This window comes from Equus quagga, chromosome 17, assembly GCF_021613505.1.
Source record: "Equus quagga isolate Etosha38 chromosome 17, UCLA_HA_Equagga_1.0, whole genome shotgun sequence".
Classification (NCBI taxonomy): domain Eukaryota; kingdom Metazoa; phylum Chordata; class Mammalia; order Perissodactyla; family Equidae; genus Equus; species Equus quagga.
The window spans coordinates 18131228-18203316 of NC_060283.1; the positions used below are offsets into that span (position 1 = coordinate 18131228).

Sequence of the window (72089 nt, forward strand, 5' to 3'; positions counted from 1 at the left end):
TTCTGTCCATGATTAATTACTCCTTTGTTGCCCAATGGTCTCCTTCCACCATTCTGTTATTAGCTAAGGTCCTTACATCCTGTGTTTCATACCACTGACCTCTTACTGTGTGTGATCTTTCTTCCAACCTCCATCCATAGACCAATTGCACAACTTAATCTCATATAATTTATCACACTTTGTTCCTATATAATAACTAATTCACACTTAATTTAGGAAAGGTTATTTATTTACTTCTTAAATAAATTTCCAATGTTTGCCAATTAGGTTTCAGACTATGTGTTGATAGAAGCTTAGTATATTTTCCCTCCGAAACAAAAATTAAAAGTGGGGGGTTAAGACAACCAAAATAATGTAAATCTTGTCTGACTTGCTAGAGATAAAGCAGCACATCTTTTATGCCCTTGTGTCCCCCATCATTTAGTGCAAATTGCATTGATTAAATTGTGCTGAGAGACAAATTAGAGTGTCCTCTCAAAGTGACATAGATAATGTAAATGATCATCAGATATAGATCAATTTGTTTCACACTCTGTGTTTTCTATGTGGAAGATATATTTGGGCAAATGGGGAACCTGTTAAGGCCCAGTGCAGGCTGCGTAGGCTGATAAATATTTCTTACTCTGGACAGCAGGGAATAGTAACAAAGTGGGGAAACGCTTATTTATTAATCATCTATCTATATGGATTCGATGCAGCAATTTACATCCATTCATTTATTTTATCTGAAGAGTCACCCTGTGAGGTAGGCATTAGTAATCTAACTTAGACATGAAAAAGCTAAGGTGAAAAGACATTTAGTGCAATATCCAAAATCCACAATCTGTGAGACACAGAGCCAGGATTGAAAACCAGGACAGCCCTGTTCTTCTTGCACCTCCTCCCATTGGCCCTTCACCATGATCCAGGTAGCATAACTTCTTATATGTACACAAAGTCCTTAGAGAAGGCAGGACCAGAGGTAGAGGGGCTACCTCTAAAATAGCTAACCTGCTATGTTGTGGTCCCATGGGACCAGACTACCAACTATCAAGGGAGAAAGAAAAAGGATGCTTAGTGGGGGTTAGGAAAATGGAACTGAAAATTCCTTCTCCCCTGGGCCCAGGTGTCCTGAGGATAAAGAAGAGAAATATAAAAGGGACATGTGATTTTCTTAGTTTCAGAGGGGAAAAACAAGTAGAGTAAAATGAGGTGACACGAGGGATGAAGTCCTCACAGACTAAAGAACAGGAAATATATCCTATTTAAAATAAGTGAGGATGCTTATTCCAGAGTCTAGTCTAGAGACTCTACAATTGGAAACAACTGCAATAAATATTAGAGCAGCACTGCAGTGATATATTCTGTATTTTGAAATGTATTTTACCCTAATTTAACAAATTGGGATACTTATCTTTAAGGAAAACTAAAAGAAAGAGGAATTCGATGTCTGCTGACTGCAGAGTAACTCTCTTATGACAGGAAGGGTGTAAATGGTTTCAATTTTCCTAAGTCTGTAACAGATGGCGTCTAAAGTCTGTTCCAACTGTGCCTGCAGCTTAACCTGGGTGAATTAGAGTGAGTCTCAAAGAAGAAGGCTTTATGTTTTTTTTCTTTTTTGCTGATTTTAGGCATCGGGACGGGAAATAGAAAGAGATCAAATAGAAGTCAAACAGTTAAGAAAGGTAAGAAAATCACATAAAGGTTTTTGCCCATGTAACTTACTGACCTGAAAAAATATTCAGAATCCTGTTTATTTCTCTAGTCACCCATAGACCCGAAGTTCCAAGAGAACTGAGGGGCTAAGAAATTATGTTAAATAAATGCTCTGCTCCTTTTTATTCTTACCAGACATGTAAATCATTAGGAGAAATGAGGGCAGCAATAAGTAAATATAATTTTAAGGTCTTTTTAAGCACCAGCAATTCTGAGGAAATCTCATTATTATTTTAACAAACTCTTAGAAATTAAAAATCCAGATCAAGAGTCTCTGAACTCTTCAGTGCAAAATCTCAGCAAGGGGAGGGCTATTTCTGCAGAGAAGCAGAAAAATATATTTGCCAAAGTAGAGGGTAGATGGAAGCACGCAGCTTACAGCACCAGATGTAAAACAAATGGTATTTTGCTAATAATGCAAATTAATGAATGTAAGCTCTAGGAAGGAAATTTTTAGTTGCTGTAATTATATTTTCTCTTTAGGAGATATATGGAGTTTTTAATGTAATTAAATGTATTCTAGTGCATTAACGAAGCTCGGAGAATTACAAGTTCAATTGTCCTCTGTATTAGTGCTCACATCTGTTATTGAGAAGGTCATTCCAAAGGACCTCAAGTGTTAAGAGAATAAGAGTTGCATTCCTTGAGTATAAATTAGACTTCATTAGACCAATTTTGTGATTCTGAGCAAGAGTTATAAACTTTTTGTACCTTTTATGTGCAAAAGAGGATTAAAACACTGGCTATTTCATAGAATTTAAATAAAATACTGTAGGAAAAATACTTAACACGGTGCTTATAGAGCATGGGAAATGTTCAACATATTTTAGTAGATTTTAGGACTTGCTATTTTTACTCATCATTACCTATCTTTGTGTGTCTAGTACAAACACAAAAATTGTCTTTGGCATTTAATTTTTTCACTATTTCTCCTAAAATAATACTCTCAGGGAAGCTTTTTGGTTGAAGATGAGAGAAAAAAATCTATTCCTTCTTTTTAATTCCTTCTTGAGATGCTGTTATTGGAATTCAAACAGCAAGATTATTCAAAGTAAGATGACTTAGGCTATATATCTGTCCAGTGAAATATGGAGAGAGGTGATGTAGTGTTCAGGAACAACAAATAATTTGGCATCAAGAGACCTATCTTCTAGCTCAGGATTCACTATCACTTAGCTGAAAAAGCCCTATACTTCACTGACCTCATGTACCAAATATGGTCTTATTAATACTTTTGGGATAATAATCTGCTTATATCCTTCACTGTTTTGTGTGGAGACTCAGATAAGATAATTGGTGCAATGACACCCATTTTTGAAAGCCTTGTAATACTGTACAGATATGGCAGGTTTTATTGTTGGTTGAGGTACTGAGCCCCTATTCCAATGGAAGAGCAGATCATGGATAGGCAATTCTGCATATGGCAGTGTCTGTGAGAATGGAACCAGTTCCTGCCCACTCTTCTCCCCAAATGCATTCAGTAGATCCATTATCTCCAATGTTAACACAGGTATTGGATTAATTTCAACCCATGTTTTAATTTTAGACAGTATCAAAGAAATTACTCTTGTGAGTGTTAGTGGATTTAACACTTTGTCTGAGCTATGATTTGACAGCTGGCCTAATACAGTCTTATCCATTGCTCAGTAATCTGAAGTCATGGAAGAGGGAGGGGATTAGAATGAAAGTGGAGAATTCCACTGGAGCTTATGTTTTTAATTAAGTTAATTAGATTAAGTTAATTAAAGTAAATAATTTAAATTTTATAGTCACTTAAATTTTCACTTGGAAGATCTAGGTTGGGCATCTAGTTTGAATTTTCTTTTTTTTGGTCCTGTATTTGCCTTCATTACAAGTTGCAAATGGTGAATGTTATTCCCACTTACATGACCTGGTGGTAAATTATTCCAGCAATTCAGTATGGTGACTGGAATATTCCATGTGGTCTTTCTGGTTCTGTTGTCATCCTGTGAATCTGAGTGTGAAGTAAGGATTTCCACTGCCGTGGATTGTTCTATTACTTTCATTTGTTTTTCTACTCATTCTTACAATCTGATTCTCTAAATATTGGAGGGAATTATTCAAAATTCTCAATATTTAACTGACATTTTTCTTTTCTATAGATACTAATACTTGGAAATTAGAACAAGGCTGGACCCATGCTAGCTGCATGGGACTATCCTCTGTTTTTTACCCTGGCCAGCAACTTTTAAAGTTCCCTTCTTCTCCAGGAAATTCAACTCTTTTATTCTTATTTGGTACTGTTGATTAATTTTACTAACTTTCAATATTTTTTATTCATTCCGTTAGTACTGTGTAGGAATAGTCAGTGGCCTGAATTCATTTCACCATCTTTCTCCAGAAATTGTGTCTAGAAGGTATGTTAATAAATCGATTACTTTATTTATCATAAATAAAGAAGAGAAAATATCAGAGGAATATGTTCTTGTAATTATTCAATAAATAGCTAATGCCAGGCTTGGTCTTTAGTTAATGGATATTAAGTTACTTGTTTCAAGATCATTAGTACATAGACAGCACATCTAGAATTCAGACACAGTCTTTTGATATGACAGCAAGTCCAATACACTTTTCACTATGTTTTTCACTTTGTGCTCTTCATAGAATTTGTATGTGTCTATGCCAGTAAAAAGATGTTTATAGCTCTGTCATGCATTCATATGACAAAATGTCATGTTCCATCTTCTCTCTTATTGTAGCTCAAATGATTGGATATATGAAAGAGGTCCAACACAGGAATCAAACAGAAGTGACAGAATTTATTCTCTTAGGACTCTCGGACAATTCTGACCTCCAAGTTGTCCTATTTGGATTGTTTCTGTTAATCTACATGGCCACACTGGTGGGTAATTTGGGGATGATTGTGTTAATTAAGATTGATCCCTGTCTCCACACTCCCATGTACTTGTTTCTCAGCAGCCTCTCCTTTGTTGATGCATCTTACTCTTCTTCTGTGACTCCCAAGATGCTGATGAACCTTGTGGCTGAGAATAAGGCCATTTCTTTTAATGGATGTGCTGCCCAGTTCTACTTCTTTGGCTCCTTCCTGGGGACTGAATGCTTCCTCTTGGCCATGATGGCATATGACCGCTATGCAGCCATTTGGAACCCTCTGCTATACCCTGTTCTCATGTCTGAGAGAATTTGCTTCTTGCTAATAGCTACCTCATTTCTAGCAGGCTTTGGAAATGCAGCTATACACACAGGAATGACTTTCAGATTATCATTTTGTGGCTCTAATAAGATCAATCATTTTTACTGTGACACCCCACCTCTGCTCAAACTCTCTTGCTCTGAGATCCACATCAATGGGCTCGTGATCATGGCTTTCTCCAGTTTTAATGTCATCAGCTGTGTTGTGATTGTCCTTATTTCCTATCTGTGTATCCTCATTGCCATCTTGAGGATGCCTTCATTGGAGAGCAGGCATAAAGTCTTCTCTACTTGTGCCTCCCACCTCATGGCTGTCACTATATTCTTTGGGACAATTCTCTTCATGTACTTGCGCCCTACATCTAGCTACTCAATGGAGCAGGACAAGGTTGTCTCTGTCTTTTACACAGTAGTAATCCCTATGCTAAATCCTCTCATCTACAGTTTGAAAAATAAGGATGTAAAATGGGCCCTAAAGAAGATCTTACAGAAACACATACTGTAAAAGCATGTTACAAATCATCCTGTTATGTAGAAGAAAATTTTTTTTCATATTAATTTTATTGTCTGATTGCTTAAGATTTTGTTCTGTGTTAAGGTAGATTGTTTAAAATGGGGTCTGCTTCTTAATCTCCTGATGTCTTAAATGCATATCCATGGGCCTTTATGATAAATCAACACTGTAGGGGAGGGTAGTGTCTGGTAAAGTATCAAAATACTTGAAATTGACTGATCTGGGTTTAAGTTCCAATTTCAGTATGTAGCTTTTCTTAATCTTAGTTGTATTATATATACATTGGTGTCTTTGATTTGGATCTGAGAAAACAGGCTCTGAGACTGATGCAGAGTTCTGATTTGGATGCAGGAAGTTTATTGGAGAGTGTTCCTGGGAACAATACCTATACGGGAGTTAGGGAAGCAGAATTGTGTAGAAAAAGTTGAATTGTGATGAAATTACAACACAATACTCAACCAATTCCCCATGGAGCTCTGAAGCTCAAGTGATCCTTCAGAGACATCGTAAACTGTTAAAAAAGAGCCATGTATTTGTACCTCCATAATTACCAGTTTGGGATATGGATCACTCATTGGGAAAGGGTGTAATTTTGGGCATGGCAATGTCTCTCAGCAGGAACATTCCAAGAGCAGAACTCAGCTGTGAAATGTCAGTTGCCAATTCACTTGGAAGTTGAGGAAATAAATACTTCAATCCTTTTAGGCAAATCTGAGTTGTGTACCACAGCATCCATTACAAATAATAGCACTATTTCACTCACATGGACATCAGGAGTACCAAATAAGATACAAGAAAGAGTCTTATCGGGCGGGCGTTATAATAATATGGACACAACAGCAATAGGTTACTGGCTTTTTGAATTAATAGGAATACTTTAAAGGTAGTACTCAATGTACCTTAGCTCTTTTATTTCCTTTTTTTTTTGTAAGGGAGAGATTAGCCGTGAGCTAACATCTGTTGCCAATCTTCCTCTTTTTTTTTCTCCCCAAAGCCCCAGAACATAGTGGTATAGCCTAGTTATAAGTCATTCTAGTTCTTCTATCTGGGATGCCACCACAGTCTGGCCTGATGAGCAATATGTAGGTCTGTACCCAGGATCTGAACTGGCAAATCCCAGGCCACTGAAGCAGAGCATGTGAACTTAAACACTTGGCCATGAGGCTGGCCCCTACTTTAACTTTTTAATCTCTACCTCTGTCAAAGTTTCACATAATTCCCAAAGAATATTTATCAAATTAAATTATCTGTTTATTGCTCATTGTAGTGGAGTAGTGGGATATCAATTTCGGAGCAATGGGGAAACAACCTTCTTTGATAAGATGGCATGTTGAAGGAAGCCTAAAGATTTGGAATCAGGTAAATGTTTGCTCCCTATTTCTTTCCCTTCCACCATTCACTGCAAACCATGAGAGAGAGCACCAGTGCCCTGCATGCTCCAAGTGAGAACTCCTCATCCCTGAGAAACTTGTTAGAGACCACAAAGGATGCGTCAACTCATCCTGTCCACGCTGAACATTCCTTTCATCTCCTTAAAACTTCCTCTTTCAACTGTTAACAAAGATTTCTCTCAAAGACATTCAAAACTGTATTATGACTGGCATCCTCCTTCATGTTTGCTTTCATTTTTACTTACCTACTACAATATCCATCCTTTAACTGTTTCTTGTTCACCCACCTAAGAAAAATGGAACTTTATCATTTTGCATCACCATTCTCATATCTATATTTAACTTATTGACCAAGTGAGATTCCATGATCCATCATACAATGACTCATTCTTAATCACTCTCAATTCTGTGGTTCTACTTGCTCTCCATTCTAATCATCTGATTAAATCTCAAGTTAGTTAAACTTAGTTGTTTCTTCTCTCTGTCCTCACTTAAGCTGGTTAGCGCAATTAGATAAAATCCCTCAGTACTTCACTCTGTTGCTGATCTTGTCTCATACTTCATCCTCCAAAATAAAAACAATTAGATAAGATCATCCTCATCTTACCACTCTAAATCTTTATATGTGTACTTTTTTTCCCACCTGTCATAATGGGTAATATATCCCTGCTTCTACCTAAGACCAGTTCTTTCACAGCTTTGGAGCTTTCCATGAACTTTACTTCAGAAATTATTTCTCTACTCTCACCAAGCATCAACTTCTCAAAGTCTATTGGAATATTCTCATGTTTATAAACATCATCTGGTATCACTCTTCTTAATAATTTCCTTGGCTGAAAGTCCCATGCAGTTACCAACTTATTTGTCTGCTCCTTTTACAATTGATCTTTTCAAAAGAAATACCTCTAGTCATTGTCTCTACTTCCTCATACCCCATAACATGTTCCAATTGTATTTTTTGTGAAGGAAACATGAGACCTTAACTCTATTTCATGCAAAGACTGCTCTTCTATCTTTCTTTTACTTGATGTCTCAGGAGGATTATCAAGGTTAACTCCTTCAGCTACCCAAAATATGTCGCTCTTTAGATTTCTATATCACCTCAATCTTCTCTTTTTGCTTCTACTTCTACTGCCATTTCTTCCCAGATAATTTTGATGGCTTTTTCTCATTCTCTTGCTGGTTTCCAAATCTCAGAGCCAAAGACTTAATTCTTTACATTGGTTCATTGGTACCTTTGTTCTCCACATTCACCCACTTCTTACATGACCTAAGAAGTCTTCAATGATTCCAAAATCCATATCTCCAGTCCTTCTCTCTCTCTTGAGTTGCAGATTGATATATTGAATTGAAAACCTCACATCTAGGGATTTTTGACATATAAAAGGATAAAGACATTAGCATTCCTTACTTAGTTTCCATACTCATACAGCTATAAAATAATTACAACTTTTGTACTCCTAGGTGGGTGTTTATCCTAGTATCATACCTGTATGTCATTGAGCTTAAAACATCCTTTTCCAGGGGCCAGCCAAGTGGCATAGTCATTAAGTTTGCACACTCCTTTTCAGCGTCCTGGAGTTTGTGGGTGTGGATCCCGGGCATGGACCTAGCACCATTCATCAAACCATACTGTGGTGGCATCCCACATACAAAACAGAGAAAGATTGGCACAGATGTTAACTCAGTTACAATCTTCTTCAAGAAAAAAGAGGAAGAATAGCAACAGATGTTAGCTCATGGCCAATCTTCCTCATAAAAATAATTATATATATATAAATATATAAATAAATAAAATAAATATATATAAATAAATAAAAATAATTATACATATATATATATATATCTCCTTTTCCATGTTAAGTTATAAAAGGTGTTTTCTGTCATACCTCCTTAGTTTGTGCTTGGAACAAGAAAACGGACACCCTTAATATCTGTATTTATTCATAATTCATTAAAAACTCTTCACTGATATACAAAACCTGCACATATTTAATATATATAATTTGATCAATTTGGGCATATGCATACTTCAATACAGCTGTTAAAAACACTATTAATAAAAAACTAGCAATGAAACATATACTGGAGATGTAGCAGGTTAGAAAACTGACAATGATCTCACGTAACTTATATTCAAGTGAGGAAGACATTATTGTTTATCCCAAATGTACATACGTGTATGCCTAGGGGTGTGTGTGTGTGTGTGTGTGTGTGTGCGTGTGTGTATTTGACATGGATATGAGTGAAGCTTTGAAGAAAAGTAAAGGAGGCAATAAAATAGGGAGTGATGACATCAGAGAAGAGCTCTCTGTGGAAATAAAATTTGAGCAAAGACAGAATAGGGATAATGTCATATGAATGTCTGTGGAAGAACATTCCAGTTATACTTACAGTACATACAAAATCCTTGAGGCAAGATTCTCCTTGGTTTGTTAAAGGAATAGTAAGGAGTCCGGTATTGTGGGCCAGAGTGAGCAAATGAAAGGAGGGAATAAAATAGATTCAGGGAGGTGTTTGTAAAAAGTGCCAGATCAAATAAGACTTGTAGTTCTTAAATAGGTCTTAGACTTCACTTTGTTATATTACTTTGTAAGAGCTGTTTCCCCCCACTCCAGACTGTAAGCTGCATGAAGGAATGGACAACATTGATTTTGTTGACTTCTCTACTAGTACCAAGGATACTGTCTGCTCCATAAAACAAATTCACTAAATATTTGTTGAATGAATTAACTAATGAATATTATGAGAGCTGAATATGAATAGGGATTATACTTTAAGTGGAATTCTGAAGTTTGGAGGCAGGATCTGAAGAGTCCTGCACCATTTAATTCAAGTTCATGCTCAATGGAGTCTGAGGATCTTGAAATATGTTTTGCACTTCTCTAAATCCCTAATTTACTCTCCAGCGTTTAAGTGGTTCACTGGAGAGAATGTAGTTCAATTATCAGCGTAAAATAAGTGCATGTTTTAATTCTGGATTAGCACATTTCAAGCTTTAGACTTTGTAGCATTTTGCAGAGACTAAATCACAAGAGAATGACAACCACTTTAAAAAGACTGACCTTCTGCCTTGGTTTCAGAAGCAACATTTTGTACTCTTTGTTGAATTAATTAACCATGTCTTACTTCTGTCATTGGTTATGCCACTTCTATTTTCATCAAGGTATACATTTAACATTGTAAGACAGAAAACATATATTTCTCCAAAAGTCAATAAATAAGATAAAACTAAACTAATAAACACCATCACTTCAGTGAATATTTCTTAAGGACAGAATGTAAGATGATTTAATTTATCTCAAAGTGTTCAGATATAGAAAGTTTCCAAGAGGACTCAAAAGTCATTTGAGTAATTAAGACTAAACATCTCAATTGGAATATGATTTAGTTTCAGTTTTGAAATAAAAGCAAAATTTACTTGCAATCTCCTATCTAAAGAGAGCTGCTGTCAACATTTTGGTGTATTTTTTTCCACTTGGTTTATCTTGCAAACTATCATTCCATCATATTGATGTATCCTACTATTTTTAAGATTGAGTCATATCTCTATGTACAATCTCTATGATAGTTCCTTTAAGATACATTTCTAGAAGTATAATTACTGAATTAACTGGTTTGAACATTTTTAAAGCTCCTGTTAAATTTCTATGGGTAAATTTTTCTCCACAAAATTTCTAACACTATACTTGTGACAAGAAATATTTGAGAATTATCATTTCACTGTACCATTATTAATATTAGAAAATATTATTTAAGTTTACTTAACTGAAATTTTTGAGAAAGTATTCTGGGTTTTTTTTAATGGAAACAGTTTTGAAATGTATATTTAACAAATAAAATACATCCGTTTGCTGGTTGGCTTTCGTGTTATTTTTGATGATTTCTCACATGAAGAATATTTGGAAAAACTTTATCAAGTTTTTGTTTTGTACCTTTTCTGAATTTTCAATTTAAATAAGAAAATATCTTTATGTTATTCATTTTTCATAATCATATTTTGTAGGAATACTTTGAATTGTTCTAGATACAACTTTGTTGTATGCTGTAATGTTGTACATAACTTTTCCTTCACATTTTAACCCATTTCCTTCTATTATTTACTAAGCAACTCCTTTTTTCCCCACTGATTTGAGAAGTACCCTTTATCGTACACTAAGTGAATCCTATTCTGGTCTATTTCATCTTTTCCTTTGACCAATGTATAATTCTATTTTAAACCAAATTCTTATAATTAATGTGCATTTAAAATGTTTTTAAGTTCTGCCAGAGGAAGCCCATCTTCATTATTTTTCCCTTTCGAATTTATCTTAGGAGAATGCAAAATGGATGCTTCTAGCTATCTGAAGTTTAACTCAGAAATTATGCATGTGAATGCTCACTCTAGAAAGTCTATGCATGCATATTAATAAAGATCAAATATGGCTATAGACACAACATATACCCATGAAATTACTTTAGGAACATGGAAAGTATTTTGGGATTAATAGAATTATTATGACTTGGTCCCTAGATCCAATGGGGAGGTGGCCACAGAGAGGACTGTTTAGGGAAGAAAGGTTACAGATGAGTTAAGGAGTTTTTTTTGCCAGAAAGGCGGAGAGGAGCTTGTGGCCTATAAACGAAGCGAAAAGCATTTACCTTTTCCACATTAATGCTGTGTATTTGTTAACACTTTTACAAAAACATTTATTTTTCCATTATACCATTACATGTCCGTTGTGCAACGTTATCTTCCAGTGACTATTCTCCAAAAGAATGGACATGAGCACGCATACTCCTCAACTGGGAGTCATTTCAAACAGTGAAAAAAAATTGTAATGATCCACATTAAAAGAAATATTAAGTTTTCAAATAATTGGAAGAAATATCTCTGAGCTTATTTGCAGTGAAGAAATTCACAGTGGACAAGTCACTCGAATTTGACCATAAAACAGGCATCTGATATTTTGGCAAGTTTTTGCCCTGGATGAGGTAAGGTATTAACTTATTAAGATATGATAAGTTTATAGATATCATATGAATTTCTAAAACACCATCATACAAATAAATGTTGAAGACTATGTAGAGAAAATAGATAAAAATACAACATGCTAAAATCAATGAATAAAAATATTAATAAGGAGAAATATGAATTAACAGATTGTTTTGTTTAGGATCTACATTTAAGAGAGTTCAAAAAGACTGGCACTTTCTATGTTGATGGTGTCAAGAAGGATGAGTCTGGAAATCAATTTAAAACTATGTTTTAAGGAATCTTAAAAATGTTTCCATCCTTTTGCTCAGTTCAATTTTAAGAATGCGCTGAACGTATAATAAGAAATGGGAGAAGATTTTCGTACTAACGTTTGTTTTATAATTGAGAAAAAGGAGACAAGCTAGGTATTAAATACAGGTAGCCCTCACTTTACACAGTACCAGGTTAAATGAAACCTGTACAGACTGGAAACGTGTCCTTGATTTGCATGGGTCTCAATTACCACAGCACTGTGCAAAGTGAGAACTGCCTGCATTTAACAGCCAGTTAGGCGTGGGCATACACCAGACAGAATACAAGCTGGCTATAAATATCTAGAATCCCTGAGGAATGTATTGGCTGTGATCATAAGGAGATTGGGACTATAGCAGGACAGATTTTTGGATTAGAATGTTATGCAGAGATCTCACACATAAGTAGAAGATAAAAACAATGACAAGCAAATACATAGCAACAGAGATTGGATTAGTGCTTACCAGAGGGGAAAGTGGGAGGGAGGAGGGCCCAAGGGGTGATTAAGCACATGTGTGTGGTGATGTAGTGTAATTAGTCTTTGGGTGGTGAACATGATGTAACCTACACAGAATTCGAAATATTTTACCATGTACACCCAAAATTTATATAATGTTATAAACCAACGTTATTGCAGCAAAAAAAAAAGAATGTTATACAGACATTAAAATGAAGAAATTCCTAATTAATGAAAGAGTAAATGGTTTTGTATAGCGTTTTGTGAAAAAAGAAGTGTACACCAAAATATGCATTACGATAATTTTGTAAAATACTGGGATTAAGGAAAAGTAAAACTTGTTCTTTATGTCTATGTACCAATTTTCCACAATAAACAATTATTGCTTTTATAAACAAGAAACAAACAAAAAACTACGTTTTCAATATCACTCAGTTCCCAAGATACAAAATTCAGAGATCTTTGTTGATTAATATTAGAATTTAAACATGAAAGTAGGAAAAAGCAGGGGTTGAAAACCTGTACTATATCAGTGTTGAACTGGACGGTCATCCATGTTTTTCTAATTCAAGCTCCTATTATTTTTCCCCTTAAAAATATTGTGCTTCTGAATATTTTGAGTTTCTTCAGGGTAAATAAGTTATGCTTACGTTTGTTAAGAGTGGTTGATATGGGAAAGTCAATATTAATCTCTATCTACAATGTTTTAATCCGGAAAAGAAAATATTTCTTTCATTCGGAAGTTTCCTTCACAAGAGGAAGTTCCTCCAATTAAAGGATTTTTTCTTCTTCTTCTTCTCAAGCTTAAACATTGCCTTAATTTAGCCAGCATTCTATGATATTGAGATTAATTGAAACAAGTTAAAGTTGAGTTGCAATAAATCGTAACTGATGGATCAATGTTCTCTGCATTGAATTTATATCTACTATATTCACACATACACACAGTAGAGTGAGAACTTCCGGTGCATTTGAGGATGTAGGGAAACTTGTATACCATTTACTTGTGGTGATTTTACATGTCAGTACATCCAAAAAGAATGAAATATAAAAAGACGTAGGGGCCGGCCCACTGGCGCAGTGGTTAATTGCACAGGTTCTGCTTCTGCAGCCCAGGGTTCTCTAGTTTGGATCCCAGATACAGACATGGCACCTCTTGGCACGTCATGCTGTGGTAGGCGTCCCACATATAAAGTAGAGGAAGATGGGCATGGATGTTAGCTCAGAGCCAGTCTTCCTCAGCAAAAAGAGGAGGATTGGCAGCAGTTAGCTCAGGGCTAATCTTCCTCAAAAAAAAAAAAGATATAAGAATAAAACTGTGGACATTTATCTTACAATACTATAACTTACCAGAAGCACTAACTTACACTTATGAACATTTTCCTAAGGAGAGGGAAAAAAAAACTTCCTAAGTATTAAAAGAAAGTAGTGCTTTATTCTTTTGAAAACTGATGGGGCTGGTTAAAGTGGACAATATATTGGAAAAACATATTTTGAAGTCTCTGCATCATGCTGTGCTGGCTGCTTTGCCACTTCCACCTTAACTCAGCTAGCACATATGGAATTTGATCATTGGTGTCCCTAATTAGCCTATGGAATCAGAGGCCCTGATACTCAGACACAGCTGCTGCAATATTCTGATCATGATGTAAGTGCTTGATCAGGGAACAGGGAGAACAGGTGACTCTCTGTCGACTGGTTCTATCACTGTCAGCGGAGGCAAACCTTCTCTAACTGCAGTAGCATATACTTCTTAAGAGCTTGTTGTATGATTACTCAGGTTCAAGTTCTTCCTCATTTCTTATTTACTCTCCAATATCCGTGAACCTCTCCTGGTCGCCTTGTGTTCTGTCCATACCATCTCCTTTATTCCAAATCAACAACTAGTAGTCTGTACTTTTTCTTCAACCAATATCCCCTTTGATCTCACTAATCTCTTTTTATTGCACAATGCCCCAACTTATTTTATATTTCTTATATATATTTCATACTTATATTTCAATTCATCCCATACACTTGATATCACACTTTGTATTTAACCATCTTGTATTTAACCAAATCTTGTCTGTTCTACCTTCTAAATATCGTATATTGAATCTTAACACAGCTTGTCAGTATTTCCTCTGCTACCAGTCAAGCCTAAGATGAAATTATCTTTTGACCAAGCTACAACAATTATCTTTCTCCTTCTACACATGAAATCCTCTATCCCACAATGAAAGCCTGCGATCTTTATAAACATAAATCACATCATGTTACTGACTTGGAAAAATAGTCCAAGACTTTCCAACCCACTTGGGCAAAAATCTAAACTTCTTAAGACACATCATAGAGTTTACAAGGACTTATGTGATACCTTCCTATGTACCTTTCTAAACTTTGTGACAAGTTTCTTTTCAGTCCTTCTGCTCCTACCACATTAAATTTGTTGCTGTTTCTTGACCATGTTGAGCAGATTCCTACCTCAGGGCCTTTGGACATACTGTTCCTTCTGCTTAGAAGGTTCTTCTGTCAGACTCTGAGTGATTCATTTCATTACGTAATTTAGATCTCTGTCCTAATAATATTTTCTCTGAAACGCGTTACCTGGCCACTTGTCTAAGTTACTCCATTTCAAATAGCTCTTTAATCATGAACCATGATCTATTTTTCCTCATACCATTTATCACTTCAGAAATGATTATTTGTTTATGTGACTCTATTTATGTGACAGTTCCACCCCTAGTCCTGAAATGGCCAGGCAGTGGCTCTTGTCACCAGAGCCCACTGAGAGCTAGAACCAGGAAGAAAGTCCCTGGCCACCTTCTTTCCAACACACACCTCCACAAGAGTTTTTCTTGGAAGGATGCAGTCACTCTGGTACCTTCATTGTGAAGCTGGGAGAGAATGAGACAGAAACTGAGCTACTATTTTCTTCCTCCCATCTCTGGCATCTTGTTTATTTCTTCCATTGGCTAAACATAGCTGGAAAGTAGATATCAAAGGAGCTCTATTGTTGTGACCCCTAAGGGTGAAACTCCAGGTGGACAGAGCAAGGTAGAGAAGAAAAGGTAATAGGTTTGGGTGGGGTAGGGTGACAAAGAGAGAATCAACAGCACGTCTATATCATCCACATATCTACAATGTTTTCATAGCTACCTATTATTAGTCCTACTGAAAAATAAAGCACAAGGCTCAAATTAGTAAACAACTAGTCCAAGTTCAACAAAAGTTAATTTGTCTTCGAATGGTATTCCAATCGCCAAAACTTTCTCCCTACACCATGCATTATTTTCTCTTACATGTTATAAACAAGATAACTTATATTTCCCCAAGTCAAAAATTATTAAGACATTCAGAGGTAAATTAAAATAAATAATGAATCCCATTGCTTCATCACTCTCATGAGCTTTGATTCCCTGCTGGTATTGGGGAGTGGGTAAAAATCATGTCCTCAAGATGTATATGATTTTCAAAAGAATAAAAAAGAAAGTGGTTATTCATAGCCTGAATGACTTTCTGGTAGAAATAATTAAACCATAGGGATTTGTAATAATTCCGTTATAAACTCCTCAAATCCTCATATTCATGCTCTCGTTGGGAAATCACCCTTCACTCACAGGTAAGATTATCTATTGTTAAAATGTAGTTTAAAATCTGAAAGAAGTATTTTAATTAAAAAAATAAAATTATGGGCTGAAACATTCTACTGGAGTAGCAAATGTCTTGAATTAATTCTATTATTCTCTCAGAGTACTCGTATTTATAAATGTACAATGGAGATGAATAACTTTGCCAAGCCCCACAGCGAGGAATTAGAGGATATGGGATTTCCAGCGAGGAAGTCTTGCTCCAGACCCCAGTAACTGTTACGCTTTGCTGACTCTCAAGAACTAACCATACTTACTCTCTCTTGTTTCATGAAGAAAAATAAGGGGGTGGTATTAAGTAATCTTTCTGGCACCTTTCAAGTTAACAATGCTACCCTTTATAGTTAGAAGCATCGTATCATGTAATGGTCTATACCCTCTTCATGGATAATTGGACACTTTTAGGTTATAATATATATTAATTATTTAAAGGTAAGCCAAAATGCGTTTCATGACAATGTCTTCTCTAAATTTCTTTATCCACTTCAAATGGAAGCACAACCACATGCCAAGCAGACATCCCCCTTGCTAAAGCTAAAAAATAACCTTCTAGACTCTTCAGGTGACTAGGTAGTGGCAGCAAGCATCTACATGGGAGAGCCTCAGGGTGATGATGAATGTCACAAGTGTAAAGCCTCGAGCATCCCCAGGGCCACTTCTGTGCACTTGCAAATCATTCTCTTGTAAGTTTCCTTCCTCAAATTGTGTAGGATGTTGTGTTCTGTTTATTTAAAGGAAAGTTATTACCATGAAGTTCTCAGTTAAATTGTGTGGAATGTCCATTGCTTCATTGCTAATTTCCCCACAATAAAAAAAATGAATGAAGATATTAATTATTTTGGCTCTAATTAACGTTTAAAAAATAGAGACAATGTACCATCATGGCACCAAAGCGTGTTTGTCTATTATGGCAATTACCATGTTCTTATGAAGTTAAAAAAAGAAAAACACAAAATTCTTATGATTTTATTGATTTAAGAGAATTATCTTGCATTTTAATACTCTGGTCAGTAAGTCCAAACTTCTCATGAGCAGAATGTGATGGGCAAGATTGGTGGAGTGGTACATTTACAAAGTGACCTGTGTCAATCCTTGGCATTCCAGCCATCAGAAAGAGTCAGAATCATATTGACATGCATGGGTATGTGTTATTGAAGGAAAATGTCGATTTTTACACGATGGTCTTCATGGTCACTTTTATCCTGCACAAATTTTGGCATGTGTACTTTATATTATGTACTGTCTCAGCGTATAGGTAATTGTTTTAAAACACTTTAATTGATTCCTGTTACGGAGTTTTTCTTACTTTTTGCAAGGGTTAAAATGAGATTGAGTTACAAAAAATTGTTATGATGTGGGGATATGTTTGTCAGCCTTTTGTTATGATTGTCTCCTCCTGGCCAGTGAGACTTTTCATACGCTATTTTATCACTCCCCTCCTGAATATTTAATACCACCAATATGTGTGTATGTATATAGCTACACACACACATATTATTTATGCAGGTTATATACATCTGTTTTTATACAAAAACACTGATTTACTTTTATGCCCCATGAACCAAATTTTGTGCCTGTATATAATTGAAGATAATACACAAAGCAAATGAGATCCTTTGAGCAGAATCTTAAAATTTAAGTAAAATTTAGTGACATAAGGGCCACCAGAAGTATACTGGAGTGGAGAAAATGCACAGATGTTACAGGGAGAGATAATAGCTTGAAAATAATCTTGAGTTTAGAGAAAGAGGTAGACAGATCCTAGTTTTACAAGAATGTATGCCATATGTCAGTTTCACTTCCCTAGGTCCATTTAGCTCTGAAAAAACAGATGAGTGTGAAGGAGTGATGCTTTGGATACTACACCAAATGGTATATTACAAAACAAAGGATTACAAATTCAAAGAAACAGTGTTTAAGGAAATTGTAAGTGAACAAATATGATAAAGACTTGTGCTAATACAATGGCTTTTCAAATACAAAAAGATTTTCAGAAAAGCATTTAAAAATATGACAGCCTTTATATAAAGGAGTTCTATATTGATTTAGATATTTAAAATATCAATCACATGCTTACTTATGTAGCATGCATTTATAAGTTTCAGAGAAGAGGAAGAAGTATCAGATAGTATGAGGACGGTAATGCAGAAATGACAAAAGACACATGCCCTTTTATTTTCTTTACTTTAGAGCATCATTTGAAGCCAAGCAAACACAATGTTAAAGAAAAACTACACAGTGGTGACTGAGTTTATTCTCCTGGGACTGACAGATAGAGCAGAGTTGAAGCCTGTTCTTTTTGTGGTTTTCCTAGTCATCTACCTTATCACAGTAATCGGCAACACGACCATGATTTTCTTAATCAGAAGTGACCCAAAACTTCACACTCCAATGTACTTCTTCCTCAGTCATCTCTCCTTTGTAGATCTCTGTTATGCCAGCAATGTCACTCCTCAGATGCTGATTAATTTCTTGTCCAAGAGAAAAACTATTTCCTTCACTGGTTGCTTCATACAATTCCACTTTTTCATTGCCTTGGTGATCACAGATTATTATATGCTCACAGTGATGGCTTATGACCGCTACATGGCCATCTGCAAACCATTGTTGTACAGCAGCAAAATGTCCAGATGTGTTTGCTTCTCTCTTGTTGCTACTCCTTACATTTATGGCTTTGCAAATGGTCTGGCACAGACCATCCTGATGCTCTGTCTCTCCTTCTGTGGACCCAATGAAATCAATCACTTTTACTGTGCAGACCCTCCTCTCTTAGTTCTTGCCTGCTCAGATACTTATGTCAAAGAAACTGCCTTGTTTGCGGTGGCTGGTTCCACCCTCACCTGTTCTCTCACCATCATCCTCATCTCCTACATTTTCATTTTCATAGCCATTCTACGTATGCACTCTGCTGAGGGGAGACGCAAAGCCTTCTCCACCTGCGGGTCCCATCTGACAGCTGTCACTATCTTTTACGGGACTCTGTTCTGCATGTATCTGAGGCCCCCTTCTGAGGCATCTGTCGAACAAGGGAAAATTGTAGCTGTTTTTTATATCTTTATGAGTCCTATGTTAAACCCGCTCATCTATAGTCTTCGGAACAAAGATGTTAAAAGAGCATTGAGGAAAGTGATCCAAAAGAAATTGTTTGCTAAATAAGGTAGACATTTTGGTCACAGGTATGTAATATAGCCATATTATCTGATCAATTATTGAGCGTTTTAAATTAATCAATCACATTTTGTCATTGAATACTTTTTGTCTTTTGTAATTCACATGTGTGTTGGAAGAATGTCTCACATTATTTGCTAGTGTTTACATTGCTGTCTCAGAGAATTAAAAAATACCACATAAAAATTCAGAGACAAGACTAAAAGGCATTGTTTTTGCTCTATAGAATTAATAAAGAACAGTTGGATATACCCATATTACTCATTCTGTTACAAAGTTATAAAAGACAGAATTACCAAATGATGCTGTAACAATGGTAACTTGTTAGATTTTTATAGTGCTTAGTAATTTCCAAACTATTTTCCAGAAACTCATCAACTATATCAGGTAAGTTTTTATTTATTTTCCCTTTATACAAGTTATATAGCAATGAAGATCTTTGGGCATCCAGATTGTTACTCTAAGATGGAAATGTCAAATTTCCTTTAGAAAATTATTTTTTCCTTTTTTTAAAATTTACTAATATGTATCACCATTATAAAACTGATTTCGTGGTTTCACTTGTTAATTTTTTATTATGAACTATTTCCAACACACAGCCCAAACCAGAAAATAATATGAAGATCACCTATGTAAGCATAACTAATCATCAAGTTTTCACACAATGCTACTTCTGTTTCAGATATTTCAGATACTCCGTATTTTCCAGTTGAGCCCTTGCCTGATTCTCTTTCTCTTCTCATTTCCTACATTCAACTCTGATATGAATTTAATGTTTCTTATCCCCATATAGAGTCTTGGCATCTACTGGGTGTTTGTGAATCCACAGAACTTTATAATATTGTTTTGGTAGATTTAAAACTTGATGTAAATGAAATCACTCTGTGGATCCTTCTGTAATTTATTTTATTTTTCACTAAACATCATTAGATTTATCCATGCTGATTCATTTAGCAGCATTTTTCACAGATAATTCTATAGCAATATAAATATGCCACAATATTTTTATTCTTTCGACTACAAATCGACAATTACATTTGTCCAGTTCCTGATAATATGAAAATCCAGCAATACATTTTCTTGTGGAATTTGGAATGTGTAGCAGTTCAAGAATTCCTCTCGTGGATATACCTAGGATTGTAATATCTGGGTCATAAGATATAAGTATCTTTAAATTTAGTAGATATCACCAACTTGCTTTACCAATTTACGTTCCTGCCAAGGCAGTGTGAGTGCCTTTACTCCACAATCTTTTCGACACAATAAATTGTCAGACCTTTAAAATGTTTTCAAATTTATTGGGTAGAAAACGGATTCTCATTTCTTGTATAAGTTTTCGAATCATCATTACAAGTGAAATATTTTTTAAATGCTTTGATACTAATTCAAGGTTTCTCTTTTTGTCAGTTGTATGTCCATATTGTTTGCCTACTTTTCAGGAGGTTATTTTCTTTATTCTCTACATTTGTAATAGTTCCTTATGTTTTATGAACCAAGTACTAATCTTTGAGTGATATGTGAAATGCAAAAATCTTCAACTAGTTTGTAATATGTATTTCATTTCTGTGCATGATACATTTAGTGCTGCAGAAGGTTTTCATTTTAACATAGTTTGAATTTATTAATATTCTCTTTATGGTTGCGCATTGTATGTCTTGTCTAAATAATTCTTTCCTAATATAAGGATATCCTCCTATCTTTTCTTTCAATGTTTTAAAGTTTTGCTTTTGCATACATAAGTCTTTATTTTTCCTGGTATAGTAAATGTTGCAAAACCGACTCTAATCCTATTTTCCTTAAAGTGTTTTCTCATTCACTTGTAATCAAATGACCAAGAAAACAAAGCTAGCTTATGGAGCTAAGTTACCATCTAGAGGATCTCACCAGGGCTAAATCCTTGCTTTGGAGCTTCCTTCTCATTTCCTTCTTCCTCTTCCTCTTCCTCTTCCTCCCCCTCTTCTCCCCTTGTCCCCCTTCTTCTTCTTTCCCTCCCCTCCCCCTCCACCTCATCCCCCTCATCCTCCTCCTTCTTCTATTCTTTATTTTAGCAGGGGTTAAGGTGCTGTCCTTCTCCTTTCATATCCCCACTGTCAGCTCTGATAGCCTATGTGTTCCAGGAAAGGCTGGCCTCATGGACACGCAACTTGTGCAGTTGGCAGGGCTCTGTTTTAAGAAGTCCCTCAAGTTTGGTTTAATGATCTGGTGTCACAGTCTTGAAATTTTGAATAAGTTTGGAAGAAGGATCAGTTACATTTTTATTTGTCTTGCACTATGACTATGTAGTTCTCCTAGTTGTAGTTTTCACAATTTGTATCTTTCTATAGTCCTTGAGCTACTCCTCTGTGAGTTCTTTATCCACCAGGTAGAGGTTATCCTTGGTTGTGAATTAGTAAACCCACAAGTCCCTTGTACAGAAGATGTTCACCTTTTGCTCTGGCCTGACTCATATAGTCAGATTGGCTATGGTTTTCTTTCTTCTGTAAGCATATAATATTCAGTCCTTTTTGCCTGTTCTCTTATCAGTACTTCTACGTCAGTTAGATTTTTCTGGGTCCCACACAGGTCACTGATCTTATGAGTCAGGACCATTTCACATCCCACAGGCAGTCATTACTGACATGCAACAAACGAGTCCTTCTGCAAATGAAGCCCTCAACTCCAATTTCCTTCCTTGTCTTTAAACATCTGAAATTTTCAAATCCTGATCTTTTCCTTTCCATTTTCCTCTATTCTGGTAACCCCTGCCTATTCTCTCTCTGGGGTTTTCTAGGCATAGATGAACATGAAAATATCTCCTAAGTCTCCTTGCTGCTGTCATATAAATAAATATTCTGGCTACAGAGTACTTCCTGTTACATACTTATGGAAAGGACTGCAACTAACCCCTGACTCCTCTTCTCCAGGGTAGGCCATTTATTTTTGTGGAAGGAAAGTCTTCGGGTAGAGATGAAACAGAATTTCAATGAAATGAAACATTTATGTTTTAGGGAATGTCTCACTTGGATTTTCTTCACTCTTCTGCATGAATTCTGTACACACACACATCACTAGCAGTTCCCCAGAAAGATCACGTATGGTGTCTTTACATCTGATCTTTATCCTTCCTAGAACATCCTTTTTAAAATAGCCTTAATGCTTGTTCTGTTCCTCCTTCAGTTTTTTGCTAAAGAAGTCAGCTTTTCATGAATTCTTCATTGATGTTACTATTTAAAATGTGAACACCCTTTCCTCCAAACTCCATTTTCTTTATTTTTCTATATAACAGTGCCATTCAAAACACTATTTATTTACTTACAGTACTGGCTGTCTCTCCCCACTAGAATGTGAATGCCAGAAGGGCAGGGGGTTTGAAGGTTTTGTTCATTTCTGCATCTGCAATGCCTAATCACACAGTGCGTTCAACATCAATAGATACTTGTCTATGGATATCTAGTTTGATGTCCACATGACTTGAGAGGTGGCCAAACTGATATTGTTAATCCCACTTACAAATGGGAAAAAGCGGTGATTCGTGGTTAAAGATCATGCTATGTCATCAATAACTACTATTGGTGTAGTCAGCAATTGTTTTTTAAGTACTTACAATTCTTGGTAAAGGAGATATAGGTGCCAAAAGGAGCTGTCTTTGCCTCTCTAAAATTTATACTAAAGTAAGTTTTAGTGACTCATTATTGAAATGAGGCAAGAATGTGGAGGTTTAAAAAAAAATGAAGTATGAGAGAAAGGGCAAAAGATAAAAGCATCTCGAGACAAAGAAGAGGGAATTCCGCTCTAGTTGTGACATGAATGAGATGAAAAGCCATAGGGATTGGAATAGCTCTAATAGAGACAAGTTGTGATTAATAACATAACTATGGACCATGCAAAACTTATTTCTTTTCTTTATCAATAAATTGCATCATTGCTGTATATCGTCCTCAAAACACTGCATAAGACTTTATTTGATTTAATGGTTATTTGTTCATTTATTGACATATGCTATGGTACCACTGTGGCTGTGCCTTTTTAAAGTGTGATACTGGGAACATCTGAATTGAAAATTTCTGGGTAATTGTTGAATATGAAGATCCCAGTATCCCACATAAGAGTTTCTGAAATTAAACATTCTGTGAATTTTCTTGATTAACAGGCTTCCCAAGCAACTGCTTTGTACACTAAAGTTTAAAAGCACTAATTCTTCTAAGGATATTAAATCACGAAAAGCTCCATGGAGACACAGATATGAGTAGAACATTTCAAGTAATTCATCTTTAATGCTTATGCTACTTTTTTCTTTTTCAAATTCAATATATAAGCATATGCTTGGAAGTCACAGTATAATAATAAACTGAACTTTGTCCCTGACCCTGAAGAACGAATGTATGAATAGAAAGTAGATTTACTATGGCAATGTAATGTGCTAGTGAATAAATTAGAGGTTTACAGAGTGTGCTGAAAGTAGAAAGCAGAAAGGGATTAATTCAATCTCATGGTGGGAGTGAAGTGAGGCATGCTTCAGAAAGAACTTGTCTTTAAACCAGGCCTTACAGAATGAGTAGAGTTGAGAGGTGAAAAATAGTGCAGGGGTATAGAGAATATGTACCACAGTTGTGTATCTGGTTGTGGGAATATGTATAAGTATAGTTACCTACAGGTACAGTTATAGGTAAAACTGTAGACATAGAGATACATTTATAATAGTAATTCTGTGTAATGGTAACTGAAATAATGCTTAGTAAAAGTACAAAATTGGGTTATGATAGTATTCATCTGAATGAAATATGGAAATCTAGAGAAAAATCATTTCAATAGTCAGTATTATGATTTGTACCTTCAAGTATGCTTTATTTTCATTTATTTAAGTTACAGGCACAGTCTCTCAGAAAATGTCCATCACAAATGATATCACAGTAACAGAATTCATTCTCCTGGGGCTCATGGATCACCCGGAACTCCAGCCTCACCTCTTTGTGCTGTTTCTGGTTCTATACCTTGTCAGACCTCTTTGGAAAGCTTTGCATGATGGTGTTCATCAGACTGGACTCTTACCTTCACAGGCCCATGTACTTCTTCCTCACTAATTAAGCCTTTGTAGACTTGTGCTACACCTCAAGTGCAACACCACAGATGGTGAGTAATTCCTTGTCAAAGAAGAAGACTATCACCTTCACTAGTGCTTTACACAGTGTTATATTTTCATTGCACTTCTCCTCAATGAGTTTTACATGCTCTCAACAATGGCAAATGACTGATACATGGCCATATGCAACCCTCTGTGCTATAGTGTGAAAATGTCCAGGCGTGTCTGCATCTAATTAGACACACTTCCTTATGTCTATGGCTTCTCAGATGGGCTGGTCTGGGACCTCCTGACCTTCCACTTGACCTTCTGTAGATCCAATGTCATCAACCACTTTTACTGTGCTGACCCACCACTCATAAAGCTTTGTTGCTCTAATACTTATGTCAAAGAGCATGCCATGCTCATATCAGCTGGTTTCAACCTCTCAAACTCCCTCATTATCATCCTGGTATCTTATACCATCATTATTGCTGCCCGTCTCCAAATCAAATCAGCAGAGGGAAAGTGCAAGGCATTCTCTACCTGTGGTTCCCACATATTGGCTGTTACTCTATCGTATGGAACTCTCTCCTGCATGTATGTTGGATCACCAATAGATAACACTATTGAGGAATCCAAAATAATAACTCTCTTCTATATTTTTGTAAGTCCAGTGCTTAATCCATTCATCTACATTCTGCAGAACAAAGATGTAAAGCAGGCCTTGAAGAATGTCCTCAGATGAAATATGGCGACTAACGTGGCAGTGTCTCCAATTTCCGATAAATAGTAACTGTGAATCTTTGGCTCAAATGTCTGCATTTTCATTATGAGTTTTGGTGTTCTCTCAGGATATGTCTCAAGTATCTCAGCTGAAAAGTTCAGGTTTGGGGAGAAATGAGCTGCACTTATTAGTCTAGGCCCTTGTCACTCAACATGTTTACATGGACCAGCAGGAATAGTGTTACCTTGGAAGTTGTTAGAAATGTAGCATAACATTCTGCACTTCAGGTCCACTATATTCAAATCTCTGTTTTAGTCAAATCCTAGGTGATTGGTACACACATTAGATTTTTAGAACACTGCTCTAAGTGAAAATTCCCAGCTGGTATGCACTGGAACACCGGTGTGGTCTTTTTTACAATAGTAAACAGGACAATCATGCTCTCAGCTCAGTTCCTTGAATTTGTTCCATTCTTACTATCATCTATCTTTTGGCGCTAAGAGTCTTTAAGAAATACCCTTCTGTACTTCTCTTTTTACTTACTGAGTAAAGCCAGAAACTATGGGTCATGACAGTGGTTTCCTATTTCTTGCGAATATGCATGTGTAATGGCCTGTATGAGAATTGGAAGAGAGAAGAATAGAATGATCTTTCTTTTCCCAGACTTGAGTTTGTGGGTCCACTTTGTGGCCTCTGAGCTATGGGGACATACTTTCTCCCTATGGCTTGCAAGCCTTGGTCCACAAACTCAGGTCTAGGAAAAGAATGAATGCCTTCTGTTTTCAAAACTTTAGAATTTACTTAGGATTGTCTTTTATCTTATCGTCTCATTTTTCAAATGAAAATTTGTATTGTTGATTGGAATCTTGTTTCTTTTCTTATACATGTTTATACATTTCACCAAAACTCTGCTTAAGCTGAAAGCCACTAATTTTAGTATTTTTTGACATTCAGTTTGCAATATTTTTTTGTTTTCCCATTGACTTCCTAACTTATGGGTTATTTAGCAGAGAGTGCATAATTACCTTATATTTTGACTTTAAAAACTTATTTCATTGTTACATATTTGTAATTTATTTTTGTTGTCATAGAACACAACCTTATGATTTTAATCTTGAAATTTTATTACGTAGCTTTTTTTCCCAGGTTTGTTGAGCTATAATTGACATATCACATTGTGTAGCTTTCAGGTGTACAAGGTGATGATTTCATAAATCTATATATTGTGAAATGTTTATCACAGTAAGGTTAGTTAACACATCTATCATCTCACATAATTACAATTTTTTGTTGTTGTTTTAGAAGTGATGAAATCATTTAAGATCTCTTAGCACTTGCTAGAACGTAAAAAAGTATTTTTAACTGTAGTCACCATGCTGTACATTAGATCCTCAGAACTTATTCACCTTATAGGTGGAAGATTGTACCCTTTGACCTACATCTCCCCATTTTCCTAGCCCCTGACAACCATCATTCTATTCTCTGGTTCATCTAGTACAGTTTTTTAGATTCCACATAAAAGTGAGGTCATACAGTATTTGTCTTTTTCCTCCTTCCCAAAGAAGGAAAAAAGTAAAAACTGCCTGATTATTAAAAGGAAGTGAGGGGCCGGCCCAGTGGCCCAGAAATTAAGTGTGCACATTCCCCTTCTCAGAGGCCCAGGATTCCAAAGTTTGGCTCCCAGGTGTGGACATGGCACCGCTTGGCAAGCCATACTGTGATAGGAGACCCACGTATAAAGTAGAGGAAGATGGGCATTGATGTTAGCTCAGGGCCAGTCTTCCTAAGCAAAAAGAGGAGGATTGGCAGCAGTTAACTCAGGGCTAATATTCCTCAAAAAAAATAAAATAAAATAAAAGGAAGTGAAATGCTAAAATATCCACATTAAGTTGTATTATACAATTAAAAAGAAGCCGATTTCAAAGAACGTCAATTAATTTGGAATATTCTTACAATACTATTTAGTTTTAAAACACTAAAAACAAATATTCATGTATACGTGAGGAGCTATTATGCGAAATTATTTGTGGGTAGGCAAGAACTGAAAAGTAATATGTAAAATTATATAACAATAGTTGTTAATTATGTAGTAGGCAAAAGGATGTAAAACTCAAAAGGAAGAAAATGATACACTAAATCAGATTGATTATTCTCTATTGAGAAGGGATTCTGTTTTGATTGAAGGAAGGTAATGAAACAAATCGTAGAGTAATTAAACCATGTAAAATATTAAGTTCTTTCTTGAAAAAATAAAACACATATTGTTTTATATTCAAGACAAGTAGACTAAAATATGGACCAAAGTGCAGTGAGAAAATCATTGAAATTAGAGACATAAGTTTCTTTTGAGAAGATAATCGGCATTCATTAAATGACATCACGTAATATATTATACGAAAGTAAATCATTTTCGTATTGAGGAAATATATTGCATAGCACTTCCCTTTGCTGGTAAGAGTATCTCAGTGATGTTCAATATTGATGACCTAGGAAGTGAAAGGAAGAGCTTGTCTGCTAACTAATCAAGTGGAAGTGAGTTCTTGAATGGAACTAAAAACACAGCCATGTGTAATTGTAAACAGCCAACTTCTACTGTTGTATTTCCTATCAATCATCATTTCCAAACAACTTTTCCATTAATTGTTTCCATTAGACTCTCACTTGATCCCAAGCTATGCGTATATAAAAAAATACCATTGTTATCCCAAAGAATTGCATTCAGGTATTACCAACAAGGGACACTTTTTTATTGTTTATGAGACTCTTATTTTTTCCATCATTGGGATACTGTCAAAATAGAACCTTTCTCCATTGAACCAAGGTTTCCCATAAACACTCTTCTCAAAGCCTGTTTCACATCCTTGTTCCTCAGGCTCTATATAAATGGATTCAGGGTGGAACTCATAAAAACACAAAACATGGCCACAATTTTCCCTTGTTCAACAATCCACTCATTTGCTGCTCTCATATATGTGCACCATAAAACACAGTGAAGGCTGTGTGGGGAGCTACAGGTGGAGAAGTGTTTGTGTTGCCCTTCACTGCAATACGCCTTCAGAATTGTATAGTAAGTGAAAATGTAGCAGATGATAATGATGAATAGGGAAACTTTGAGTTAAATCTTTGTGGACACTAGCAGGGGAGTTTGTTCTATGTGAGTGTCAGAAATTGTCAACATTTAGAGGGGTGGACCGGCTCAGTAGAAGTTATTGTTGGTGTCTGGTCCATAAAAGGACAAGTGAGAGGTCACTATTTCCTGCGTTGTGCACACCATAGAATCTCAGAAGTAGGGGAAATGACCAGGCAGATGCAATGTGTCCTGGACATTCTGCTGTTGTAATGCGGGGGATTACAGATTGCCATGTACCTGTCATACTCCATGGCACCAAGCACGGAATACACAGCAAGGAACAGCCTCATGAAGATTCATTGAGAGAGTTTGTAAGTATTCCCTTGACCATTCCTATATACTACTTCAGTCTCTTCATCCAATTACTTCCCCTCCTCCTGCGGCTTCTGTCATTCATTTTCTTCTTTTTTTTCATCCAAGCTTCCTTGATACTGGAAACAAAGAAGAGAGAAAATATAAGAAAAAAAAAAAACAGATTGCTTTCTGGATTCCAACTTGATGTAATTGTTAAAAATTTTGGAGGTGAAGAAATGGTTTGAAGAATTAGGTTTCAGCGCATATCTTTTTTTTTTTTAATCATTTTGTTAAGATTATGATAGTTTACAACCTTGTGAAATTTCAGTTGTACATTATTGTTTGTCAGTCATGTTGTAGGTGCACCCCTTCACCCTTTGTGCCCACCCCCAAACCCCCTTTCCCCTGGTAACCACTAATCTGTTCTCTTTGTCTACATGTTTAACTTCCACATATGAGTGGAGTCATACAGAGATTGTCTTTCTCTATCTGTCGGCACTTATCTTTTGACTTGCTTTAATTGAAGTATGGGAAGAGCCCTGATAACATTGTACCTTTGTTGTCATTTTTTATTAGTACCTCAGTATTCAACATCCAGTGAATAATTTGATCTAGTTGACTCTGAAGAAAGCAAAACTCACTTTCAAATCGAATTTATGGAGGTAAATTTACTTACAATAAAATGTAGAAATTTGAATGCAGTGTGACAATGTGCACAGCCATGCAATCATAATTCAAGTTTTTAAGGCTGCTGTGCAAGTGGGGAGGAGGTTGGAATAAGGCATTTAAAAATGCCACAAAACTCTTCTTTTTGGCAAAATTCTGACATTTTTACCTGAACAAATGGAATTAATTTTCGTAGAATTGTTGCCAGACTTTGGTAAATATCTATACTTCTCAAGAGTCGATTTTGACAACTTTTGCCAGTGTTCTCGGTGCTTTTATGGAGAAACAGGTTTTGGGAGGTCATCACTCTGCCCTTCAAAAAGTTAGTCTTGGGCCGGCCCAGTGGTACAGCAATTAAGTTCACACGTTCCGCTTCAGTGGCCAGCGGTTTGCCAGGTCACATCCCGGGTGTGGACATATGCGCCGCTTGTCAAGCCCTGCTGCTGTAGGCGTCCCACATACAAAAAAACGTAGAGAAAGACTGGCAGGAATGTTAGCTCAGGGCCAGTCTTCCTCAGCAAAAGAGAGGAGGATCAGTGGCAGATGTTAGCTCCAGGTTAATCTTCTTCAAAATAAGAAGTTAGTCTCTCTCTCTAGATCTATGCTGTTTTTGAGATTCATTTTAGTTGTATTAGTACTTTGTTCATTATTATCGCTGAGTGGTATTCCATTTGAGTATATCACAATTTGTTTATCTATGTATCTGCTGTTATACGTTTGAGTTTCTTTGTGGATATATGTCTTCTTTTTCTCTTGGAAAAATGCATAATGCTTTCTGAGCCATAGTTTTATAAGTTACTTAACTTTGTACCAAATTTTATAAGGAACAACCAGTTTTCCAAATTAGTTGAATTATTTTATACTCCGTCAAGTGATATACTATAAAAGTTACAATGACTTCACATTATCATTATCTTTTTTTGTGTGTGAATCTTTTTAATTCTTGCCATTGATGTGAGTGTGAAGTGGTATCCCGTTATAGTTGAACTATGGATTCTCTTGACAATTGCAGATTTTGACATTCTTTTCATGCGGTTACTGTCTATTCACATGTCTTCTTTTGTGAACTGTCTGTTTACCTCTTAGACTTTTCTTTTTAATTAGGATGGTCATATTTTGATCAGTTTATTGTGGAGAATCTTCATGTACTCTGAATACAAGTCCTTGTCAGAATTATTGTATGTGAATATTTTTCCTAGTCTATGGCTTTCTTAGTCTCTCTGCTCCTAAGTTCTCTCACCTTATGTACCTTCCTACTCCTCACTCTTATTAGATGACCTCATTTCAGGATTTATAGAAAAAAACTTAAGCTTTCTGATTGGAATTCTTTGTTCTTTATTATACTAAGATTGTAAAACTTATCTACACATATTTTCCTCCTTCCAGAGTATTAAAAGTGATGGTTAAATTCTTTATGTGTGTTAAAGACCTCATTCACAGTTCCAAGCAGTGTATACATAAGTTAGGTAGTAATGTTGGCCTTAAAGGAGAATCTAGTTCCCAAAGCACTAAATGAAAGTTATGCCCTTGAGGAACAATGACTATTTTAGCTGTTTTTTTGTTGGAATAATTTTAAAAATTCTCTAGGGAATATACTTAACAAATACATAATAAGTCTTCCCACTGTGTGGGAAATACAGTAATTCAGCTTTTACAGGTAGGTCATTTTCTACATTTGCTAACAGAAATATGTTTTGTTCTTTTGTATGGAGATTACATCCCTTACATGTGGAAAAAATTGTATCTAGGGCATCTTGCCTTCATCTTCTTCATAATACTTGCTTCAAACTGACGTTATGTTATACATCTTTATATATGTGTTTAATATCTGTTCCTCCTCCTACAACATATGCTCCATGATGGTGGTGAACTTGATCACTGCTGTGACCCCAGGAGCCAGAACATAAAAATATTAATTTCACAATTTACATGAAAAAATGAGTGGGGGAGTTTAGAAAGCAGAGGGAACTATTCTTCATTCTGTACCTTCTGAGCCATATATCAAGAGTTAATTTTCACATGAAATTAGGTCAGACAACTATGGATTTCAAGTGAAAATGCTGTACTGAATATTTATCTTCTATTTTATATCTGAAACAATAGGATATCACAGCTGAAGGAACCTTAGAAACCCAACTTCCTTCATTTGTCCATTGAATGATACTAGTGACTTGCTGCTTTTTATATCTGACTTTCATTTTTTGACTTTTTTCAAAAAATTTGAGAAAAATATCAGATGTGAAGTTCTTGAAGAAGACAGTATAAGTGTATGAATACATATATAAAAAATATTATTACAAATATATTAATATAAATATAATTATATAAAAATACATAATTATATATATATGAGAGTGAGTGTGTGTGTTTGAGACATATATATATATATATATATATATATATATATACACACACATATATACATAGAGAGATAACAGAGATATAGGGTGAAAATATTTACATGGACACCCTGATGTGTTTGTCGAAAAGAAAAGAGTAATTTACTCGTACATGAATAGATCAATGAGTAAGTGATAAAATGGATGGAATAAAGTAATAAAAGCAGGGTCTTGATCAGACAGAATTCTTCACTTTCTTTGTCACTTTCAGTTTTGAAGGGATAAGAAAATGTCTTCTCAAAACCACACTGTAGTGATGGAATTCATTCTCTTGGGACTCACAGATGATCCAGTGCTAGAGAAGCTCCTGTTTGTGGTGTTTCTGGTGATCTACCTAATCACGCTGGCAGGGAATCTGTGCATGATCGTGCTGATCAGAACCAACTCCCACCTCCAAACTCCCATGTATTTCTTCCTTAGCCACCTCTCCTTTGTAGACATTTGTTATTCTTCCAATGTTACTCCAAATATGCTTTACAATTTCCTCTCAGACCAGAAGATCATCTCCTATGCTGGATGCTTCACACAGTGTCTTCTATTCATTGCCCTGGTGATCACTGAGCTTTATATCCTTGCTTCAATGGCTTTGGATCGCTATGTAGCCATTTACAGCCCTTTACATTACAGTACCAGAATGTCCAAGAACATTTGCGTCTCTCTAGTCACAGTCCCTTATACTTTTGGCTTCCTTAATGGACTCTCTCAGACACTGCTGACTTTTCACTTGTCTTTCTGTGGCTCCCTTGAAATCAATCATTTCTACTGTGCTGACCCTCCACTTTTATTGTTGGCCTGCTCTGACACCTATGTCAAAAAGATGGTACTGTTTGTTGTTGCTGGTTTTACTCTCTTAAGCTCCCTCTTCATCATTCTCCTGTCTTACATTTTCATCATTGCAGCCATCCTGAGGATCCATTCTGCTGAAGGCAGATATAAAGCCTTTTCTACTTGTGGTTCCCACTTGACAACAGTGACCATATTTTATGGGACCCTCTTCTGCATGTACTTAAGACCCCCATCTGAGAAGTCTGTAGAAGAGTCCAAAACAGTTGCAGTGTTTTATACTTTTTTGAGCCCAATGCTAAACCCATTGATCTACAGCCTAAGGAACAAGGATGTGATCCAGGCCATCCAGCAAATAAAGGGAAATCTCTTTCATAAAATTGCAGTTTAGGCATCTGTTCATTTGTACTTACTAATGCCCGTGATGATATAGTGACGCCCTTCAAAGGCTAAACCTACTACTCTATAGTCATGATTTATTTAGCTTCATGAACTCTCAGTGACATTAACTAAATTCTCCTCAAAATTAGTACCTTGAAGAAAACTTGTTTTAATAATAACTGTAATATTGAAAATAAAAATATTGTCTTTAGCAGGGAACCTTTAAAAATAAATTGGCAGTATCCAATAATTCCACATAATACTTTAATATTTTTACTTACTTGTGGGTACATAATATAATTAGCTCACTCTTATGGAAACATCAGAAATCCATCTTCTCTGAATTATATGGTTTACAAAGCCATAGTGAGGTTCAAAATAGGGTGACTAGTTTTACACTTTTTTTTATTTATCAAATTATTTCTTCGTCAATGTGTGGCATAGAACAATGGCTCTGGTGCCTGACTAATTACTTGAATAATCTTGGGGAAATTTTCAATATATATATCACACATAGGTCATAACTTTCTGTAAATTTTCCCCCAACCCACGTCATACACATCCTGAAAACTGTTGGCCCATTTATAAATACTGGTTATGCTCCACAATTTTGAAAATAAACTCTCAACACCTGCATATGAGTTTCCAGGAATATGGCTCCAGTTTGATCACAGTATAGTATAAAGCATTCTAGATATATTGTTTTTATGTAGTAGCACTGACATTTATTAAGAGTTAATAGAGTCTATCAAGTGGCTTCTAGGGACACAAGAATGCCCTGAAACAGTATACAAATAAGTAAGTGTTTACATATCTTTCTGGCGGAGAATACCTTATTCATTGTTCTCTAGATACATCTGTTCCAGTAGTTTTCAAAATTTCTACTAAGAAAATCATCAGTAAAAAGGTTAATAAAGAAATACATAATTCATCCACATTAATCTATGCATTATTAGTCAACTAGATGGCTGCTTATTGAAACATATATTAAACTTTTTATAAATTTTCTGAAATGTTTGGTATTCTAATATTATGCACTTTGATTTTAACTAAGACCACACACTAAATGTTCATAGGAAATCAACTGCTCTATTTACTCTAATGCATTCAAAGTATTTTCCAGAAAATCACTCAAGTGACATGCAGTTTTGGAAAATTGGGCTCCATTCTTAAATCTCAGTTGATTGAATAAGGCTGATTCTATCAAATATATTCACTATAAATAACTAAAAATACAGACAGTTGTGAGGAAGTAACATTTATCGGTGATATGTCTTAAACCAATGGACAACTTCTGTTTGAATTTTGTTATATTTTTCTCAGTAAATTAGTATGCGTATGTATTCTTGTAATTCCTAAAACAAAATTGGAATCATTCGCCATACACAAGTTTGAACATTGATTTTCACTTGGAGTACAATGCTTGTATTTTCATACAGACTAAATATCTTTAGTGAACATTATTTTTAATGTGTTATAATACACAAAATTAAATCATAGCTTAATTTAATTACCAAAACGTTACATATCAATTGTAGAGAAGCAAATTGAAAAATAATGAAATATTTTTAAATTTTGGAATGAGATTTAGTTTCAATTTTGAAGTAAAAGCAATATTTATTTGCAATCTCCTATTAAAAGAGAATTGCTCTGTGCATTTGGTTTATTCTTTTTCACTTAATTTGTCTTGCAAACCATTATTCCATCATATTGAGGCATTCTCTTGTTGTTATGACTGACTCATATCTCTGTATACATATCCCTCTGGTTAGTTCACAAGGATAGATTCATAAATGTGGAATTGCTGACCAAATGCTTTGAACATTTTTAAAGCCCTTGCTAAATTTTTCTGTAGGTAATTTTTTCTTCAGAAAGCATCAACCACATACACTTATGATTAATAAACTTTCAAAGTAACCATTTCACTCTACTTTTCTTAATACTAAAAATATCATTTATGATTATTTGCTTCTTTGTTGTCTCAACTGAAATTCTTATGAAAGATTTCTATTTTAACTTGAACAGAAAAAGAATTGAAATATATATTTAGCAAATAAAAGATATACATCAGCTCGGTGATTGCTGTTCATGTTGTTTCTAGTAATTCTTCACATGAAGAATATTTACTTTTTAATTTTTATCTCTTTTTGTTTTGTTTTGTGGTTTTTCTCCATTCTAAAATTAAATAAGCAAGCATCTATATTATGTTACTGATTTCTCACGCCATATACTGTAGCAATTTCTCCAGTTATTCTAAATGCAATTTTGTTTTATGTTGTAACATTTTATATCACTTTTCCCCCTCACATTTTAACCCTTTTCCTTCTACTGTTTATTAAGTAGCACTTTATTTTTCATTAATGTGTAATGTTACCTTCATTGTACACTAAATGAATCCATTTCTGGTTTTTCTTTGGCCCATCTATATATGTATTTTAAGTGAAATTCTTATAATTAAGGTAAATTTAAAATCTTTCAATTTCTAGTAGACAAATTCCATCTTTATTACTTTTTACCTTTAAATTTATCTTAGGAAAATGCAAGTCAGATGCTTCTAGCTACCCCAAATTTTTAACCCCCAAATTATGCATGCAATAGTTAAATTTATGAAGTACATGTACATGTGAACAAAAATATGAAATGTGGCTGCATGTAGAGCACATAAGCATTGCAAATTATTGGAAAAACATGGAAAAACGTTTTAGTTTTAATTATATTCTTATATTGTTATAGATTTGTCCCCAGATCTGAAAAAGAGATGTATGGCATGGAGGGCCTAGAGAGGACTGTTTAGGCATGAAAGGTTGCAGGTGAGTTAAATATTTTTGCTAGAAAGGCAGAGATGTGCTGGTGGCCTATAGATGAGGAGAAAAGCATGTAGCCTTGGCACATTAATGCTGCTTATTTATTAAACGTTTTACACAAACCTTTATTTTTATACCATACCAGAGTCCAGAATGCAAAACATATTTCAACAAAGATATCTAAATACAGTATCTTATCCCTAATTGGATTTTGGTTTTGCCAAGAACTGTCCCTCAAAAGAACTGACACATCCACACATAACTGCTCACCTGTGAATCATTCAGTCACTGAAAACAATTCTGTGTTGATAGAAATTAAAATAAATATTAAAATAATCAGAAGAAAACATCTCTGAGCTTAATAGCAGAGGGAGAAGTTCACAGTAGAAAAGTTACTTCATTTTGACCAAAAAATAATTTAAAATTAAGCAGCACCTAACAATTTGACAAAGATTTTTGTTTGTTTGTTAGGATTGCAATAGCAATTTTCTTTATTTTAGTTTATCATTTTTTTCAATTTTTTAAATTGAGTTCATGATAATTTACATCAATGTGAGATTTCGGTTGTATATTATTTCTTGACTGTCACCACGTAAGTGCTCCCCTTCACCCCCTGTGCCCAGCTCCCAGTCCCCTTCACCTGGTAAACACTGAACTATATTCTTTGTCCATATGTTTGTTTATATTCCACATGCAAGTGAAATCATCTGGTGTTTGCCTTTCTCAGACTCGCTTATTTTGCTTAGCATAATTCCCTCTACGTCTCACACCTAAGATTAAGTGAAAATATTAAGACATAGTAAGTTTTAGAAAGCATTAAACACCAACATATAAATACTTTTCAAAGGGTATGAACTAAAAATAATAAAAACACAAAAATGTTAAAATTAATGAATAAAAATGTTAGTAATAAAACACAGGAATTAAGAGACTGTTTTGTAGTATCCATATTTAAGACAGCTCAACATGACAGTCACTTTTATACACTGATGTTAGAAAAATAAAAGCATACAGTTTCTCTAGAAATTAATTTCACATTATGCTTTTAAGAGTAGAAAACGTTTGTACGCTTTTACTCAGCTATTCCAATTTTAAGAATGTCCTGAAGGCAGAATAAGAAACTTGGGAGAAGATTTTCATAGTAAGATTTGTTTTATAATTGACAAAAAGGAAACAAGTGATATACTAACACAGGCAGACTTAATTTTGCACAGTACCAGTAAACTGGAACCTGTACAGACTGGAAATGTGTCCCTGCGTTGCATGGGCCCCAGTTTCCACAGCACTGTGCAAATTAAGGACTCCGTGCATTTAATAACTGGGTAAACACAGGCAATATGCTGGCTCTAAATAACTAGAACCTCTGGAAAGGTGTGTGGGCTGTGACCATAAGGAGAATGTGACTATCATGTGACAGATTTTTTAATTACCATGTTATACATACATGAAAATAAAGGAGTTCTCAGTTAAGGAAAGGGCAAATCATTTTATAAAGTTTTTTATGAAAAGAAAGGGTACAACAATATATATTATGATAACTTGGTAAAATACCAGGATTAAGGAAAAGTAAAACTTATTCTTTATATCCATGTACAAATTTTCTATGACAAATATTTACTGCTTTTATAAGCAAGAAACAAACAAAAAAGGGCATATTTCCAATATCATCCAGATCCGAATATGTTAAATTGAATGATCTTTATTTATTACTGTTCGAATTGGAATGTGAAAATAAGAAAAAAGCAGGGATTGAAAACCTGTTCTATAACAGTGGTGAACAGGATAGTCATCCAGTTTTCTTCTAATTCAAGTTTCTGTTATTTTTCTCCTTAAAAATACTGTGCTTCTGAATAGGTTGAGATCTTCAGGCGTAAACAAAGCTATACTTAACTGTTTGTTAGGAAAGAGGGATGATGCAAATAAATATCAATATCTCTATCTACTATGTTTTAATCTAGAAACAAATTTTTTTCCTGCTTTTTTTCTCCCCAAATCCCCACAGTATGTAGTTGTTTATTTTAGATGTGGGTCCTTCTAGTTGTGGCATGTGGGACAGCGCCTCAACATGGCCTAATGAGCAATGCCTTGTCCGCATCCAGGATTCGAACCCTGGGCCGCCTAAGCAGAGCATGTGGACTTAACCACTTGGCAACAGGCCTGCCCCAAAATATTTCTTTTACTCAGGCTTTTTCTTCTTCCTCTCAAGCTTAAACACCACCATCATAATAGCTAGCATACTATGAAGTTGAGAAAAGGTAAAATAAATTAATGCTGAGTTCCAATAAATTGTATCTGATGCACGAATGTTTTCTGTCTTGAATTTTTATCTAATATATTCACACATACACACAATAAAATGAATTCTCCCAATGCTTTTGAAGATGCAGGGAAACTAGGATGCTCATTTGCTAGTGGTGATTTCACACATCACTACATCCAAAAAGAAAGAAATATAAAAAGAAGTAAGAACAAAACTGTAGAAATCCATCTTAATACAATAACTGATCAGAAATAGTGACTTATATGCATAAAGATGTTCCTAAAGAGGGAAAAATAAAAACTCCCTAAATATTAAATTAGTGATGTACTAAAATGGTTTATATCAAGAAGTGATATCCTCTTAAATAAAGACCAGTTTCAAAGTGTGGCAATCTGGAATATGCTTATGCCACAATTTAGTTGTAAAACACTGAAAACAAAGTTTCATGCATATTAGAGTGGTGGTTATTTTAAAATAATTTGCTAGTAGACACAAAATGAAAGGTAAGATATGAAATTAAAGAAGAAATAATTGCAAATATTGTATGGAAACAATGACATAAATCTCTTATGTAAGAAATGAAAATTCTAAATCAGGAATGTTTTTCTCCCATTAATAAAAGTATCTGTTTTGATTAAAAGAAAATAAGGAAAGAAATATTTGAGTTATTAAAATGTAAAACATCAAGATCTCTGATGAAAAAATTAAACATATATGTTTTTATATTCAAGAGAAGTAGACATAAAAATGCACCAAAAGGGGATTGAGAACAAACATCTGAAACGAGAGATATGAAAATTTGGGGAAGATAATCAGCTTTCATTAAAGGAACCTATGTAATATATCGTATGAAAATAAACCACTTTCATAATTTCCCTCAGAGTTTCAATGGATGCCTTCAGGTGGTTAGTGGTGCTGATTCAAGTGGACATTGTATTTGAAAACATATTTTGAAGTTCATGTACCATACTTTGCTGACATCTTTGCTATCCCCACCTTAACTTGGCTACCACATATGAAGTTTGACTTAGCTCATTGTTTTCCCTAAATAGGCTATGGAAAAAGAACCTCTGATCCTGAAACATGGCTACCACCATAATGGATCATGGCATAATGGGGATCATCAACACCTGTTAGTTTCTTCAATTAACATCCCCTTTGATTTCACTCATATCTTTTTATTGCACAATGTCCCAATTTATATCTTATACATATTTCATATTCCTATTTCAATTTATCTCATACCCTTTACTTTACTTCTTTAATCTAAACTATACTATCAGGAAGACTTGCTTGCTGTACTTTCAAAATATTACACATTGATTCTTAAAACAGCTTGCCAGGGACCTGCCCGGTGGCGCAGTGGTGAAGTTCGCACCTTCTGCTTCTCGGCGGCCCGGGTTTGCTGGTTCAGATCCCAGGTGCGGACATGGCACCGCTTGGCAAAAGCCGTGCTGTGGTAGGCGTCCCACATATACAAATAGAGGAAGATGGCCATGGATATTAGCTCAGGGTCAGTCTTCATCAGCAAAAAGAGGAGGATTGGCAGTAGTTAGCTCAGGGCTAATCTTCCTCAAAAAAAAAAAAAAAAAGAAGGAAAGAAAAGAAAAACAGCTTGTCAGCATTTCCTCTAACAGCCAAATCTAAGACAAAATTATCTCTTGTCTAAGCTACTATAATGATCTTCCTTGTTCCACACTTGAAATCCTCTAACCCCCAACACAAGCCAGTGGTCTTTATAAACATAAATCACATCATGTTACTGACTTTGTTAAGTGCTCCAAGATTTTCCACCACACTTTGGCTAAAATCTCAACTCCTTAAGAAACATCACAGAGTCTACAAGGACTTATGTGATGGTTCCTATCTACTTCTCCGAACTCTTTGACCACTTTCTCTTCAGTCCTACTTCTCCTGCCACATTAACCTTATAACTGTTTCTTGAACAGGCTGAGCACATTCTTACCTCAGGGCCTTTGCACATACTATTCCCTCTACTTAGATTGTTCTTCCATCATAATTTTGAGTGACTCATTTCATCACTTCATTTAGATCGCTCTTCTAATAACACCTCCTCTGAAAGGCATTGCCTGGCCACTTGTCAAAATTAGCTTCATTCCGAATAGCTTGTTACTCATGAACCATGCATCTGTTTTTCTTATATCATTTATCACTTCTAAAATTATTATTTTTATAAAAAGTTTTATTTGTGTGTTTTTGTCTGTCCCATTCATTAAAATATTAGACACATGAGGGCAGGAAATTTACTTGTGTCACATCCCCAGAACTTGGGCAAATGTCTGAATCAGTTGATGTGCAGCATCCGTTCGTTGAATAAATAAATCAATGAGGTACATTTGCCAACTCACATCAGTTGATTTTCATAGCATGTAGATTTGTTTCCTCCCTGATGTTACTAGTGGAGACTGACTTACTACAATAAACTCCAACTGCCATGTAAACAACGTACAGAAGAGAGCACAATCAGGGGTTTGTTTTAATAACACAAGCTAGTGAAATGGTGCCTGACCCAAACCCTTGATAATTGACAGTTAAAACTTGCAGGTTAGACTGTTGGAAACAGGTAGAAATTGACTGGGGACTGAAAAAAATGAGTCACCTTTAATCACTACAGCAAATTTTGCAAGGTGAACGGGACATACAAAGTTCATACCTTTCAAGAAATAACTCTGTTGCTTTATTAAATCATATATTAACAAAACTAACATTTACATGAGTGGCTATCAACTCTGCCTTCACATTAAGTTCAGGTGCAGAATTTTTAAAAACACTGATATTTCGGTCCTAGCTTCATTCAGGTGGGGCACACATATTGGTATATTTTAAGAAGCTTTCTACATGATTTTAATGCACAGCCAGGGTTGAAGCACTGACTGAGATAATTGAATCAAGATGTTTAAACCACATATAAGCATTTTTATCACATGATTCTATTCTCTGATAGATTACACCTTCCACTTACAGTGGATTCTGAGGTATTGCCACAAAGTCCCTCTAAGTATAGAACTTGCTGTCATTAATGTACACAAAATTTTTCTCCCTTAGTTTGAAGAACGAAATGCCTCAGCCTTTGACTTTAGCTCTTATAGTACTCTGTTGGTTTTAGGAAGGTTGCAAAGAGACAATCTTTCTGAGAATCTTCACAATCCTATCTGAATTCTTTTTGCACTCAAAAAACAGAAGGAAAAGGAAACAAACTTTCTCATTAAGGATTACACCATTCTATTATGTATTACGCATAGTCTGAGATTTGATTTCTGGGATGCACATGGAGAAACACCAGTTGTGAAAGTAGATTTAGTATAGTCATATTTCAAGTTATAAGCTGAAGTAGGGGCCAGCCCGGTGGCCCAGAGGTTAATTGCGCACGTTCCACATTGGCGGCCCAGGGTTCACCGGTTCGGATCCCAGATGCGAACATGGCACCACTTAGCACGCCATGCTGTGCTAGGCGTCCCACATATAAAGTAGAGGAAGATGGGTGTGGATGTTAGCTCAGGGCCAGTCTTCCTCAGAAAAATAAGGAGGATTGGCAGCAGTCAGTTCAAGGCTAATCTTCCTCAAAAAACAAAAACAAAAACAAAAAAAACCTGAAGTGAAGGAATATAGAACAACTTTTATGTCATCATGCTCACTAAAATATTCAAAGTTTTAAATATGTCGGTGCAGATCATTTGTGTTGAATGGTGTCTGCGAATTTTCCTTCCCATCTCACATTCAGCCTACAGTGCAATAGACTTCCACTAGATGGTTGCTTTCCAAATTGTTAAAAGACTCTTGTCTTCATTCAGTACTTCTCTCTCTTTCCAAGTGGATGACGAGTGGTAAAATGGTAGGAATAAGGATATTCCAAAAGAAGATAATAATTAAATGTATAAAATCATTACAGGATAAATAATAAAATTATTGAAAACAGTCACAATTATGCTTAGTATATGTAAGAATTAAAGATCTATGTGTCATGCAGGGGAAGAAAACCAAAAATCGTCAAGCCCTATGCAATCTTTTCTGAGAACTTAGGCCAAATGGGATGGTTAAGCTGAAAGGTCAGTAAAATCCATGACAATGTTGGGAAGAGACACAAAGACAGTGGAGAAAAGTGTATTTCCCTGGAAAAAAAACAACGTAAACCTGTTAGTCATGCTGGGTACAGCAATGCCGTCATATTTCAGTGCAAAACTGAACTGGAAAACCCTAAGAGAAGGAAAGGAAAGGGGGAGGAGAGATGTTCACAATTATTTTTTTCTTTTCCACCTTTACCCTTACACTCATGTGGAAAAATCCCTTTAAACTTTTCTCTTAATAATAAGTGTAGGAAATTATTAAAAGCCTATGAAGTGGGAGTATATTTTCTTGTGCCAAATTCTAAGGCTGTAAGCTTGGAGGAAAAATACACATTAAAGAGATGGATGATGTTTTGAATTCCAACAACTGGCTAAAGCTCAACGTGAAAGCTTACTCTAGATCTTAGCTGTGTTGTGAAATGGATCTGTAACCAAGGTCAGGGATAGGACAGTGTAAGGCCTGCCTGACGTCCTAATATACTGCAAGTCACCCGCTATCTTTGTCAAAAAGAGTCTCCAGTCTGTCTGCCTGTGATTTTATCTTAATGTGGCAGTTCTTAGGTCCACTACTAATTCCATTTTCTTTTCAAAAGGGGAAATAGTAAGAAATCAAATAGTATTTCTTAGGAGTTATTGATTTTCAGAACTATCAGATTTACCTGTGGAGGGGTAATGATTTCTTAGCCTCCTCAAATGTCCCCAAAGTAGAAGAACTTTGATTTGAATGTCTAACTTCGGGAGATCATCCCTGAAGCATTCATCAAGAAATCGCCTATGGGACATCATTACAACTCACTCTTGACGTGTTTAAATAGTCACGTCTTAATGGATGGGACCCTAATTTATGGGTTAATCATTAGATGAACAATGTCTCTTGGCAAATGCAAAAACACATAGTACTGGTTTAGATATTGGGTTTAATACTGGGCAGATAACAAAAGCATTCCATTCTTTACAATGAAAAGATCTTTGCCGTGAGTCTGCTCATCATAACCTCAGCTGGAATAGCCTTTCCCTCTTCTGAATGCCTGTGGTGGATTTCTTTCCCTCTTTTGCAGTACTCGCTTCCTTTTATAACTCGTCTATTTCTTTTACAGGATAGTAAGTGCTCTGAGGACAGAATTAGTGTCAATTTCATTTGACACTATAGAGATCTGTAGAACATTTTGGGTCCAAAATTAATATTTAGCAAATTAAGAATTCCATGCTATTGAATGAAAAACTAAACACTGATACTAGGCAGAGGGTTGTGAATTAGTGGTCTTTCATGTAAACAGTAATTTTTCTCATTTTCACTAGTAATCTAAGATCACTTCTCACAAATTAAACTGAAAGTTGCAAGGGATCAGTTTTTTAGACTCTCCGATCTAATTGAAAGTCTAGTTCAAGTGAAATTAGTTTAAATAGACTCATTACCATGGACAACTTATACAAAACGTTTAGTTTATGATTCTTTATGTATATTATCTACTACAAAATTTCCTATTTGGGTCTTATCTACAGTAGTATTTTAAGTCAGAGTAAAGTCCTAGTACATTTGGGTCAGGTTCATAACAAATAAGAAAAATGTTATAGTACTGTTTTACCTTCCATATGGTTAAGCCAGTCTTCCTCTCCTGAACTCCATCTACCATTAATGCTTGACGTGAAAAAAATGTAGATTATGACAGAGGGAAAGTAAAGAGCCCAAATCTCACCCTTGGCATACTACTGAATGAATAGAAAAAAGCAAAAGTAGATTTAAGGTATTAGGAGATCTCTCTGAGATATGCTGCCTCAATCTCCTTGCTGTGGGCTTTGGCTCTGAGTTAATTTGTTGGGTAGCTTTTCAAATCCCAGTTTACCTTTGATAGTGCTAGTAATTTTAATATCTGACTCCTGTGTGTAGTCCTCACATGCTTCAAGATCCAGAAGGCAGGTGATTCAATAACAACTGTAAGCTCCAACAATGGTGAACCCAGAAATATCCTCAAACTCTATCAAAATGAATAATCATTATTATAATAATTATTATTACTGGTATTACTTCCACTGCAACATTTACTGAATAACTACTCTCTGCTGCTCTGACCTGAGTCAGGAACTTGGCATAAAACAAAATTCTACTCAGATAGTTTAACTGAAGAGAATTTAATGAAATGACAGAGAATACAAGCAAAGTTAAAGAAATCAATCAGTTTGAAGCACCTGGAAGCTAACTGCAGAAAGCAATTTCCATCCCTAGTCCTGAAATGGCAGGGCAGTGGCATTTGTCAGCAGAGCCCAATGAGAGCTAGAACAAGGAAGTAATTCCTTAGCCAACTTCATCCTCAACATATGTCTGCAGGAGTTTTCCTTGGAAAGTTGCAGCCACTCTAGCACCTTCATTGTGAAGATGAGAGAGAATGAGAAAGAAACTGAGCTGCTTTTCTCTTGCTCCCACCTGTGACATCCTACTGGTTTCCCCCATTGAAAAAACTCAGCTGGAAACTATACACCGAAGGTGCTCTATTGATGTGATCACTATTCAGTTGGACAGAGCTAGGTAGACAAAAAAGGCAATGGATCTGGGTATGGTAGGGTGAAACACGGACAATCATTACCACATCCACATTATCCACCTGTCTGCAATTTTCCTGTAGGTATGTATTATTATTCCTATTGAAAAATAAAGCACAGGTCTCAGAATCAGTAAATAACTAGTCCAAATTCAACAAAAGATTATTCATCTTCTCATGGTCCACCACACTCTGAAATTTACTCCTATGCCATGCACTATTCTATCTTACATGTTGTAAACAAGAGAAATTAATAATGTTCCCTCCAAGTCGAAAAATAGTACGTTCAGGTGCAAATTGAAGTAATTAATGACTCCCATTGCTGCATCATTCTTCCGAAATTTGAGTCCCTGATGATATTGGGGAGAGGACAAAAATCATGTTCTCAATGAGTTTAGGATTTTCAAAAGAATAAAAAGATAGCAGTTGTTCACAGTTTGAATGACTTTCTGCTAGAAATAATTAAACCATAGGGATTTGGTCCCAATATAACAATTACATTATAAAGTCTTCAGGTTCTTCACACCCGTGTTATCACTGGAGGATCACTCTTCTTTCACAGGTAGGATTAGTTATTGTTAAAATATATTTTGGAATCTCAAGTTAATATTTTAATCAATAAAAATAAAATTATGTGCTGAAACATATTTTGATGAATTAGCAAATATCTTGAATTAAATCCCACTACTCTGTCAGAGTACAAGTATTTACAAATGCACTGGAGTAGTATTTATCGGGAAAGGGAACTAAACCAAAGTGAACATTCATTCCCTCCATAATTATTGATTGCCTCCATTTGGGAAAGCACTGTTCTAGGTGTCACTGAAACTGTAGGTATAGATTCCACAAACTCCTTGTCCCTAAGGAGCTCACACTTTGATGTTGAGTCTTGTTTTAGACAGACCTTCATTTTTCACTGAATGATAATAGTAGCTACAACCTATTGAGTACTCAATAAATGTCAGGAATATTTTAAAAGTTTTACTTGGATTAACTCCCACATGAAGGGAGTTGATACTACTAACCAAATTTTATGCCCAAGGAAACCTAGGCACAGAAAGACGAATAGTTTGCCCAAGCCCCATAGCTAGGAATAAGAGGATATGGGATTTCCAGCCAGGAAGTCTGGCTGCAGACCTCAATAACTGTTACACTCTGTTGACTCTCAAGAACTAACCAGGCTTACCCTCACTTGCTTCACAAAGAAAAGAAAGAGGATTGTGTTAAACAATCTGTCTGGTTCTTTCCAACTTAATAATGCTATTCTTTATAATTATAAGCCCAATATCATGTAATGTACTGTATCCCCTTTCATGGAAAATTGGCCACTTTTAGGTTTTAATCTTTATTAATTATTTCAAATTAATTCAAAATGCATTTCATGAAGATACCTTCTCTAAATTTCTTTTTCTGTTTCAAATTGAACCACAACCACATGCCCAGGAAACATCACACTTATTAAAGCTAAAGACCAACCTTCTAGACTCTTTGGTTGACTAGCAGCTATATGAGAGAACCTCAGGGTGAGACGGAATGTCATGAATGCAAACCCTCAGGTTTTTCACAGCCACTTTTGTCTAATTGCAAATACTTCTGTCTGAGGTCTCCTTGTTCAAATCATGTAGATGCTGTGTTCTGTTTATTTAAAGGAACATTATTACCATAAATTACTCAGATAAACTATGCAGAATAGTCATTGCTCATATTGTCTTATTTCTCCACAGTAAAAAAAATAAGTGGAGATATTCCTTAGTTTTAAACTTGATGAATGTTTCAATAAATAGATAGTTATTAAAAATCCATCCCATGGGCCAGCCTGGTGGCATAGTAGTTAAGTTTGCATACTCCACTTTGGCGGCCCAAGTTTCACAAGTTCAGATCCTAGGCGTGTACTTACATAGCTAGCTCAGCAAGCCATGCTGTGGCAGCATCCCACATATAAACTAGAGGGAGATTGCCACAAATGTTAGCTCAGAAACAATCTTCCTCAAGCAAAAAGAGAAAGATTGGCAATGGATGTTAGCTCAGGGCCACTCTCACACACAAAAACACCCACTGTCTCAGCACCAAAGGGTATTTGTCTATTATGACAACTACTATGATCTTACAAAATTTAAAAAGGTATAATACAAAAGTATTTTATTGATTTAGGTGATCTGTCTTTCAGTTTTTGATCCTGGTCAATAAGTCCGAAGCACTCATGTGCAGAATAGGAAAATGCAATAACCAGGGAAGCTGGAGTGATGGATTTACAACTACCTTACAAAGTGACCTGTTTCCATCATCGGGACTGTAGCTATTAACAAGAGTCAGTACCACATTGTCATACATAGATAGGCACTACTGAACGAAAACGTAGGTTTTTCCATGAGGGTCTTTGTGATCACTTTTATTCTGCACAAACTTTGGGTATAAATTTCATGAAATCTTATGTACTGTCTCAGTTATATGGGTAATATGATTGCTATTTCAGTATGAGCTTTACACGTTTTAAAGAACTTAAATTGAATTCACGTTACACAGTTTTTCTTAATTTCTGTACACGTTCAAAAGAGGTAGAGTTACAACAAAATCATTATGATCTAGGGATATTTTTCAAGCTTGTTTTCATTATCATCTCCCCTCACACCAGGGAACTCTGTGATACATTATTTTCTCCCCTAATCACCCCCAGGCCCAAACATTAACATTGAATAACACTGATATGTGTATGTATATGTAGTGGTATATATCTGTCTCTCTCTGTATGTATCTCTCTATATCTATATGTAGATATCTATACATAGATATATAGAGAAAAAGAGACAATTTATGTATTGTATATATGTCTGTTTTTATACCAAAAGAAATACAACTTTATTTTGTGCCCCATGAACCAATTTTTACTCTTTGGGTAATAATATATAAAACAAAGGGGATCCTGAGCTAAGTCTTAAGAGTTAGGTAAAATTTGGTGATGTCGGGGCCACCTGAGGTAGCCTAGAGTTCAGGGAGAGGGAACAGCTTGAAAATGATCTTGAGTTTACAGGGACAGGTAGACAGATAGTAGTTTTATAAGAACTTATGGCACACATCAGTTCCACTTCCCTAATCCATTCAGCTCTGAAAAACAGATGAGCATCAATGACTGATGTTTTAGATACCACATCAAAAGGTATACTGAAAAAACAAAGCATTACAATTTCAAAGAAAAGCAATATTTAAGGAAATTCTTTAAGGAAATTATAATTGAACAAATATGATAAACACTTGCAGAAAAAAATAAAGGCTTTTCGAGTATGAAAATATTTTCAGGAAAGCATTTAAAAATATGACTGCCTTTACATATAAGGAGATCTATATTGATTTAGATATTTAAAACATTGATCACATACCTACTCATGTAACATGTATTTACCAGTTTGAGAGGAGAGGAAGAAGTATCACATGACATCATCAGGGTAATGGAGAAACGACAAAAGACAAATGTGTTTTTATTTCCTTTACTTTAGGTCTCATTTGAAACCAAGCAAACACAATATTAAAGAAAAACTACACAGCAGTGACTGAGTTCATTCTCCTGGGACTGACAGATCGAGCAGAGTTGCAGCCTGTCCTTTTTGTGATTTTCCTAGTCATCTACCTTATCACAGTAATCGGCAACACGACCATGATTTTCTTAATCAGAAGTGACCCAAAACTTCACACTCCAATGTACTTCTTCCTCAGTCATCTCTCCTTTGTAGATCTCTGTTATGCCACCAGTGTCACTCCTCAGATGCTAGTTAATTTTTTATCCAAGAGAAAAAGCATTTCCTTCACTGGTTGCTTCATACAATTCCACTTTTTCATTGCCCTGGGGATCACAGATTATTATATGCTCACAGTGATGGCTTATGACCGCTACGTGGCCATCTGCAAACCCTTGTCGTACAGCAGCAAAATGTCTGGATGTGTTTGTTTCTCTCTTGTTGCTACTCCTTACATTTATGGCTTTGTAAATGGTCTGGCACAGACGATCCTGATGCTCCATCTCTCTTTCTGTGGACCCAATGAAATCAATCACTTTTACTGTGCAGACCCTCCTCTCTTAGTTCTTGCCTGCTCAGATACTTATGTCAAAGAAACTGCCATGTTTGTGGTGGCTGGTTCCACCCTCACCTGTTCTCTCACCATCATCCTCATCTCCTACATTTTCATTTTCACAGCCATTCTACGTGTGCACTCTGCTGAGGGGAGGCACAAGGCCTTCTCAACCTGCGGGTCCCATCTGACAGCTGTCACTATCTTTTACGGGACTCTGTTCTGCATGTATCTGAGGCCCCCTTCTGAGGCATCTGTCGAACAAGGGAAAATTGTAGCTGTTTTTTATATCTTTGTGAGTCCTATGTTAAACCCTTTTATCTATAGCTTGAGGAACAAAGATGTTAAAAGAGCAATGAGGAAAGTGATCCAAAAGAAATTGTTTGCTAAATAGACACTTTGGTCACAGCTGTGTAACAAATTCATATTATATGACCAATTAATGAGCAATGTAAATTAACGAGTCACTTTCTGTTACTGAGTAGTTTTGCTTTTCATAATTTCATATGGGCCTTGGAAGAATGTATCAAGTTGTCCACTAGCATTTGCAGTACAATCTCAGAAAACTTAAAAAAATATTGCATAGAAATTCAAAGACAAACCAGAAGTCATTGTCATTCTTCTGTAAAGTCAATGAGGAACAGATCATCCCATCCATAGTACTTACACTGTTACAAAGGTGTAAAAGACAAAATTATCAAATAATGCTATGACAAATACCAACCATTAGATTTTTATAGTACTGAATGATTTACAAACTATTATCCAGAAACTCATCAACCATGACAGGTGATATTTTTTCCCTTTTATACAAATCATATAGCAATGAAAATCCATGGGTATCTCAGATTGTTACTCTAAGAAATATCTTTAGAATGGCAGTACTTGTCCAATGGAAGGCTCATTCATAGGCTTTCCATGGAATCAGAAACTATGGGTCATGATAATGATTTCTTGTTTCTTGTGAATGTGCTTGTGTTATGGTTAGTATGGAAAAGGGAAGCATGAGGGATAGAATAGAATTATCCTTCTTTTCCTTGACCTGAGTTTGTGGATCCAGTTTGTGGCCTCTGAGCTACAGGGACCTACTTCCTCTCTCTGACCTGTAAGCCTCGGTATATGGCTGATATATATATGTATATATGTATGATATAGATATGTATATATGTCTTAACCATTCCTCTATTGATGGACACTAAAATTGTTTTCACATCTTGGCTAGGCTGAATATTACTGCAGTGAACATGGGGGTGGAGATAACTCTGATATCATGATTTCATTTCCTCTGGATATATACCCAGATGTAGGCTTACTGCATCATATGACAGTTCTACTGTAGTAGTTCATACTGTCCTCCATAGTAACTTATCAATTTACATCCCCATTAGTAGTGCACATGATTGTCTTTTCTCTACAACTATCCAGCACTTGTTACTGCTTGTCTTTTTGATAAAAGCCATTCTAACAGGTATGAGGTTGTATCTGACTGTAGTCTTGATGTGCATTTCCCTGATGATTGGTGATGTTGAGCACTGTCTATGTACCTGTTAACCTTTTTTATGCCTTTGGAAAAGTGTTCATTCCAGCCCTTTGCCCATTTTTAAATTGGATTATTTGGGGTATTTTGTATTGAATTATATGAGTTCCTTATTTATTTTAATATGTAATTATTTCTTAATTATATGTGGTTTACAAATATTTTGGTTATAGTTTACAAATATTTTCCTCAATATATAGGTTTCCTTTTCATTTTATTGATTGTATTTTTTGCTGCACTTAAGCTTTCAAATTTGGTGTAGTTCCACATGTCTAATTTTGCTTTTGCCGCTTATGTTTTTGGTGTCATAAACAAATAGCCATTGCTAAGACCAATGTCAAGGAGCTTTTTTCCTATGTTTTCTTCTAAGTATTTTATGTTTCAGGGCTATTGTCTAAGTTCCTAATCCATTTCAAGTTCATTTTTGTGACTGCTGTAAGATAGCGGTTCAATTTAATTATTCTGCATGTGATTATCCAGTGTTCCCAACGCCATTCATTGAAGAACCTAACCTTTCCACACTGAGTGTTTTTGGCTCCCTTGTCAAATATTAGTTGACCATATATGCATGGGTTTATTTCTGGGCTCTCAATTCTGTTTCATTGGTCTATGTGTCCATTTGTTATGCAAATACCATACTAATCTTGTGACTAGAGCTTTGTAAAATAATTTGAAATCAGGAAGTATGATGCCTCTGGCTTTGTTTTTCTGATTGTTTTATCAACATTGCTTTGGTTATTCAGGGTCTTTTGTGGATCCATATGAATTTTACCATTGTTTATTCTATTTCTGTGAAAAATGTCATTGGATTTTTGGTAGGAATTGAATTGAATCTATAGATGGCTTTGGATAGTATGGACATTTTAACAATTTTAGCCCTTGCAATCCATAAACATGGGATAGCTTTCTATGTAAATCTTATTCTTCAATTTCTTTCATCAATGGCTAATTGTTTTCAGTGTTCAGATCTTTTAACATCTTAAATTTATTCCTAAGCATTTTATTGTTTTTGGTGACATTGTAAATGAGATTTTCTTTATTTCTTCTCAAATAAGTTCATTATTAGTATTTGAAAACAATTATTTTTTGCATGTTGATTTTGTATCCTAAAACTTTACCAAATTTGTTTATTCCAACAGTTTTTTTGGAGTTTTTATGGTTTTCTTTATGTAGAATTATTTAATCTGCAAACAGAGACAATTTTACCTCTTCCTTTTTGATAGCAGGTGTTTTTTTCTTGCCTAATTTCTCTGGCTTGGATTTCTAGTACTATGTTGAATAGGAATGATGATAGCGGGCACACTCATTTTGTTTCTGATCTTAGAGGAAAAGCTTTCATCCTTTTCCTATTGATTATGATGTTAGCTGTGGGTTTGTCATATATGGCCTTTATTATTTTGAGTTATGTTTTTTCTATTTCTAATTTGTTGAATGTTTTTGACCATAAAAAGACTTTGATTTTTCTACTATCTACTGTCTATCATGAAAAGAAGTGATTTTTGTCCTTATATATAGATGATTGTATGATTTTATCTTTTATTGGCGGATACATCCATTTTTTCACAAACAACTATTTCCTGTGGAAACAGTGTACTGTAATAAATAATGTGGTACAAATGAATTTGAACCTCGTTTCTAAAGTTTGATATGTATCCTTTGAGTAATTGATTTAACTTCTTTGATTTTTCACTTACTCTTCTTTGATGGGTAATAAAACATAAAGGCACTTTTAAAAACTATTTTATTAATATGTAGTTTACTTTCAATAAAATTTACCTACTTTAAGCACAATTCTATGTGTTTTGACAAATGTGTACATTCATATAATCACCACCACAACTGAGACATAGGAACATTTTCATCACTCCCGTAATTGCCTTTTTATCCCTTTGCAGACAGTTCCTTTCCTGCATACCCAGCCCATGGTAATCATAGACTTGTTTTCTCAACTGTATTTCATATAAATGGAATCAAAGGAGATATGGTCCTTTGAGTGTAAATTTTTTGACTTAGCAAAATGCTTTTGAGAATCATCTAGTTGTTGCATGGATCAATAATTTGATATAGTTTCTATTATTGGATAGGATTGCATTTTAATAATATACCACAATGTATTTACCCATTCATCTCTTATTAGAATCTAGGTTGTTTCATTATGTAGCAGACTGTGTTGAGTATCAGGTTAATGATGGCATTATTTCGAGGGCAAAAAACGATTATTCCACTAAGCTGACATAAACTCATATGGGACAAATGTGATTACAATTACAATCATGACTTTCTATCTTCATATATGAAAGCTGTCTTGTTCTCTCTTTCTCACTTGATCAAGTCACTGTGGATATAAAGTCATCACCTGTGAGTTATATTGCTAGACTTTCTAGGTAGAAATGATCATTTTCTGCATTGTGATCCTATTGTATTTTGTAACTAAAATTTTTAGTGTATCTCACACTATGTTCAATACTGTGGTCTAAAAATTTTAAATATGGTTGTGAAGTTGGGATACAGGTTAGAAGATAATAACAAGAAGTTTGGGCGTTTTTGGCAAACCATAGAGCATTTGTTTTTTTTTTCTTTTTTGATTGGCACCTGGGCTAACATTTGTTGCCAATATTCTATTTTTCTTTCTTTCTTCTCCCCAAACCCCACAGTACATAGCTACATATTCTAGCTGTATGTGAGTCCTTCCAGTTGTGCTGTGTGGGACACCACTTCAGCATGGCTTGATGAGTGGTGCCATCTGTGCACCCAGGATCCAAACTGGGGAAACACTGGGCCCTCAAGCAGAGCACAGGAACTTAACTACTTGGCCATGGGGCTGGACCCGAGCATTTGCCTTTTAATGAAAGAAGTTGCTGCTCAGATTCAGTCATTTGATTCCAGGCCAAAATGCAAGCAAAGTGAAGTCAGATTATTTTGATTTTTAGAAGAATTTCATAATATTATAATTAATGCAGAATTTGTCAATTTTAAAACACCAGGTGAAAGAAAACAAAACACATTTGTTGGTGAAATTCTGCTCTATTTCTATTCAATAAATTCAATCAATAAATATCTATGGGGCACTTAGCATGTTTCCACTCACTGTAGTAACATAGCAAGGTAACATAAGTGAAAACAATTGTGTGGTGAGCAGGTTTAATTTAGGTAGAGAAATGCCTTTCTCAGAAATTGACATTTAAGCTGATATCTAAATGATGAGTAAGTAATAACTCAAGAAAATTTAGGATAAATAGTATTCAAAGCAGTGACAAGGCCTGTGGGAAGGTTCTGAGTTTGGAAAGAAGTTGCCGCAAAACTAATATGGCTAGAGGAGTCAATGAGGGAGAGAGTGACAGAGAATGTAGGGGTAGACTATGTAAGAACTTTGACTTCAATATATCATTTGGAGAATGGGCCACCACTCAAGCATTCACATATCTCTTGCCTTCACAATAGGACTAAGAAATACAAGCATATGGGCTCTATCATGTTTATCCTTGTATCTCTTGGATGAGTGCCTAGTTGGCTACTTGGTAAATGGGAAGAAATGGTGGACATACTATTTTCACCTTTATGTGAGGTCAAATAAATAACACATTGCTAATCACATGCTCACCAGTTTTTTCCATAAAATGTGTTCCAACACCTGGATCTAATACCTTGAACAAACTACTGCAACTCATTATGAGATCTTGTCCAAATTATATTGCTCACTGGTTTTTATAATTTAATCACTGTGTTCTAGATATGAAGGTCTTTTCAGAAAACATTCGTTCAATAGTAATTTTGTGGAAGCTACTATACAAAACATAATTCAGACTGGGGAGATCACAGAAACATCAAAGTCCATGAATTATGTCATTTTATATGTTTATTCATTTTTCTATTGATCTAATTTGAATAAATGGAGATCCATAATGCAAAAACCACATTAGACTCAACTCTTGATCATCCAAAACAATCAGCTCAAAATGACTACAAACTCATGCAATCACATTGTTCAAATCCCAATAGTCTAATGAGTGTGAGTCTACATAAATTATTATTTCCCTGGAGTTTTCTCTTGCAGTAACATAGTAATTATTTCTTCAGGGTGTGTTGAGAAATACTTTAGGGATAAAGGCTCCAAATTATGAGTTGGATATAAATCATTCACAGAAACTCATCATTTGGACCACTAGTGTCCCTGAGAGAATCTTTCCTGCAGTCAGGTAGGAATGAAAACTCTGAGTTCTATACTGGAACTTTCTCTTCTGGTTTCAGTTTTGGATCTTCATCAGTAGAAGTCAGGTGACAACAGAAGTAGCTTTGAATGTTAGCAATTTAATTTGGTGGTTAATCGCTTAGGCAGTTAAAATGAGTATGTGTTTCTCAGTTAGATTGATCACTAGAAAATATGAAATTTTATTGGAAATATGAGTTTACACTACTCATTTTACTTTAAAAATAGCATTCTCTCCATTCATTCAATAATTTAACACACATTGAATAACCATATTGTAGTAAGCACTTGACAGTCTTATAAATTTTTTCAGAATAATATCTATTGAAAGAATCGTACTCCTCCCCCTAAGAGCTTTATCAAATAATTCAAAAGACAGACAGACAAAATCAAGCAGAAATTATACTCATTCTAGGAAAAATAAAACTCTCATAGAAATTTATAAATATTTCTTTAAATTATTGGGGACCAAAACTGTTCGGACAACTTAATATTAACTAAAAGATACATGACTAGGAATGAGAATAGTATTTGTAGCTACATAATGAATAATAATATTATAAATTTTGAGCATTTTAGAAATCATTTAGTCAAAGTCTAATATTGAATAGATGAGGGCCCAATTCCACAGAAAGAAAGTCATCATATCAAGGTAAAACGACTATTTTCTAAATGAAGACAGAATAGTTTTTACTGATATATCATTGGCTGGTACAAAGCCAGAATGTGTAGCATGATCTTTAATTTAGGTTCATGCATTGTAATCTGGTAATGTACTCTGCTCTTACATTTGTGAGGCTCTGGAATGGAAATCCAAGAGAAGGGGAAGATGCTGGAGGTCACTATGGCACAGTAGACAAGGAACGTGCTCTATCCTGGGAAATGAATATTCATGTGAGATGCAACCCTCTAACAAGTACATGACTTATCTAACTTTTTCTTCATTTCCTACCTTAAAATATTATTATTATTTGTCCAGCTAATCTTGCAGAGTCAGCTATGTCTTAATGAGCAGTTGAGGTAATTTGTAGACTCAATTTCTTAAACTAAACTTCAATAACCCTTACTCCTATTTTATATGGTCCTTTCCTTTGCTTCAGTATTCCCTAGTTTCCACTCAATCCATCTTATAAAACTACAGCTTGATGACCTTAAGCACATAGAATAGTTAGTAAATGTGACAGCAGTTCAGTGTTACCTGTACCTCGGACATTTGCATTTTAACTGGAGCCTGAAGAAGGCAAACTTTTCCCCAAATTAACATTGCAACAAGTAGTATTCCAGGTGTCAGAGACACTTGTACAAATGAGCTTTGTACTTTTATTGATTGATTGCTTTTATTTTTACCTTTTTGCTTTTGAGTGAGAGAGGAAATATTTATCATTTCCCAGTTTATGATAATTGGCACCTCTGGCTTTTTGCTCAATAATTCCAACTAAATTACAAATAATGCTTTGTTTTCTTGCATCTTTACATGACAAAAAAATAAACATGTATGCATACCAATATCCTTATGCATCAATCTCATCTGCATGAACAAATCTGTATCATCTCTCTTATCTAGTTTATCTACGATCATTTCAGTCCAGAAGAAAGAAGTTTGACATTATCGAACCAGTGAAACCTTATGTAGAATTTTATTTAAGTTCTAGTTCTTGAAATAAGGCTCATGGACCAAAAAACTCATTGCTACCTACACTGACTCCTAATTTTCCAGAGACTTCAAATTGGATATTAATGTCATAGGGAAACTTTGTTTAGAAGGATGCCTGGTTCATCTGCCTCAGTGAAATTTAATTATTCTTCTGTGTAATATTTTCTATATAGCAAGCAAAATATTCAGGATATTACAAAACTCATTCAGCAATCTCTCCAATAATTTAGTTACTTTGTAGTCTATATTGGAACAGGAGTTAGAAAATGGTAAGAGTCATAGAGGATGAGTTTTGCTACTGCTTCCATAAATAACAAATAAATAAACAATTTTTCTAACTACGGGGCACAATGGGTGCAGAAAAGTTAAATAGAAAGCTATCAAAGGCAGTTCCCACAGCCGTTAAACACAAGCCTCGGACACATCCCAACAGCACAAGCTCTATAAGCTTTTGCTTATAGAAACAGAAGTAATCTTCAGTTGAATTTCTAGTATTTCAAAATCATTCAGATGCTTACTTCCACTAGAAAAAAATGCTTTAGCTCTAATGCAACAGGTTTGAATTTATCAAAGGGATCTACCAAAAATATTAAAGTTTGACAACAATATTTATCATATCTGCATTTCAGATCTAAAATATCTTTTTTAATTTAGATATTGAGGATAATGTTTATCAGTTACTTTTGCCCTTTAAGATGTAAACGAGGCAAGAAACTCAATGATTGTGGTCCTGGGAGCAGGGTCATGGACGGCAAGATAGAGCTTTAAAAAGAGAGGAGAGGAGAAACTAGGGAGGTATAATTTAGGAAAAATTAAATTGTGTGAAAATTATTTGAGACTCTATAAAATATTTGGAGCTTGTCTCATGGTATAGACACATATATTAATTTACCATATGCTTAACAAGCAATCATTATTATATGTTTGATATATGATGAGCAAACAGGTGCTAGAATTTAGGGGCCAGCTGTACAGATTGCTCATTTGAGGGTAGAAGGATTTGTGTCCATCTGTGCTTGATGTACAGAGCTCTGTATTCTATATCCCTCAAAATTCCTAAATTTTGTTATTCTTGTTTTTATTGCTTTCCCATTTATAAAGTTCCTCTCCCAAGCTTAGTGCTTCCTCCAAGGAATTTTTATGGGGGGAGCATGAATCACTGATAAATTCAAAAGAACTTTAGTATCCTATCAGTGGCATTACCAAATGAAGATGGTTTCGAAAAAGTGCAGGATATTTCTTACTTCCTTGTGTTTTGTTTAACTTTTGAGGTGCAAGGATTCTAGCAATTTCTGTGCTCAGGGTGGAATTATGGTTTCTTAACCCTGAGACTACACTTGAGATGCTCCACGCTCTTTGAACAAGTAAACTTAAAAAATTCTGCATATTCTTGCCCATCTTGCTAAACTGTATTGTGTGGTTGCTGAACCTATTTAAAGGAAAGGGTAGGAAGTAGGCAGATTAAATTCCAATCTCTTTGATGTTTTTATTGTCTTTATTAGTTGTTAATTGTAATATGATAATCAGACGGATGTTAGTATTGAGAGCATTTGTTGTTGTTAGTGCTGTGGAGAGGATGCCAACTCCTAGTGACCCTGAATACAGCAAAGCAGAACACTGCCTGGTCTTTTTGCTCCATCCTCTCACCTCCAAGCACAATATCAGACAATGCTTCCCTGCTCGTCAAAGAGTTTTCACTGCCTATTTGTTTGTTGGTTGGTTGGTTTGTTTGTTGTAAGTGGTGGCTAGATCCTTCCTAGTCTGTCTTATTCTGGAAGCTCTGCTGAAACCCGTTCACCATGAGTGAGCCTACTAGTATATGAAACAGCTGTGGCATAGCTTTCAGCATCAGGACAACACAAAATAACAACTGACAGACAGGTGATGTGGTTCCCTGATCTGGGAAGAAACCCAGACCGTGGCAGTGAGAACCCCAGATCTTAACCACTAGTTGAACAGATTTAAAGATTAGAGAGTATCTTTATGTCATTAAATTGGAAGTTTTATATATACTAAGGTGAATATTTTCCAATTAAACTCATCTTTCTGGTAAGTGAGGAAAGAGCACTTTTGTTATTGACATAAATCCTAATTCTCTAATTATTGTATTTTACTCCCAAAGGCCAAAGTTGTAGATTTAAGTCCTGTAGATTATTACTACTTCAAAGTAACAGGGAATGTAGGTTCTAATTCATCACCATAACTGGGGTGTAACACACATACCCACACACACACTGCAAAAAAAATACATCAGAGACAAATTCAGAAACAAGCTACCTCGTAACTTTTAGGAGTGTCCACACTTCTTGGTGTGTGATAGGGACTTTCAGTTTGTTTGGCTGCTTACCATTTCTTAAATATTTTGACACAATAGAAAATTCATCCTTGCATCTATGTAGAACATCTTTGATTTCTCTACAAAGTCTTCTGTCTCTGCATGTGATCACTCTATCTGAAAGTCCTCCCTATACTTATCCTTCTGAAGAATTCATAGCTATCCTTCTAGTCCCAGTTAAAGGTTATCATTCCTTGATGCCTATCATGATTCCTGAACATAATTAGTTACTTTGTTCAAATCTTTATTAATGAACTAATCACTTTGAACCTTAATTTTCTCTTCATATGCCTCCTTTACCATGGACACACCATCCAGATCTTTTAAGACAAGAGTTGTTACCGTTAATCTTTATTTCCCTAGCAAAGTGACTTGCACACATGTAGTGTTCAATGCTGTTTGTGTGCAAAGGCTATCTCATTACAATATAAACCATACAATATCCTGGAAGCATTACAGAGTCAAAGTAACTAGCTTTTGAAGGCATTTGGTTCAATATCCAGGAACAGATTAAATACTGGAAATATAGTTGGTGACATGGGCATTGCATGGAATTTTTATTTGCATCTCAATGGATCAAGCCTATAGACTTTTCTGTTATGCTCTGATTAAAGATAGGTTTAAAAATTGAATTATTTGCCAACACTGTATTTGGTAAGTTTCACATAAAAATAATGAATTCTGATATTTCTTTAAAATTGGAAGCTTTTAAGATCTTGGAACAATCATGTTATCATACAGTAAAATTTCAAGTGGCCTGAGTGGCTGCTGACTCTTGACCCTAGGAATCCCTCATTCCCTTCAGTTCACTCTTATACCCAGCCCATTTCTCTCATTCTTGTCATCTAAATGGCTCTCATAGGCATTTTAGTTTTGATTGCTTGTCTTATCCTTTATAAAATAACACATGACAACATTGTGAGTCCATAATGAAACTATATTCCCCAGATACCTGGTTTAATAATTTAAAATTTTATTCTTTCATTAAAGTTGATATTATCTGAACTGATAATATTATCTGAAAGTATAATTCTTTCATTATACATAGTATCATCTGAACTCTGCACTAAGAATAATTCTCTCTCTTGATTAGTTTTTGTTTTATAACATCTGAACAGTATTTTTATAATTTTGTAATGAGGAAGGTTGAAGTATTTACACACAATGCTAGAAAGCTTAGAGTCAAGTTTGTGTTTCACCAGCAGCATAAATTTCCCACATTTTGTTATATGCTGTAAACCCCTTAAAATGTTTCCTGGGATAAATGAACAAAAAAATGAATGGGTAAGAAAACAAACCTATGAGCTAAGTTTTGGCACCTTCTCTTTCTCTTATCCATGTCACTGTTGCTTTATTCTTACAACTCTTCTGAATGAAAATTCCTTCATCAGTAATTCACATAGGGTATTTGTTAATCTCAAATTTAATGTCCTTATCTGTAGTCTATTTACATAGGAATACCAGAATCTACTGTATTTTGTAGATATAGCAGTAAACAGGCTGCAGAGAATTTCCTTTAAATTCCTATAATTTTGGGCCCTCTAATACAGCAAGTAGGGAGTTCAGTTCTCAAAGACTGAACTTCTAAATAAGCAAACTCTGTTAATGACTGCAAAAGTGTTTTCAAACATGTCACTGTTTTGTCCGAACTATTCCTAGGCTCAAGGATGAAGCCCGCTATTTTATAGTGAACTATAAGTGGCAACTGGTAATTCAATCCATTTTTAGACAAACTTTAGGTCATAATTTCCTCATTCCAAAGCAAGTTGCTGTCACAGAGGCCATTCTTTTCTTGAACCATATTATATACCTACCTAATAGGGGCCATGACGTTCTTAAAAGGCCCAGCTCCTACAGTCTCAGACTCCATGTAATAATAGCTATGTGTGAAAGTGACTAAGAGTGGAAGAAAAAGAGAGAAGGAGAATGAGAGAAAGAGAGAGAAGAAACATATGACGGGCTTCTCATTCACTTCTTAATTTTTCTTTTAAATTCATTTAAGTGAACAGTGCTGATATCTAAGACAATGATCAGAAGAAATTCCACCTTGGTGACTGAATTTGTTCTCTTGGGATTAACGGATCGTCCAGAGCTTCAGCCCATCCTCTTCACGTTATTTCTGGCGATCTACTTGATCATCGTTGGGGGGAATCTTGGGATGTTGGTATTGATCAGAGTAGATTCACGCCTCCACACTCCCATGTACTTCTTTCTTGCCAGTCTGTCATGCTTGGATTTGTGTTATTCCACTAACGTGACTCCCAAGATGCTGGTGAACTTCTTATCAGAGAAGAAAACCATTTCTTACGTTGCTTGTTTAGTCCAGTGTTATTTTTTCATTGCCATGGTGATTACTGAATATTACATGCTAGCTGTAATGGCTTATGATAGATACACGGCCATCTGCAACCCTTTGCTTTACAGCAGCAAGATGTCCAAAGGGGTCTGTATTCGCCTCATTGCTGGTCCATATGTCTATGGGTTCCTTAGTGGTCTGTTGGAAACCATGTGGACGTACCGCTTGATCTTCTGTGGCTCTAATATCATTAATCACTTCTATTGTGCTGATCCACCCCTCATCCGACTCTCCTGTTCTGACACTTTTATTAAGGAGACATCCATGTTTGTGGTAGCAGGATTTAACCTCTCTAACTCTCTCCTCATAATCCTTATCTCCTATATCTTCATTCTCTTTGTCATCCTGAGGATGCATTCTGCTGAAGGCAGGCATAAAGCATTTTCCACCTGTGGGTCCCATTTGTTGTCAGTGACTGTGTTTTATGGGACCCTGTTCTGCATGTATGTTAGACCTCCCACAGACAAATCAGTGGAGCAGTCCAAAATCATTGCTGTTTTTTACACTTTTGTAAGCCCTATGTTGAACCCCATCATTTATAGTCTGAGGAACAAGGATGTGAAGCAAGCTTTTCAGAAATTGATCAGAAAAAATGTACATCTGAAGTAAAATTATACTGCATCTTTATCTGAAAATTAAATAAAATATATTTATGAGAACCGGAGCCAACTTTAATTGAATTTAAAGTTAATTTTAAATCCATGATGAAAAGCTATATTATAACAAGAAAACATTAAAGACATAGGTAAAGAAGTCTGTAGTTTTACATGTGACATATGAGTACATTGTGTGTATAAAGTGTCGGAAGATATATATGTAGGTATAGTGGATAATTTCTCTTCCTCTACACACTTTCACATTTATAAGTTTATAAGATACTTTTAAATTATAAAAATTACACATTTTTATAGTAAAATATTTTGTCTCTAGAAGAATATTAAGTAAAAGAGGAAATATTTTCTTTTCCCTTTACCCCACCCTGATCTTCCAATCTCACTTCTCAAAGGTAACACTCTTAACAGTTTCTTGTGTTTTGAGAAAATTTCTATATGACTACTAACCAATGTCAGTAGACAATGGCTATATATGTACACATATACACAAAACTGTTAATACACATTTTGAGTGTCATGAGCTAATTTTTAGTAGTTTATAATTCTGTAGTAGTTACAGTGAATGGACTTTGATCCCATGGTTTAGAAAAATATGACCACAACTGCTAATGAGACTTACTGTAATCTCTAGCAGAGAGAGAAATTATGAGAACACCCCCATGTCCATGTCTGACATCCATTTATTTCCCCCCACTTGTAAGAGTCACTTTCAATAAGACACCCTCCTCCTTCTGCCATAACAGGAAACAAGAACCTTCAAACAATTATGTTTTTACATATTAACTCATGAGGCAGGCAAAGAATGGTTCTTACAAAGATACATCTTTTGCCCCAAAAGGAATTATGAAATCTGCAGAGTTTAATCAATGACATTCCAGCCTCTTGAGGTCTGAGATTGTTATGCCTTCCCTCATATCTGTTCATTAATCTATTTTTCAGGATAGGATAGATATTTACTGCTTGTAATATAGTTCAAAGTTTTCCCACAATTGTCCTTTGACACAATTAGTTATTATATATCTAATTTCAGAATTAAATATGTTGACTTATTTGTAATTGTTTTAATGCTAAAGGACGCAAATGATAAGAGAAAATTCAGTACAATTTGTTAAGTGCCATAATCTAAGAAAATCAAGTGCTGATGCAACAGAGGAAGGAAGCAATTTATTCTGAGGAAAGTAGTTAATCTTATGATTGTACAAGACATGAACTTGTTCATCCTCTGTGAATCTGCTCCACCATAGCCATAGCCACTAGTAAAATGATACGTCAGACCAAGCAGGGTCTGAATAAAGCAAATATTAGAACTGATTTATGATCACATATGTAGATGTTACTTTCAATGAAAAACAAAAAGCCACAGAACTATAATAGTAATTTTCCCAATTGACACATTCTCAGTTACATTTCAAAGCTTCTTTTCTACCTTAGAGCACATTTTTGCTCAATATTTCCTGCAGAGTAACATTTCCATACTCATTAACTCTATATTATCCCATTCGATTTTTTCAACCTTTGTATTACTAAACGTTATTTAAATAATTTTATTTTTAAAGTCAGATTGCCTACAAATTCTGTGAAAACATATAAACAAACAACTATTTTTGTAACTTTTAATATTTAATTGTCTGTCAGATTCTACTCAAATACTTAGAAATCTATTACTATTTAAGCATACACACATATTCATTTATGTAAAATCAATCCGTTTATTATTCCAAATTTCCTGATTTCAGAGTCCATGTTTCTATCTTTACAGCCTAGCTTGGCACCAAATAAAGGTTCAATAACGATTTTAGCACTAAAAGTATAAGGGAGTATCCATTTTGAAAGTGAACAAAGTGTCTCCATTTTAGCATGTATTAGACAATGTCTTTGAGTGGACTAACAAATGACTCTGAGGAAATATATTAGTTATAAGCCAATGATACTGTTCAGAAATACAAATGACTCATCACGTCATTGACATTTATGACTGAAACTACCAATTCGAAGTCTATAGTTACACCCACCTGCACACAAGTTTAAGATGAAAGAGGAATTTCACCAAGTACTTACATGCATTGACTGGCTGGCTGGAATTACACCCAGACATTCTATTTTTTTAGATCGCATTGCATTGTACTGGACATAGAATAGGTATGTGCTCGTGAAATGCTTTTTTTATTAATGAATTATTTCAGTAGACCCTGGATTTTTACCTAAATTTAATAAATTCCTTTATCAATGATAAAGTCTCTGTTGAAGGATTTTATGACAGGCTTCTAAACCCTTGCTCTTCTCTTTTTTATTGTTAGCTCTATTGGATTCCATATTCATTGAACAAACTGAGCAATGTGATGATGGAAGAATCTGTAAGAAAATAAAGAGTATTTACTGCAACCCTAAGGAACAATAATTACGAGAGAATATATTATATTTCTTTTCCCACATATAAACGATCATGATTTCAATTGGTAGTTTTTTTTTGAGGAAAACTGATCCATTTTTACAAAATAAACAAGTTTTTCAGAGATTGGTAATGCTATAAGGCCAACATTTTTATTCATATATGATATATTTTTCTTGGGAGTAGTGTATATCTGAAGAATGTTTAAACCCTCACACTCACACATGCACAAATGAATGAAAGAGAAAGAAAAAATAATGCTTAACAAAGCTCAGGTACTGTTTTACTATATGTTATTCCACTTAATCTGCCCACCAATACTATGTTTTTGACATTATAATATCTACTTTAAAGATGACCAGAGACTCACAGATTAATAATCAACCTAAAATCAGAGCTTAGAAGAGAGGTTAAAATCTGTCTGGCTTCAAAGCTTATTATTTTTTTTCCCTAATATAGTATACTTTTCCATTATACTTTGTTGATGGGAGAAGTGATGCAATGAATAAAACTCTCATTTTCTGTCTTCTAAAAATTTTGTTGATAAGGTAGTTGACAGCTACATGAACACTGAATGATGAAATCCATTATAATAAAATATCCTATTTTACAATGTATAGACAAATTTAACTTGTTCAGTGAAGTGAAATTTTGTAGTCAGATCTTCGCTCCATCCTTTGTCAGCTAAATTAATAGTAAAGAGCATGAACTATGGAGTAAGATTTACTGAGTAAATTGCTCAACTTCTCTCTGCCTCAGTTCTCCTCTGCAAGATGAATATACAGTATGTCTCATAGGGAAGCTGTGTAGAAGAAATGGATTAATAAAATACATACATACTCTTTTTTATCCATAAACATGAGGAATCATCATAATGTGAATAATTTGAAAGGCTGAGATTTGATTGTGCTTTTATGATAGAATGCTTAAAATATCATGCGTTTTGTTCATCTTTATTAAGGGAAGGTGCTTATTTATTTAAACAACAGAGTAAAGTTTTGTAGATTAAATTTTAAAAGAATGTCCAATCAAGAGTCAAGAATAAGAGCTAAGTAAGTGACACTGCCAATCTTTGCCTTTGAAGTCTTGATTCATCTGTTTATGAATCATGTCTGTCTCACATTCCACAAGTAGATGTCCAATGGTAATTTCATTGTTGAGTTAATTTTCCTGAGTTTTAAAGAGTATTTTAGAAATGATGTGATGCTTTGAGGCATAAACTTCGAAAATCAGAATGCATGTGAAAATAGCCGTTGATTTGGAAATTGCAATATATTTAAAATCACTGTTTATTATGAGAACCTTACAGTGGGACATCTATTCTAATAGAATGGATGTTTCCTAGAAGACTTTCTCTGTTTAACGATCTTCATTACAGCCTGTTTCACTCTGGCAAGACTGTTGAAGACAAGTTGCCTCTTGCTTCACACCTCAACTAATAGAAATATCTTCATATGTTTGTGGTCACATGTTAAGTTAACTAAACTCAATACATACTTATTGAGGTCTATCAAAGGCAAGACACTGTAGGTTTTAAAAGCGATTAAATACATACCCACTGTCTATGCAGGGTGTTGCTTATTTATGTAGAAACTTTCGCAACTAGTTTATCATAAGATGTGTTGGGTAAGAGAAACAGTTGAAGTATTTTTTAGTTCTTTTTATGAGCAAAGAGGAAGAAAAAATTAATACTGACAAAGGATTTAGAGGTAGTTCTCCCAGAGGAGGTGACCATTGAGGTAGTATTTGGAAGTGGAGTAAAATTTCAAAGGATAGAGCAGTTCAAAGGCATTTCCCAAAGATGGAAACAGCTGATCAAAATAGAATAGCTTGAATGTGCCTGGGATATCAATCATAAATAGGAAAGTGAAAAAAGATGAGGCTAAATAGTAAACTGGATCAAATGAGGAGGGAAGGGAATGCTTTGCTAGCATACTTAGACTTAATTTGATATAGATAGCAACCACTGGCATTTTTAAATCTGAGGAAACCTTGTCTTGAAAGACAGGATGCTGTGAAGAGCAATGACCTTCTTTTAACCAAGGTCGACAGTGACTGCATGAATGGCCACCTTTGTCAATCTGCCAAATAAGAGTCTTCTTCCCAAGCCATTTTTATTCCTCTCCAAGATTGTTAGCTCTTTGCTTCCATCTAGGAAGTGGATTTAGGAGTACCATATAAATTGGTTATTTATCTGTTTCTATTCCCTTGCTACCTTTTTGGGGCCCTATTTCTTTACATATTTAGTGTTGTGCTGCCCAATTCCTTGTTTTCAAAGTCCTAAAGAGCATCTTGAGAAATCGCCCTTATCTCCCAAATTGCAGAGTAGAAGCTGAGCCCCACTAAGCTCTTTGGAAGAAAACAAAGAAACAAAAAGAACTGTGTCTACTACACTCCCCAATAAACTATCTCACTATGTCTTTCATTTTCTTAATTTTATTGATATTAAGACATTTGGAAGGTAGAATATTTGAACTGAAAACGATCTAGAATATACATACTCATATTTTTAATAAGGAAGAAGCTGAAAGAATTCACCTAAAGATAACGGGCTACCCTGTGTAAACAATATTACTCACTGGAACTATACTCACTTTATTTAATTCTCTTTCTAGCCAAATGGTATAATGGATTTATTAGAAATTCCTTCCATGAATCTGGAAGGCATGGGCATTTTTGATTCATTGTAGTGGATTTTTAATCCTCTCATAAAATGAGATGATGTTTAACACATTTTTTGAAGTGAGATGAACTAACTATAAGGAAATCCATGAATGTCAGTGGCTAAAGACAAGAGATTTGTAGTTAAGTCTGCTTTCTCATCTCAGCCAGGTCACTTAGTAGGTGGTTCAAATTGAGAAAACTGATTACCCTTTCTAAGGCTCAGTTCCTTCAACTGTATAATGGGTTTAACCAGAGATTCTTTTTATGAGTTTCTAATAATATTATACATGAGAAAGATGTTTAGTATGCTGAGTTTAATGAAAGTTAATTACTTTATTAATCAAATACATCAAAAGCACTTAACCACTAAGATATTCACCAACTATACAAAGCATGTCATGACGTAGGAAAGGAAAGTAAATTGTCTGCATGAGTTAGGTTTCTTCAATTGCTTTCATTAGCCCTTGGAGCTTTCTAAAACAAAAACAAAACAATATGTAGGAGCAAAAGAAAGTAGCTGTAAAAACGTCCCTTTTTTTCTAATTAATGTGTGATCACTGCAATGATACCATGTTGTAGAATATGGTCTTGCTGCATTGGTGACCAGTAAAATGAATGAGTAACTTACTTCCTTTTGAATGCAGCTCTTTGTGCTGAATAATGGAGGTTAGTGAGGAAGAATGGTGCCCAGCAATGCATGGCAAGTAGTAGGCAAGGTCACTATGAAAAGAGATGAAGAAGAAACCACAGAAGAGATGCTTAAGCAATTCCTAATTTCCAAGTTAAAAGTTCCTGAGCTATTTCAAGGAACTTTTAATTGGCAGAATTGATTGCCTCATCTCAGTTTTTTTGAAATGCCCTAGGGAAAAGGGAAAACATTCATAAACACAAGCAACAATTTCCCTCACTTATTTTTGAAGGCCCATTGGTTTTTCTACTTCTTACAGGTAGGGTTGCCTACTTTGTGTGTGTTAGTAACTAGCCAACATATTACTATCTACACTTGGAATCAAATGTTTCATTTGATAGGAGTAAGTGCGTGGTTAGAAATAATTAAATGACTACATAGAAAGGATTACGGTTCATTTTAGGAAAAGTACCAATTCTCATAATTAGAGAATTTTTATTTCTTTTAAACAGTAAAGAATGGGAATTCAAAAACTAAAAATTTCTTGTCATGTCCTTATATGCCTCACAGATGTTCAGATATTTACATACATTATAACTTCTAAAATCCTCACAGAAAATCTCTGAGAGAACATTTTTAAGGTAAGAATCCTGAGGCTCATATAGATTAAGTTGTGTGCAATTGTAGACATCATATGGAACACAGCTGTAATTGTTCAAATCCAATCTGCCCTGTTCCAAACCAACAGGTTGATTTTGTGAGATGAATATTAATATTAAGGATACTAGAAACATTTTAGCACAAAATTAAAACACAAAGATATCTTGGTAGAACATTATTAATGAAGGTAAGACATAAGAATCGGGCATGAAAGCATAGAAGGGCACAACACGATGTTTCAATGTTCTCTGGTAAGAGACGAGAAAAAGATAGTGAGACACATAACCACATGAAAATACGTGCAAACACATCGAAGCAAAAGGTAAGCTTCTCGGAATAACATGGGGAGGATAATACGGAATTCTTGAAGTCATTCCTGGAAAGAAGAGATAGAGGTGAGAAATAGGAGTGGGAGAAGAAATAAGAGAAGCGAGAGATGTGTTCTTAAGCTAGGTACTAAGGTCTGTAGAATAGACAGTGGAAAAACCCTCTGTGGTTAGGGTACAGGTGGGGAATTTAAAGAATAAATATGTCTAATGTTTAAAATTCATTTTTTATTCTTTTTTCACCGAATTCTTTCTTTTACCTGCATTCCATAGAATTGCAAGGTGTTTATGTGTGTGTGTATTTGTGTACATTTTGGTTTCTAAATGACATTAGATGGATGGAAAGGAAGTTTAAGACAATTTTACAAGGTCTTGAGAGGCTAGCATCAGTGTTATCTAAGCATTGTCATCATAATTTTTAAGTCACAGCATGATCCTCGGGCATAATTTCTGAGGGATTAATTAAATTCTAAATAATTTTAACTTGATATTGTTTTATCTTATATAATAGTCAACATTATAGTAATCTTGAGCAGTCATCTTTTTTCTTTTATTTGAGCACTGATCTTATAGGTTTGTATTAGTTGGTAAGGATTTCAATTTCTGCAAGACCAAAACAAAATAATAGTTAAATCAGAAGTTTAATTCTCATTTATATAAAATTCTGTGCTGGTATTTGAGTTCAGCATTGCCACAATTTTAGGAATTTTGATTTATTGACTCTTGTTTTTCTGCCTTCTCATCCATATCACCAAGAATATCTCATCACTATATCCATATTACAGCCAGTGGGAGGTGGAAAAGTGGAGGAGGGGGACAAGTCTATGTTGTAAAGGGATAGATAAAAATTGTTTACTTTCTTTCATTACATTCTCTTAGAGAGAACCTACTGTTTTGTTGTAGCAAATCTAGTTTGACAATAAATAATGAAAAGGAATGTTTTGTGGTTTCTTTATTATATTTATTTTGCCTTTGCTTTGTTTTTTAAGTGCTGTCTCACAAAGACCAACTGTGGTTTCAAGGAGCAAACACTAATGCGGATATGAGGGAGGTACGACTTCTAGCTCAGGTTCTGTCAAATCCAGTCTGTGGCTCTGTGCTGTCATTTTGCTCTTTGATCTGTTTTCATTAGTATAGATGAATATGCCGGACTAAGTCACTTCTGTGGTCTTATTCAAGTCTGAATTAGCTTCTGCAAAGTTTATCGAATTAACTGAAAAAATATTAGAAGAGTTTTTGAAAACTCTCCCGTACTCTTCATTGGTTCCCATTCATGCTAAAAGATTTGCATTTGTGCAACTTTTCAAAAATTTCTCTTTATTTCCCTTTTTTCTCCAATATCATCTAGTCATTCTAAAATAGGAAGCACTGACTTTTTACATCTTACAAAGAATTAATTAACGTGTATCTTTTAAATTATCCATTAGTGCCCTTTTACAAAGAACCTAAGAAATTGTATCTGGTATGGCTTGGAAGAAATGATTGTTATCAGGAAAAGAACTTCTAGTACAAGGTCTCAACTTCGAATTAAGTTATCTGGTAAATTCTTTTAGATAAGTGGTGAGTATTTGTTTTTTGGCATTGCGTGCAAAATCTGAGATGAAAAAAACAATGTAAGGTTAAGTGAATTGTGGAAAAAAGACAAAGTAGAATTGGTGATGGGTAAGAAATGTAATGACAGAAACCAAAAAGAGAAATAGACAAAGAGAATAGGAAGATAATTAGAAAAGGAAAAGACGTGAACCTGACAAGTGACTAAGAACCAGAGCCAGTCTGAGTGTGCTTACGAACGTTTATTATCCCACCAATCCCGAAATCCCTTCCCCAAAACCACCACTTCCTTCTTATCTGCATAATATGGTGGTATTTTAAATTTTTTCTCAAATTGATATTTGTTGTTAAAATTACTCTGAATATATCATTAGTAATACTTGAATCATATTATGAGTAAACTATGAAAATTGCTAATACTAATTTCTAACACTATGAGTGATACTGTGAATGCAATTCTCTTCTTGCACAATTACTGGATTTTCACAGAGTTAATAGTTATCCGTACTTGTTTTCCTTTTAGTATCTACTTTTCCCCAAACTCCCACAGAACTGAAACACAACTCTTACAGAGACAACCAATAGATGATCTATAATTTCCACATTTTCTCCCTGGAGCTCTTTTGTCCACCTGTTGGATTCTGCACTGCTTGCTCTCTAGGTCTGTTGCAGAGCTGTGATTTGGAGATAGTAATTGATACCACTGATTTCAAATGTTTTATTCATTGATCTTATGTGATTACTGGGAAATATGTTGCGAACTGGAGTTTCAGTGATAAATAAGACAAAAAAGCCCTTTACTGCATTTTAGGCTGGAGGTCAGATAGCAAGGCATCTAAACAAATAGATAAAAATTTCAGATATTGGTAAGTGTCATGAAGAAGTCAAAGTCAGACAATAGAAGACAATGACTTGGCAGCATCAGAAGTGAGGGTTGTACTAATGTGTCAACTTCAATGGATTAGAAAGGACTCTTGGAGAAGGTGACATTTGAATTGAAGCCTAAATGATCACAAGAAGGTAAACATATACAGAGCTTTGGAAAGTGTAACCAGGAAAATCAATAACAAGTACAAAGTTTCATGGATGAAGCCTGGCCTGTTGGAGTAGCAGAAAGAAAGGACATGTGGCTGGAACCTAATAAATGGGAGAAGCAATAGGAAGAGTTGATGCCAGGAAAGTGGTTCCTTTATTTATTGGATGGTGCTGCAGACTCCTGTAGTTAACAAGGCAAATGGATTGCAACATTTTTCTTTGATTTCCACATTTCTGTTGCTGCCACCTGATATGTGGCCAATATTCCCGTAGGTTTGACAGAATGAGATGTTGTAATTTGGTTGATAAAATTCTTAAAAAATATATATATATATTTTCTTTGGTTAGCAAAGATAATTTCAGTGAACACTTAATGGACTTTTCTTCTATCCAATTCGAAGTTCCCTCCACACTTTCCTTTACCTTTATAATTTAAAACTTAGCCAAAGCATTATACCTTCAGGAAGTCTTCCTGAATGCTTTCAGGATGTGTAGGTACCACATTATGGTTCATCCATGAGTTTACCATTCTACCATTGAATTTATAACGTGGTAATAAGTATATTTATATGCATCTGTTTCTTCCACTATTCTACAAAGTTTTTAAAGGAAGGGACTATCTTATCATTTTTTTATCTTTACTACCTTAGTATAGCGTCTGGTAAAGAGGCCATGTTCAACTTATTTTCTTTTGAAAGAGTAAGAATTTACCAATCTCTTCCTCTTTCTGCCTTTGCCTTTGTCTATGGCCAATTACAGATTATTCTCTGTGGCTATGCCTTTTCTCATCCTAATGTAATCGATGCAGAATAATAGATGATTGATTTCATTTAGTAAAATCATATTGAAGCTCTTTGTCATAAATATACATTACAAGCCTATTGAGGGAAATTCTTTCTGAGCGGGAATTTGAGACTATAATTTTAATGGCACCAGACAGAAATGCTCACACAGTATATGTCCATTTTCATTGAATATAAATGGGTGAAAGTGAATGCTGAACCATAGTGAAAAGATTTAAGGAAACTAAACTGAATAATATATGTAACAATGCTTTTTCCTTGAGATCCACTCATAATTATACAGTACATTTGGGAAACAATTTATAGGCAGAAGGGTCTCCACTCCTGCTCAGGCAGGGAAGATGATTGGTGGAAATCACCTGACAGGCATTTTCTTAAGCCAAGAAATATCCAACCCTGGAAAGGAATACACTCTCTTCGTGCTCTTTACAATTCTGTCCTCATCAAGAAAGCCTTGACTGTTAACAAAAGCATAAGTCCATAAATTCCTTTATGTAGGTGAATAATAATTTTGTATGCTTCTTTTTCATTGCCATCCCAAGATTCATGCAACCTGAATTTAAATTTTCTGATCTGAATTAAAATATTCTCTTCAGCTCCTTGTCTACTGAAAACAAAACAAAAAACTCTTCACATTGAGGTAGAGTGGTTTGGTGGGTATAGGACTGGTTTTGGATTTATTCAGATCTGACTCTGAATCTCAGTTTTACTATTTGTTTCTCAGTTGGGGAAGCTTAGAGAAGTTTCCCCTCAGGATCAGTTTATTCAACGGCAAAATATGGTCATCTCAGGGGATTGTTGAGAATATCAACTATTATTTGTAAGCTACCTTTTCCTCAATTACATTTTGAGGGAAATGTACTCTGA

The 72089-nt window shown here is 35.0% G+C and overlaps 4 protein-coding genes and 1 pseudogene across 4 annotated transcripts; all 5 read left to right on the forward strand.

Annotated features, from left to right (window-relative positions):
• The first annotated feature begins 4384 nt into the window (after positions 1 to 4384).
• On the forward strand, positions 4385 to 19285 carry LOC124229166 (olfactory receptor 1030-like). Its single transcript, XM_046644255.1, has 2 exons — positions 4385 to 5025; positions 18340 to 19285. Exons 1-2 carry the CDS (start codon positions 4385 to 4387, stop codon positions 19283 to 19285), a joined length of 1587 nt encoding a protein of 528 aa, XP_046500211.1.
• A 4877-nt stretch (positions 19286 to 24162) lies between these two features.
• On the forward strand, positions 24163 to 25083 carry LOC124228467 (olfactory receptor 5M11-like; annotated as a pseudogene).
• Positions 25084 to 31780: 6697 nt separating this feature from the next.
• On the forward strand, positions 31781 to 32725 carry LOC124229365 (olfactory receptor 5M10). The gene has a single exon (XM_046644547.1). It carries the CDS (start codon positions 31781 to 31783, stop codon positions 32723 to 32725), a length of 945 nt encoding a protein of 314 aa, XP_046500503.1.
• A 13639-nt stretch (positions 32726 to 46364) lies between these two features.
• Positions 46365 to 48857, forward strand: LOC124229359 (olfactory receptor 1030-like). Its single transcript, XM_046644540.1, has 2 exons — positions 46365 to 46381; positions 47918 to 48857. Exons 1-2 carry the CDS (start codon positions 46365 to 46367, stop codon positions 48855 to 48857), a joined length of 957 nt encoding a protein of 318 aa, XP_046500496.1.
• An 11353-nt stretch (positions 48858 to 60210) lies between these two features.
• Positions 60211 to 61161, forward strand: LOC124229350 (olfactory receptor 1030). The gene has a single exon (XM_046644519.1). It carries the CDS (start codon positions 60223 to 60225, stop codon positions 61159 to 61161), a length of 939 nt encoding a protein of 312 aa, XP_046500475.1. The 5' UTR covers positions 60211 to 60222.
• Positions 61162 to 72089: the final 10928 nt, after the last annotated feature.

What these genes read in the sequence shown, in the direction of transcription:
- LOC124229365 (XM_046644547.1), top strand. Translation starts at nt 31,781, where the DNA reads ATGTCTTCTCAAAACCACACTGTAGTGATGGAATTCATTCTCTTGGGA.
- LOC124229350 (XM_046644519.1), top strand. Translation starts at nt 60,223, where the DNA reads ATGATCAGAAGAAATTCCACCTTGGTGACTGAATTTGTTCTCTTGGGA.
- LOC124229166 (XM_046644255.1), top strand. Translation starts at nt 4,385, where the DNA reads ATGTCATGTTCCATCTTCTCTCTTATTGTAGCTCAAATGATTGGATAT. An exon ending in TGCTCTGAGATCCACATCAA is followed by an intron (nt 5,026 to 18,339) that starts TGGGCTCGTGAT and finishes TTGAAGCCAAGC; the next exon opens with AAACACAATGTTAAAGAAAA.